The sequence below is a fragment of the Populus alba genome, chromosome 1, assembly GCF_005239225.2.
Source record: "Populus alba chromosome 1, ASM523922v2, whole genome shotgun sequence".
Classification (NCBI taxonomy): Eukaryota; Viridiplantae; Streptophyta; class Magnoliopsida; order Malpighiales; family Salicaceae; genus Populus; species Populus alba.
The window spans coordinates 34,219,540-34,288,650 of record NC_133284.1 but is presented as its reverse complement, the minus strand read 5'-3'; the positions used below and the strand labels follow the sequence as shown (position 1 = coordinate 34,288,650).

The following is a 69,111-nucleotide window of genomic DNA, read 5'->3' as shown; positions in this document are numbered from 1 at the left end:
TGCACCTTGTTTTTTTTACTTTTATCTTAATGTTGAACAAGTTCCTGCATAGAATTAAATGAACGTTTTGAATTTTAAAAAAAAGATAATAGAATTTTAGTTATGATGCTTGTGTAATCCCTAACTTCTTTAATGAATATATCAATGTATATTGAACTAGGCCTCCAATATTTTCCTTAAACGATAGATATATGGATAGATGCTTCATTGAGTTGAAGAAGGATAAAAGAATATCATCTCAAGTTTGTAAATTGTATGGACGATATTCGTTTTGAGCGTCTTCATGTGTTGTATCTGCAACTTGTTGGAACATATATCTCTAAAAAAATGACTCATCACATATCCTATTTGGTAATAAATACCAATAAGCTAGTGGAATAAGTGTTTGGATAACTATATGGTAGTCATGACTCTTTATTTCATACAATCTGCAGTCCTTTAAATCCATCAACCTTGATATTTCTGAAGCATGTCTATTAGGAAAGCACAAACACTTAAAATATTGGTAAATAAGTAATTATATATTATTATCTAAGACAAAATTGGCTTTGGGCTTTGCAAACCATGGCCCATCATAAACCAGCTCTATATGAAGACATAACAAAACAAAGATATATTCATTTTAGCCTTAACGTTGTCCTTTATCTTTTCTTTCACATCTATAACCATGTTGAAAATACTTTCTAACATGTTCTTTTCAATGTGCATGATATCAAGGTTATGGCGAAAAAGATTGGTTTTCCAACAAGGAAGCTTCCATAAAATACTTCGTTTTATCCAATTTTAGGTCAAACCAAAACTAAAAAACTTCTGATTATCAGATTAAAAACTAAACAGAATGTCATCATACTTTAACACAACATTATACAATTCTTCACTTAACAATAACGACGATTCAACATCCCTTTCAACTCCGCCAATAATGAAGTCATTTCTGCTTTTTCTATACTTGTAATCCATTGGCAAGAACCATATGTGGCAATAAAAAAAAGATGATTTACCATCATTTGTTAACGTGAAGGCCTTGTTATTTTTTTATATATTATGAATATGTTAGTTTCCATGTGTGCTCCAACCAGAAACCATTCCATACGTAGAAAAATAATTAATGGTGCATATCAAAGCTACCTATGTCTGAAAATTATGTTTCCTCGATACATCATGTGTTAAAACCCTAAATGACCACAACTACTTTAACTCATTAATCAATAGATAAAGAAAAAACATCTATATTTCGACTAAGACTATTAGGACCGGGTATAACTGTAGATAAAAACATAAGTTTCGACCTCATACACATCCTCGGTGGCAAGTTGTAAATCACTAATATCATTGGCCAATAAGAATAAGGAATAACATATGACCTTAATGGATTCAATCCATCTATACATAACTCAAGATGAACTTTACTTGATTCCACTAAAAATCATGAAAGCACCCTATTAAAATGTTTTTGGGCTTCACCATCAGAAGGGTACACCATCACTTCTTCACCGTATTATGTAAATTATATCATGTCATGTGCTCATCAGTTTTTTTGTGACATGAATAACATTCGCAATTTAGGTGTAATTGAAAAGTATCTAAGTTTTCTAAGTGCGACAAGAGTCCTTCCCTTGCCTGTTATGTGTTTATAACAAGCATACCACATGTTCTATTATCATAGATTTAGCAGCAGAAAAGTTTTCTTTTAGCCTATTCTCCTAAGGTAAGATTTTTTTCTCCCATTCAATATTTTTTTGTAATCGGCCTCACTCAATCTATGATCTGACTTGAATGTGAACACATATGCAATGACCAATAATTTTTTATTATTTATGTATCCATCCCATAATTGTTCATCAGAGTCTTTTAAAAGATCAAAAAAACCTAATCGTATCTATATAAGGTTCTTCATTTACTACTGGAAATTGATCGACATAACCGTAATTCATTATCATCACATCTATAACCATATTCCTATAAGGATTACTTTTGTCATCTATAACTTCATGCACATTACTAGAACTAAAAGTTTACCCAACCACCCTTTCTACCATGGTCTTGTGAGGAACATATGGTTCTTGGTGTGCAAACCAACACATATATATCTTCATGAACCATTTTTGCAGAAGATGCATCGTTACAACATCTGGATTAAGAAACTTTTTATTTTTACATCTCTTATATAGACATGTAATATCGCCTCCACTAATATTTCTTGAATTTGATAGTATATAGTTAATAAAACCCTAAACCATGTTACAATAATTCATCTTATACAACCCTTCTGGTGAATCTCAATACATCCATGAACAATCATCTATTACTTATGTCAAACCTATATAGAATATTGATGATAACATTGATTAATTAATTACATAAAATAAATAAATAACAAAATATTGGTTCAACTTAAATTTATTCAAACTATTTTAATAGTACAACTAATTTATTATCAATTATCTATATAAATTTAATTTTCTATACATTTACTAAAAATTTCAACTCAATAATAAAATTGACAAAATATAAAATGAACTCGTTAGATAAGTCATTATTTAGTCCATCACAAAACACTTAAATCTCAAATTCAAATTAAATTTCATCAATTTACAAAAAAATATAATTTTATAAAATCTCAAACAAACCCTAACATATACAAATCATACATTCATATCACAAATTTATATGGATAAAAGCTATAAAACAAATAAACACCTAAACAAAATACATTTAGTATAAAAATATTCAATAAAAATTAACATTTTAAAATTAATTTCAAATAAAAAAATGGGTAATTTTGCTTGCTTGAAGTGGAGAATCCTCAATAACATTTTAATCAGAACAAGGATATTGAGAAATTAAGTGTTGGGGTGATCAAATTTATAATATGAGATTGGTTTGTGATAAAATTAGGGGGTGGGGGTGTGCTGTTTGGTGCAAAGAAAAATGGAGGAAAAAGAAAAAAATGAGGGGCGGGGGAGAGGAGGATTGCTTGCCAGGTTGTAAATTAAATATTACAGACAGACTTACTAATAAATTTAAATATGTCGGTAATTTTTTCTGTAAAAATAAAACATCAATGTACTTGGTTTTTTTTTTTCATTTCTTATTTTGTTACTGTAATTCCCTTGGTATATATCGAAGAAATATTTATATTAGTGTTTACCAATAGATACTGCGATGACATATTAAGTCGAAAATATTCACCATAATATACAGACAAAAATATTTTGTCAATGTATCCGTTTGTATTTGTCAATTTTCTGGTAGTGTGTGTCCGTCTGTATTTGTCAACTAGCTTCCTTTTTATTTATTTATTTAATTTATTTCCTGATATAACCTATGATAGCTTGCTGAGCTGAAAATGTTGCATCTCAAGTGTAACGAAACAAGGAGGAAGAGAAGGTTTAGCCAAGGTGCTGGCCTAGAAAATGTTCACACTAGAAACCTTGATGGAAAATACTGATTTTATTGAATCAGATCATCTAATAAATGTAGCAAATTTCTGTAAAATCACACAAACAAGCACACAAAGAAATAACCTAAGTACCACACAAGCTCAAAGCAGATCACATGGTGTAGGAAGGAATGATAAAGTTTCCTTCTCAAGATCATGGAGCACCAACATGTTTTGCTGCTGAACGTTGCCAAAAATAGACATGCCACTTGAACTCCCCATAGCCAAGCAAGCTACTCCCATGCTTGAATCACCTATCATGTAGTTTTCGGCCGGCAATTCCAAGTCTGCTCCATCAAAGTGGAATACCAACTTGGGCACCTCCATATTAGTCGAGCCTGATGGCAATGTAAAGCAAACGTCTAGCCCTGTCGAGCCAGAACTGTCGACGGGTAGATTAATCTGAGAGGTGAACTCTTTGGCTACCAAGTCAAAAGCACTTTCTTCTAAATAGGTTATTGTAGTGCCAGAGTCAATAATTAGGCCACCGCTTCCGTCGTCTTGGAGTGAAAAAGTGGATTTCTTGATAGGTAAGCGAGTGTCACCCACCGATATTCCTTCAAGAGAAAGATAGTAAAAAGATGGCTGTGCTGGGCTATGGATTAAAGGGGTGGTTTTGATGGCACTACTTGATGCATTCACACTAGCTAGAGATCCCATCAATAGCGTGCTGGTTTTTGTGTCATCAACAGTGGTTAAGCAATAAGAGAACTTGGGCTCCTTGAGTTGAGAAACCAATGACAAGGGTCCACGGCCAAGCCCCACCAGGCCAGCACCTTGGCTGAATCCACTTCCTTCATTATCTGCTCCGCAACCAAATGCAACATTAGGAACCGAAGCCTTGCCAAATGTGAGAGTTTCGCTTGCCAGAATCCCTTGTGTTGAAGAATAATCGCCATAACTGTACTGGTATTCACAGCCCTTGTTGCAACTGGACTGGGGTAGTGCTTCACATAATTGGCTAGAACATGATAGCTTAGAGAAAGAAGAGGACTTTTTCGGATCGAAAATAGGGGTCGATTGATCAAAACACTGTGTACAAGGCTTGCACTGAGTCCATATCAAGTCACTACCAGTGTCCAAGATGGCAGAGTATGTCTCCGGCGGCGTGCCAATCGCTAGCTTCATCAAGAACTCACCATTCCCTGGAAGAACTGGAGCTTCAATCTCAGAACTTGAAGATGCTACCAAGGCCATTGCTTTGAGCCTTTGCAACCTGTTTCTTCCACGCTTAACCCCGTGTCGAATACGCTCAAGTTTCGTCAAGTTCTTACCTGAATCAACATGTTTGAGCCTAACACGAAAGCCCTTTTGCAATATCTTCGGATGTTCTAAAGCTCGCCGTGACGTAGAAAATGCGGGAGAAAAAAATATGGTAAACATCGCCAACGCCAAAACAAAACACAAAGAAGTCATCCTAGCCATGATCGAACAACGCAATCACTTAAGAAGAAAATGTTTGCTGGAGAGAAAAGATGGACGGGTTAGTGAAGGTTAATTATATAGGTTAGCCAAGGAAGAAATGGTCTTGCATGATGGACTTTGGACTCTACAAAAAAGGAGAACAAAATGGAGGAGGCATGTGTGAAGAAGACTGGGAGATATTACAGGAGATTGAAGAGGGTTTTAAAGTGGAAACCAAGACATTTGAACTTGTAGTGAAGGTTTAGATAACATCGGTCGTGATAGTGAAACCAAAGGCCGAGTCATGAGTGGTGGTTGGGAAAAATGAGACTGAACTCACATGTTTGCTACAACCATTTTGAGAAAGAAGGATGACAATATCTTAATCCCATGCAAGTAATTTACAATCCAGGTCTATCCAAACCAGATCTATCCGTAACAGGTCGAACCGAGTTTATATCTTAATCCCATGAAAATTTTTTTGCTGGAGAGAAAATATGGACGGGTTAGTTAATATCCAAACCAGATCTATCCATATTAAGATGGATAATTTTGTTTTTTTAGACTTCACTGCCATTTGTCATACATATATTGATGAGTATATCATAATACTTGTATTCATTTGCTTTTACCAATTGTAGTTAAGGCTAGGATCCTTAATTTGTCATACATTTGTCTTTGCTTCTTTCTATCTAGTGCAATATATTTACAGAGAAGTTGAAGAAAATAGTTGAAGTTTGGTGAGCTAATTGGTTTACTAATTATAATTAGGTATTGATGGAACAAAGTTTGTTTGATGGTTCTATTATGGCAGATGCCATCTGTGCTTTTACACATCCGTCTTAATATTTTCTCTCTTTTTGGTTAGAAAAATTACCCATTCACCAAAGAAAAAACAAGTTAGCATTTTTGGCTTTGACATTAAGAGTTAAATATTGATACAGATTAATGTTATGGATTAGTCTGCTCTCTTCGTACAAATAATACATAATTTTATGATATTCCAATTATAATTATTTATTATTTATAACATATGAGAAAAATAAGCGCAAAAAAAAAAAAAATCATATCATGTTCCACTAAAAAGTGATAAAAATTATCTTTTATTAAAATACTATTTTTTTTTCCCTCATGTTTCTCTTTTTTCCTTGTGTGTTACAACTTGAATACCTGGAATAATACAACTAGTAATGTTAATATATATATATATATATATATATATACATTGTCATGATCTTGATATATTTATAGGGAAATGGAACAATTCATGATTTTTTTTCTTGATTATCGGATAATATTGGCATATGACCTTAAAGAAATTGAGAAAATACGAGGTATAACTTCTCAAATATGAGAAGATCTCAAATTATGATGGGACAATGTGGATTGCTCATGAATCATTATATAAGCAATTGTCCTTTGAGGGAAAGAAAACATCACTTTCTTGAACTCATCTCCGAACCTAACTTGGAAAATGAGTTGGAGGAATGTGAGCAAAGTCTAAACAGCAGAGCCATTACATTTAACGTCTCTCTTTTTTCAAATCTTTCCTAGCTCCTTTGCAAAAAATGGTATAGACATTTGTGTTGGAAGGAAAGGGTAGGAGCACATTATACATCCAAAAAAACATACATCAGAAATTAATTTTCGCAAATAATTAAAAAAAAAAAAAAAACCTAAAAGGCCTCCCAGTGGGTCCTTCAAAAGAGCATTGTGAATTTGTTCGCTGCTTTCCTTTTTTTGGGTCCTTTAAAAAAGAAATCCAGCCATTTAACTTCTTGTTCTTTCAATTTGACCCTTTCACATTGAGTTGATTTGAATTGAACTTGTATCAACTGTTAATAGGATGGACTCAGCTGATTAGTTTGAAAAGCTCTGAAAAGAAAAGAAATGCTCTATTACAGTGTGTGTGTGTTTTGGGTGGCTTTCCTTTCAGTACAAGGTTTCGCAAGCTTTTCTCCCGACACCTACTCTTAGCAGGATGAAACATTTCAGGTGGGTCCAAAGGAAGGAATTTGAGTGAAGATACCTCATACTCAATCCTCACTCAGACACTCTCCCAAAGGAATGCAAAGAGAGTTTGCTGACCAAAAAGAAAAGACAGACATTTGAATTACAATACAAAGTTTCGTATACATGACAGTCATGTATGGGGTAAGCCTTGCAGCTTTTAGCATCTTATACTTTGATCAAGAAATATAGAAGCTTGAGTAAGCAGATATTTGATGTTCGAAGACTGTCTAAGTTGCAAAAACCTCATGGCAATTTGTATGATGATGTAACCGCAACAAAAGCAAATCTTAAGATGAGAAAGACAGCCAACAGTTCCATATATTTTTTTTATGGTAAGATCAGTTTCAGCTAAAACATAAAAATTTGTAGAGAACTAGCGGGAAAAGGAGAATTTTTAGCTGAAATGTGGAGGACAATTTATGCAGGTGAGTATAAAGAACATGATAGTTCTGAATCGCTAGTTGTGGATATATTACTAGTGGATTATGCAGAAAATCTAGCATACTTATTTATAAACTAGTTGTGAATATGTTACTAGTGGATCATGCAGAAAATCTAGCATATTCATTAAACTGATAGGACAAAGCAATGCCTAAAAAGAGGCTTTTTCACACCAAACAAATAGTGTAATAAGAATAACACAACTTTAAATTCAACCATTAAAATAGACTCAAATTTTGCTAAATAATTCTACAAAATCAATTCTATTTGAGTTTGTAGGTTAGGAAAACCCTCAAATTAAGCCCAGATGATTCTATCTGAGTCGATTTCAATATATTTCTGTTTTATTTTCAGATTTGTAGTTTAATTTTGAATTTTATATTTTCTGTTCTATATGAACTTGAGATTCTGATTTTCCTTGTAAATGTTGGTTTTCTAAGCTAATTAAAGTACAAGCACAGTACATCATATTAGAGAAAAACATTTCCACAAAACATACGAATTACAATTCTGATGATGATAACCCTTTTCGGCAACAATTCGCAACAATTCTGTTTTTCTTTGCTTGTTGTCTTCTTGAGCGTTGTTGAGGCAGAACCAAAACAATAATTCCAGTGTTTGAGATAATTCAAGACCATTTATAGTTAAATTATCGAGCGAGGTGTAAATTTTCAGCACAAGGTGAATTGTAAGCATGATTGACGACATTCAACAAAAACTGCTGCAGTTCCTGGGATTATAGATATTTGATCCAGTGAAATAGAACATCAATAAAAGTCCGTGTAATATCACTAAAGAGGAAAGAGGAATAAAATAAGCAAATAAAGCCAATTCCAAATTTCCAATACCTTCGCGACAACCTACCTTCAATTCTCTTTTCAAAACTCTAGTCATCACTTCCTACTTGTTTGGATACAACATACAGGCAACTAATTGTTGTCATAAACCAATTCCATAAGGTTGCTTCTGTCGAGATTTATTCTTACCCAACAGTTTCATCTGGTTTGCATGTTCTTCTTCGTCTTCCAGCTTTTTCCTCCAAGCAGCCTCTTCCTTTTGTCTTTGAATCAGCTCTAACTCACGAAACCGTTCCTCCTCTTTCCTTTGTTGCTCCAAGGCTTCTCTTCTCTGTGCTTCTTCCACCCTCCTCCTATTCTCTTCCAGCATCTTATCCAGCTCTTCTCTTTCTTTTCGAGCTTGTTCCTGAGTGGTCATATTCATGTCAAAATGTGCACGAGGCCAAAATGACAGAAACATCTAATGAACTGGTTTTAAGAGCAACAAATTTCTGATACTTCTAGCTTCTTTAAAAAAGAAAGAAAGAAAGAAAATAAAAGTAAAGCTTATTCATATGCTTTCAGCAATAAACTTTGATCAAAATAGATATCGAATGGTACACTGTTAGGCACAGAAGAAAAGGGAACTGATACAAATTGAAAGAATTAACGGTGGTGCAGTCCGCTTACGTATGACAGACAGACCAGGTAAATCCAAATCTGAGATGGTTAATGTAAGTGGTTAGAAGAGCAAAAGAAATAGAGGTGGGGAAAACTAACTTTAGGTGGGACCAACTCAAATACTAATCTAGGTTCACGGTTCAGCCTTATCTAGGTTCACGGTTCAGCAGATAAAAATCTTTAGATTCTGGCTTTGCACCTACTGTGATTTTAGTAAATACAGATATGTTCTTTACCCAACAGATAGATGACTGATCCGAACATTCTTTGCTCTTAGAGCTCCCCTCTTTGATTTAATGTTTGAAAACTACAATGCTTGGACAGTACTTTAAGGCTGTTTAATGTTAAGACTTAACTCAACCATGATTTAGCTGAAACAGTCTTTGGTATTTATCTCCTTTAGAAAGAAGTTAAGCCCCAAGTTTAGGAATTATTGGAGAGAACTACAAACTCTACATGCAGGAGCACCTCCACATCATAATTGGTCTTGCCCACTGTAATAACCTCCTATTACTCACTGCCTCAGTTCTATCCCAAATCTTAATGGTACTCTGCGGAGACTTGCCACAAGTGATTCTATATTGCCAATATCTACATGACAGCAAACCTAAGTATTTAGTGTTTTCATCTTATGATGATACTTGTTAGAAACAACAGTTGAATGCCGGGGGATTCGGTCAGTTCTCCATTGTTCAGGGACTTAACCCAAAGGGAACTCGAGATTATTTATGCCACGTAAAGGACAACAACATTGGCATTGGCAATGACAGCGAGTGCAAACAGAAACAATTAGAACATTCCTGATAGTGTCAATATTGACAATGACTGATGCAATGGCAGTGGAAATCCCAACTTAAGCCTCAAAACTCAGTATGATATTGAAACACAATGATAGAAAACGCAATAAATTCACAAGACTCAACAATCTATCCTCACACCTAAAAGAAGAATAGAAGTTGTAGCATTAACGAGATGGCTTCAATTACAAGATTGTCAATGCCTCGATTGCTTTTTTTCTCTTCAAAAACTCTTTGAAATATAAAATAGAAGTTAAAACATATGATTACTATATAACATAGGCCACTTCCTTTAAACATTTTACATGTTAAGGTCCTAATTTTTTATGACCGCAAATAAAATACCAATAGGCAGGTGGCAGGTGGAAGCTCATAACCAACCTGCAACAAAGGGACAAGTAACTAGCGAGAGTTCAAAATTCTTACTTCTTTCCTTCTTTCCTCAGCAAGCGCAGCTTCCTTTTCCTTACGAAGTTGAGCTTCAACATCATCAAACAATTTCTTTCGACCTTCTTCTATCCGCCTCTCTATTTCTAACTGAACTTCCTCAGAGTTTAACTTCTCTTCCACATTTTTCCGAATGGATTCTTCCAGTCTCCTTGCAGTCTCTTCCTCTAATAGTTTTAGTATAGCCTCTTTTTGACGCCTGATAGTGTGTACAAAAAAAAAAACAGTAAGAGTCATTCAATAAGCAAGCAAAAGCTATCCTAAGTAAATTGCAGATTTCCACTTCGAGGAAGCACACATAAACAAGAAAATAATTATTCATTAAACAACGCATGTTAGAATAAGCAGTGGCTTACTAATTCAAAAACCCATAGAAGCTAATCTGTCACATGTCAGAACTAAATATCAACCTGCTCACTGAAAAGTGGCAAAAACCCAATTGGATGATAAAATAGGGATAAAAATTGAAGAAATTTAAAACGCACATCACTAAGCTGTTAGCAATATTAATAAGATGTCAGCAAGAACATGCATAAGATATTTACCTTTTCTTCTCTTCCTCCTCTTTCTTTAGTTTCTCAACAGCATTTTTGGTAGAAGCAATACTTAGACTTCTTGACCTAGGCAATGAAGATAGCGATTCACTCCTACTTCTACTTCTTTGTCTTCTACGCCGCCTAGGAGGTGTTGGAGACCGGCTTTTACGCCTCCTATAACCAGGCGAACGACTGCTCCGATGGCGACGAGGAGGTGGAGAATCAGAATCACTTCTTCTCCTGCACTAAAAAACTCACAACTTTACATCATCACAACACACCCTTTTAAGAATAATCAAAAAGCCACTAATAGGAACATCAATTCGCCTCCATATTGTACCAAATTTCACTGTAAGTTCGAATTTAAGAACCAAAAAAATGCCATTGCAAGATTGAATAAAGATGACTTCAAAATCACAACTTTACAACATTGCATAACACCCTTTTAAGAGTAACAAAAGACCCACAAATTGGATTATCAAATTACTTCCATAATTTACTAGATTGAATTTTTAAGAACAAAAAAACAAGGAAATAAATAGTGTCATTAGCTTTTGATGCAAAGAGTATGTGACCTGGATTGAGAATTAGAATAAGGAGATCGGCTGCGGTCAGCCCTTCTGCTTCTTCTACTACGGTGGTTTTCCGCTGGCGACGGTGAGCGCCTACGCCGGTACGACGGCGACCGAGAGATGCTTCTAGCCATCGCTCTTCATTTAATTTTACTAGCCATAACTGAGAATTTGTACGAACTGTGCTGGATTATTTTTTTTAGACGGGCCAAGGCCCAATCTACTGTCTCGGAAATGCGCTCTAGTCCATTTATTCCTGATGCTTTTTCTTTTTTCTACAAAAGTAAAAAAAACAAATGATTTGCTGCAATTTATTACCTAAAAAATGCAATTAACATGATTAAAATTCTGAATTGACTTGTAATTACATTAATCAAAATCTAATCAGACTTGTAACTCAACTCTTATCCAAGTTAATCTCTAGTTGAACCCACCATTTTTATAGTTAAAAAAGTGCAATAAAGATAATTTATATTTATATTTTATATATCTTCCTCTTTTTCTTTTTTTTTTTTCTCATTTTCATTCCTTCCGGACAAGAGGGAAAAACCGCAATATCTTGTTTTTCTCATTCCTCTAGTTTCATTCTTTCTATTTTTTTTTTCCTTTCACTCTCTTGACTTTCAAATAAAATGTTGGAGTGTTTGTTTTATGTTATAACTTATTTTTTAAATTATTTTTATTAAAAAAATATATCAAATTGATATTTTTATCAATTATTTTTAAATAATTTTGATATATTCATGTAGAAAAAAAATTTTAAAAAATTATTTTAATATATTTTCAATTAAAAAAATTTTTTAAAAATATTACACAAACTAATTATGTTACATCACTGCATAGAATCATCCGGGGGTTATTAGATATATTTAATCAATCAACTTGAATCCTTAACTTGAAATATTTATCCTTCCTCCCAACAACTTTGATAAATCATGATTCTTGAGATTTTTGGTAATGTTTGGAGTTTTAAAACAGAAAAACCAGAGATAATAGAAATAAAAAGAATATGTCTACTTTTTATTTTGAAAATATGAGATTTATTTTACATTTCTATCTATATTTTATTAATTAAATCTATTTCTATTTTTTTCTATGTTTTTTCTATCTCATAACACTAACTAAATATAATTTTAAATTCGTCATTTAAGCTTCAAGTCCTCCTACCATAACTTCTCATGTCAGCTTCTGCATGTTTCAACTTTCAATCTAGAAGACTGTTAAGATGAAATTTAACTGGCAATGTCCAAGCATTAGAAATAATAAATAAGAACTTGACAACTTGTGACTCTTCCATCCAGCCCTTTCTTCTTCAGACAGGGGACAAGGGAAAAGGACCGAACAGTAGGGAATTAACTGAAGAGTCATCTCAGAGGCAGATCATTACCAGACAATACCAGATCCTTACTGCAATTGTAACTGATACAAGACATAGAAGATGAAACTGGCATGTTATATGCCCGCCCACATGGTTTAGTATGTTTTTTCCAGAGATTTTCTAGCTTATGTACATCAATCTACAGGTAACACATAGTACGTATATAATCATGCATTAGTTTGATAAGCTTGTCTCAAAATCTGTTTCATGTTGGAGAAGCTTTATCTTGCCTTGGACAATTGAATAGCTTCTTGGTCAATGCTCGAATCTTCGGACCAAATATATTGCTGAGACATGCGTGAGAATTCTTGGTTCCTAGCATTCTCATGCTGCTCCCGCTTCGCCCATCTCTCGGCCAGACCTATTCCTTGCAGCATCTTCACCACTCCTGCCATTGTAGGGCGGCCTTCAGGTGAGCTCTGCGTGCACAGCAATGCAACCTGGACAATCGTCTCCACTTCTTTGCGGTCATAAGTTTCCAAGTTTCCATCCACTACGTCATCAAGCCTGTTTTCCCTCAGCAACTTCTTGATCTGTACATCATATTTCCACCATTTTAAGCATTATTTAAGAAGCATTTGTGTAAGTGGAAAGAAATAGACGCATGGCATGCAGTCTCACATGGTCAAGCAGAAGAACATCCTCTTCCTCCTCGAGTCGAGAAAGGTCTATTGCACGCTGACCAGTTACCAGTTCAAGAAGTGTAATGCCATATCCGAACACATCTATCTTTTCTGATGGTTTTCCGGTGGATAAATATTCTGGGGCAATGTGACCCATGGTACCACGCACCTGAGTTGTAATATGAGTGAATTTTGTGTCAACCAGCTTTGCTAGCCCAAAATCTCCAAGAACAGGTTCAAAACTGTCGTCTAATAGGATGTTTGCAGCCTTTAAATCACGGTGTATAATCTTAGGATTACAATGCTCATGTAGATATTCCAATCCGTGCGCTGCACCGAAGGCAATGCGTTTCCTCGTTGGCCAGTCCAAGCCTTTCTCGCCAGGCTTTAAATCTATAAAATGAATCAAAAGAAAATTGATTACACAAGTCACTGTTATGAATCAATTTAGGAGTGCTATTTATAACATGAAAATCTCAAAGATGGAAAGCACGGTGCTCATTCAAAAAATACCTCTCAAGTGGTATGCAACACTAAGATTTTGCATATATGGATAGACCAGGATTCTCTCAGATGAAGTTGTACAAAATCCAATCAACCTTAGAAGATTTTTATGAGCAGCAACACTAATAAGTTGAACTTCTATCAGGAATGCAGCCTTTCCTCCAGGACTGTAATAATCTTCGAGGCGTTTCACAGCAACTTTCATGTTGTCTGAGAGGATACCTTTGTAAACTTTTCCAAACCCTCCTTGTCCTATTATGTTGCTTTCACTGAAGTTGTCTGTTGCAAGTTGAAGCTCACGCCATGAAAATCTTCTAAGCTGCCCAAATGAAATTTTGCGGTCATCTTCACCTAAAATCACAGGAAAAAAAAAAGCCAGAGTTTAGTTAACATTAATCAACAATTATGTTGAAACCAATTCAACTACACAACCGAAAACAAAATTTACCAGAAACATCAACAAAGATATCATTTTTCTCTTTGTGAAGTTGATGATATCGGTATGCCAAGACAACTAAAAGTGTCAGTAGACCGAAAGCACCACAGCTTGCAGAAACTGCAATTACTTTAAGTCTTGACTTCCTGGTTGCAACTGCAAATGTTTCATGATTAGGTTCCATCTGGAGATCATGCCATGAAGAATAATACAAACAAAATGCAGTGTCTTCAGAAATTAACCTGGAAGAGGAGACCATGACAGGCAAGGTTCTTCAAAGCTCAGGCCACAAGCAATATTAGTCCCTGTAAAACTGAAGATACATAACAATTAATGTCGAGCAAACCAAGCCTGATAACTATGTGCCTACCATTAAAAGATGATAAAAGTTTTAGAACTTAAATTACAAAGAATCACTATACACATTAATCTTGATTTCTATCATTAAATGATGGGTTCTCTTTTAAGCAATATTAGTCTCCTTCCACCATGTTTTCACAGTTAGGAGATTTCTTTTCACCAAGTTGATGAGAAAGAAAGTGACCAGCTATGGTTAGACAAATGAATCCAAACAAAAGATGATCAATCAGATGAAGATTCGAGTGGGATTTACTTGAATGTTGCAACTGAAAAGAGTTTCTCTGGTATTCTTCCTGTTAAATTGTTAGATGAGACATCCCTGTCAAAGAAAAGGAATCATGAGCAATTGAACATAGTACGACCATAGGTAGAGAAATATAACTACAAACAATATGTAAAAGGCTACCCAGCCATGTAAAGCAACCAAGAATTGTTTTAAGAATGATGATATTCGCAAGAGCAAGACCACCGAAAAGCCTTGTAGAACCTCATAATGTTGATTCCTTGATGGAAGAAACAGTAAAATGACTGAAATTTAAAACAAATCCATGTTCTAAGAAACTGTTAAAACAAAGATGAAGTGTGCTGCTTCATTCATATAAGAATAAGAAAGCAAGGAAATATGACTCTTCAAGAGGCATTAAAGAATCCTTACAAAATTTTTAAATTGGATAGCTGACCCCAAGTGTCAGGTATCGAACCACTGAATTTATTGCTGGCAAGATTCAGATTTTTTAGCTGCACCATGCTGCCCAGATAATCAGGCAAGGACCCTGATAGATTATTGTTCCTTAATTCCCTGCATGGAGAAGGGTAGGTTTTAAAAAACATGGCCATAACTCACCACCAGCACTCATACCTCCTGGAAACACAAAAGGTAATCTTCTTTTTTTCAAGTCTAATATGGTATGTAAATAAGATCATAAAAAGAAAAAAATATGACATTAAAGTGATAGTTCTCCTAGATTAGTATCGACTTTAACTTCATCTTCTACCGTTCAATTGCATCGATCTTAGTCCCGAAACTTTATATTCATGTTAAGCAGTGGAAGTGGTAGGTTTTGTTGACAGTAGGTCTTACATCCCGGAAAACTGGGTAAATTATTGCGATCAGTACTTTCACATGAAAAGATCAGATTCAATAGGGACATCAATTCGTATTAGAAATAGATTGGTTCACATTTGGGTTGGCTAAACTGTCTCAGTTGATAGTTAGATGAATGCTTCTGCAAACGTAAAACTGAAAATCCATGTGAATTACAAGCTAACCAAAAACTCACAGGGAAACCAGAAACTTCAGTTTAGTGATTGCAGGTGAAAGAGTTCCTGAAAGTCCAAGTGAATTCAAGCTCCTGCAAAGTAGTACGTTCACAGAGTAAATGCACTGCAAAATTTACCGACGAAAGCACTGTCAATCAAGGAAGACTCAAATAAAAATGCAGCAGTCCCTCTGGATAACAGAAGTGTATTGCAAAAATAGGCAAAACAGAAGTGTATTCCAAATACATACACTTACAGGAATACAACATGTCCATTTTTGCAATAGACATGAGTCCAACTAAAGCAAGGGCTCACTAAATTAGGATCCCAATCTATGTGTCCATTGGAATCATTGAGTGCCAGTAGAAGATCTCTTAAAGCACCACCTGAACATTAGAGAAAGTTGAAACTTGTCAGTAAATATCTGATGCTCGGTAGAAGGTAATGACTGGCAGCAGCTCCCCATATTTCTTTAAATAGATATAGTATTTTCAAAATGAAAACAGGAAGAGACAACTATATATTGTACCTGTCTCATTCATAAGCATAATTGGCTATACAAGTTAGATTTCTGGATATATTTATATTTATGTTGTATAAATATATCCAGATTTGAAGAAATTATAGTGAATTAATAGCAGTTTTCCAAGACATAAAGCCATTGAGTTTAAGAAGTGTAGCTTGCCTTTCTGCTCTCGAGCAACAATAGAAACATGCTAAATGATGACAGAAATTGTTTTCTTCTTTCCCTCAAGATCAAAATCATAATAATTGGGTCCTGATAATTTTCAAAATCAAAACATTCTGAGAAATGTCTGAACAGAGTTTAAATGTGATGTTTTCTTTCAAGACTACCATACTTCCACCAAGATATTAATTCATGGATTTACATTGAGCCTGAAATCAGTAAAACTATTTCCAAGGAATGATACTACAGAGGGAGAACAAAGCTAAAAGAAAAGAAATGAAAACTTTTAGAGACTCCCAAGCTTAAAGAAAAGAAATGAAAACTCTTAGAGACTCCCATGATTTTTCAAATGCCAATGATCCACTTTTTGAGGCCAGGATACATTTTCAGGCCTGAAGTTTCAAACTATCTCCAAGCCTTATATCTTGTAAAGCAAATTGTAGATAACACCATACCTTCAGTGTCAGGTTCCTTGGATGAATTAATGATTTGTAAAAAATTGAGCAGAACAAGACAGTTGATAACTAGTTTCAGAGGATTCCTGATGGAGAACACTCCAAACATGTATCCGAATTTGTTGTAGCCGAAGGATTCAGCAGCAGACCTCTTGCCACCACTTGGATGCTCTAATAAAGCAAAGTTTTATCAGTTTAAAAAACAAAATTAAGTGGATGCTCTAATTTGACCATTACTCCTCATTTAAAGTAATAGACCAAAGCATTCACTATTGATTTCACTAACAAAATATATCCTTCTTTCTTAAGATCATGCACTTTAGGTTTAACTTTTTTGTATGCAAGTTTCCTTTATGCTTGCATCTAGACTCTAGGAGACTCAATTATGCTACCCTAATACGGCCTAAGATGGTGAAAGAAGGAAAAGGAGAGCAAACCAAAAAAGAAAAACATTCTATCAGGTGGTCAGAACAAGTTCAATCTAAGCTTCTTCACATCCCATAAAGAAATTTCATACATAATTCTGACAAAAAAATATTCCCATGATCCTCATCTTCCACAAAAAAAGCATCTGATGGGAAAATGGAAGCTAGAAATCTACTTATACCCACCACACACCCAAATGAAACAAGATAGATTTTGTTTTTTCTTATCTTTTTTTCATTTTATTCTTTCTTTCTTGCCGTTTAAGGAAGTTTCCCTATAAGAATACATGATGTGTTACTTTCACAACAAAGAGACAAGTATTATTTTCCCACCACAAACTTTGCAGGACCATAGATGGTTAATGGTCAAGGTTCGTTCAACTTTTCTGTCCCAATTTCTTTGTACAAAGCTACTTGGCTTGATCATAGAACAAGCAATTCTTCTTTATGTTTTCTCTTAGTAGTGAAAAACAGCAGATTAGGACTTCAAATTCATAATCTTTCAACAAAATGATCGTCAACTACAGAACCTAGCTACCATCTCTCAGCATCAGTAATAAACTCAACCAGCCAGTGATCCCCCACGCGGACATACAAAAAATAAAATATATACTATAGCCTGAAGAACAAAAGAGAGAAGCTATGAAATTGACAACAACCAAGAAAGAATTACACAAAAAATCAATCTCTTGCTTGGAATGTAACAGTTGCAAGAAACTCACACGACAAATGTACATAACAGACAGGCAGACAGATAAATCAAGAAGGAATGAAAAGAAACATACCACTATTAACCTCAGTCATGGAAAATGCAGAAGACTGAAAAAAAGGTGGTGGCAAAAGAAGAAAACGAAGAAGCTGAACACAGCCACTATCATGATGATCATAAGGAATAAATGGTGATTAATGCAATGGACCCACAAAGCATTTTGATATGAAAAAATATGGAATTCTTGAAAGGCCAATAACAGAGAATATGAGAGGGACTAGTGGTGTGTTGGTGGCGGACGAGAATGAGAATCCCACTAATTAAACTTTGCGATGCTTTTTCTTGCAATTGGATTGGATTAAGATAATGATTAACACTGTTTTTGGTGTTGTTGCTTGTAAAATATCCAAATTAACCCGGTGAGATGCTTCTGATATATATCTATCAGAAGACTATTAGCATCTGTCTTTAGAGAAGCTTCTAATACGAAATAAACCATGTTCTGCGGAGACAAAGTCAATTATTCCCTAGTCAATTTTTCTTGGCCTCATTAATCTCTTAAAATATCCAAACGTTTGGGTTGCGGTCCGAGATTTGGGATCAGGGTATGCAATTAGGTCAAATTCATGGTATATGGAAGTAAATTTAGTATACATATTAAGTTATTCCATGATAAGCTTTATCTATTTTTCACCCTTATTTTTTCTTGTTTTATCTTTTTACATTTGATTTGTTGGGGATTCAATGTCGTATGATCTTATCATTTTGCATTAATTATTTTTTTAAAAAAATATTGATTTTGTGATTATTTTCAATTTCTTTTTTATGAGTTTATCCCGATCTCATGGTTTAGGTCATTGGTTTTGCATTTTTTTTTTAATATATGTTTTTTTTTAATTGTGTTATTTGTGTTTGATTTTTAAATTTATTATTGTAATTCATTTATTTTATTTTTAAAAAAAAAGAAATTTATTTTTCAAAATAAAAAAAATATTTATTTTTAAATAATATTAATGATGTGTTCGACCTTACATGATATTTTTTTAGAGTGTGGGTTTATTCGGTCAGTTTTATTTATATTTATCTTTTACGTCATGAGTTTTTTAGGTTATAGATTTATCTTTTATTGATTTAAATAATCAAGTTCAGTAAACATAATTGGTTGAATGTCTCATTTTGTATTATTGAATATATTGATCTGCATTCATCTTTTAATTTTTTTTTATCAATTTCTCTTTTGATTTTTGTTAACTATTTTTTTTCCCATTTATTTACATAAATAATTATCAATTTATTTAATTAGATATTCACATAAATGTTTTAATTTATACTTTGATTTTTTTATATAAAAAAACATATAAAATAATCTTCATACTTAATATTTTTTTAAAAAATTACAATGTTGGTTATATAACTAGTAATTATTAGAAAAGCCCTCATTGTTGGACTTTACTACTTTATTATGGTTAAATACAAGGGTGGAGCTAGGATTATTTGTTACGGGGGCCAAAATTAATACAACAAGATATAATATTTTTTAAATTTATTATACATGAGTTGTAAAAAAAATTGCATGATTTAGTTTTATTCAAATAATTTACTACAAACATATAATGATATTTATATAAGGTAAGAGGTTTGGAGCAATACCAAATTGAGTCAAAGCGATAAAGTTAATTTCATCTTTATAATGTATCTATTACTTTAATTTTGTTGGTCTTTATACCTATCAAATATAAACATACAAAGTATATAAGAAACATTAGCTAAAGCGAAACATTATTTATGTTTGATAAACTTTGAAATAAAGTAAAAAATAATAAAGAATGATTCTTACATATTTATTTTAGTTTTGCTCGTCGTTCTTTCATAAAATAGAAATCATTGATTATCAAATCAATTGTGAATCTTTCAATAATTTTTTTTATATATATATATAGACAATCAAATAATTTGCAAGAAAATCATCCTCCATCTGATTGCAAAGTCTTGTTTTAATATAATTTTTATCGCTGAAAAAGTTCATTCAGTAGTTGTTGTTGAAACAGGAAGAGTTAAAATAAGTCGAATCAACCTGCTAACGAGCGGATAAATTATTGATTTTTTTGCTTCAACCAATCATTGATATAAATAAACAATCGATGACATGTTCTTTAACTTTGAATGATTTGGTACATCAAACTCATAATGTTGCAACTAAAGTCGCAAATGAATTTTTTTCTTGGTCAGAAAAATCTTCAAGATAAAATTTGTCAACAAATAAGTATATATCTTCAACATTGAATAATTTATAACTATTTTTAGGATTTAAAGTTGTGCTCAACTTAAGAAGCTCGATCGTCTACTCATTGAATCTATTATTTAATTATTGCAATTGTTGATCAATGATAGCTGTAAATATATCAACTCGGTAGTGATGTTCAACTACTATTGATTTATTTTTTTGTTACAGCGAGATCATTCTACATTAGAAAAATTAGCATTCATATCAGAAACTTCAATGTCTTAATGCTTACAAAATGATGTTACTTTTTCTAAAAGAGTTTTCCAACCATTATCTCTGAACTTCTGAATTAAAGTCTTTGTGGTAGTCACTAGATGCATAACATTTAAAATGTCTTGAGATCTTTGTTGCAGAGCTTTACAAAGCACATCAGTAATTCCCATAACATTCTTCATTATATGTAAGATGGATACAAAATCAAATGACTTTAGCAACTTAAATGAAAAAACGACATCATTACATTGAGAATAAGTAGATCCATCTAAAGTATGTTCTTAAGAACCAAGCAAGTTGCCCCATATATTTTTATCAAACTGCAAATTGATTTGAAATGCAAACTCCATCTACTATTTCCAGGTCATTGTAAACCACCTACTTGATTAACTCTTTTATCCATTTCAATCTCACCAATATCAACTAAATGTTCAATTGTAGCTGCTTGAAAAACTCATAATTCATCAATATGCTTACAAAGAGCACTAACAATGTTAATAATAAAAATCAAATTCTGAAAGAAAGTGTGAACATCAGATATTTCTCTAGTTGTAGTAATAAGAGCCCATTGTAATTGATGAGCTAAGCAATGTATATAATATGTATAAAGGCAATCATTAATGAATAAAGCTTGTAAACCATTCCACTCTACACGCATATTACTAGCACCATCATACCCCTGACCCCTAATATTTTGAACATCAAGATTGTGATGAGATAAAACAAAAGAAATATCTTCCTTAAAAGTCAAAGCAGTTGTATCTTTGACATGAACTATATCCAAAAATCGTTATCGTATAAATCCACTTCTATCAACAAACCTAATAACAAGGGTCATTTACTCTCTTCCGGATTCATCTTAAGCTTTATCAATAATTAAACAAAATCTTGCATCACCAATCTCATGACGAATTGAGACTAAACATTTCTAGCAAAGACATGCAAGATTTCTTTTTGAATTTGATATAAGGTGCATTTAGCATTTTGTGGATCATTATCCAAAACAAGAACACCTATTTATTCATACATGATGCTAACATTTCCACCATTTCAAGAAAATTACCTTAGTTTTTTTATTCTAAACGTTTATCATGCCCTTTAAAAGCACATGCTTAAAATGTGAGCTAATGAACAATATCTATTGAAGCTTTAATACGCAATCGATTATTTAGATTTTCTTGAGTAGTTTGCCTTTTAACTACCTTCTCAAAATGACATGATTGATTTTTAAAATTTTCCAAGCACCTGGTAGCAAATCTATAAGCTGAATTTGAACTTTTTTCCATGTGAGTCAAAAAACCACACCGTTCCCTATCATAACTTTCTTTCAATAATTGAATCCTTTAACAATAAATGTATTTGATCCTGGCTTTCCAAATGGTTTAGTTGGAAATAAATAGCAAGGAAAACAAAATGCAGTACTTTTCTCTGAATATTCAACCCACAGATAATTTTTGAACCAATAAGACTGAAATCGACGATGATTTTTTTCACTAGTTAGTAGATATTCAAACATCAAAGGCTGATATGGTCTCAAATTAATGTATGCCGTTTGAATGTCATCTTATTGATTAACCAGGTATTTTCAAATTTGAGAACGATTGCTTGGATCTCTAATTAAAGTAATGTTGATTCTAGTAAGAGGCTGCGTATCAATGCATGTTCTTTGTAAATTGAAGCACATTAGAGTTGCTTAACCATAACTTCAACATTACATATTGGAGTTGGTTCATTAAGTTGTAAGTTATTAATATTTTTTTCTCTTTTTTTTTGAAAAAAAGAATAAATTCTTCTTATTTTTTCATGGTTCAACCTAAAATCAAAACATATATCGTGAGAAAAAAATTGATAATTTTGGTAGCTCTGCTAAAAACAAAATATAAAAAAAATCCAAGTATAATCAAAACAAACCAATAAAATATATCTAATTAATTAGAAAAAAATTACTATAACAAGAATTCAAAAAAAAAAAAAATTGGCAGAACTAGTAGATCTAAGCAAAAAAAAAAAAAAAAGAAGCAAAAATAGTAGAATTATGAAAAAACCTTATCAAATTCTTAACAAATATCTCAAAATAAAATAAAAACAAATTTTAAGTTTCGGTTACTTATGTCCCAATTATCTTGTTTTGTTTGATGAAAAATGAATTAATTGGTGGCTCTATTTTAATTTATCTACTTGGGACTTGTATTCTTATTTTTGTTTTATACCTTTTATATTAAGGCTGTAGGGAAAGAAGACAACAAAGTTTATTCAATCTAAAACATTATTTATAATTATATCTTTTTTTTTGTCTTTTGAAGTAGGTAGCATAGAATAAATAGCTTTAAAGTAAAGGATAATAAATATATTTACTATTAAAAGGGCCCATTTATTTAAATAAATAAAATATTACACCTTCTTGCACTTAATCATTAAGTAATAAAAATAATTGAAATGTCTTGCAGGCCTGGGCATGCTTGCCTCCTCTTAAATCCGTCTTTGATCGGACATGACATTCTGCTATTCACTAAATATTGTTTTTTAATGAAACAAATCATAATATTAATAATTTTAATTTATTTAATTATTATAAATCAAATAAGTATTTTTTTTTTATTATTATTATATAACCTAAAACTTATGACACTAAATTGTGGTTTATTAATTAATGTATATGAAAAAATTGCTTGATAAAAAGCTATGACTATCTTCGCCTAATCGTTTTATGGCCAGTAAATTCTTTCAATCGAACAAGTTCAAATATTAATAACTATATAAAAACAAGGGTATGTCAAGAATGCCTGTATAGTAAGTACATTTAAGTTGTTTTTTTTTTTTTTTAGTATTTCAAAATTAAAAAAAAATAAAACAGAAAGAGATATAAAATAAATCCATATTTATTATAATCTTAGAATAAATTTATATATTTTCAAAATAAAAATATAAAAAAAACATATATTCTTTATTTTCATTATTTTTATCCTTTTTATTTCGAATCACCCATGTCATGTCATAATTGCTACAAAATAAGAAAAAACTTAAAAAACAACCACCAACTACCACTTTGGTTTCAAGAACTGTGGTGGCTTTTTGCTTCTCGAATATCGTGCAAGTATTTTTGCTTTCCTTTTTTATGTTTGTTTGGAGGTGTCCTTTTGGGTTCTTCGAGAGCGAAAAGAGAGGCAGGGGTAAGTGGCTAAAGTGATCATCAACCATTGTGTGAATACTGTACAATGAAGAAGGTAACGAAGGACAAAAAGCAGGAGATAGTTAAAGAAAGAGACTGCGAAGACTGGTGTTTTGTTTGCAAGGATGGGGGAGAGTTGATTCTCTGTGACTTTGAGTATGATTTTTTTTTCTTCTATTTTCTGACTTTCAAGTTCAATCTTTACTGTTCAAAGTCACTGTCTTGTTGGGTTCTTCTTTTTTCTTCTTTTGCTATTGATGACTGAGATATTTTGCATGCCTGGAGATTGGAGTGCTAGTTTCCGTCTTTTGGGGGTCAAAGGGTAGTTTTGTCTTGGTGAGTTCCTGTCTGGTGGACTGAACTTGCCTCATGTATGCTGCTATAACATACAAGGATTGTAGTAATATTTGCTTTTGCTTTCCCAAGTTGAAACAATCCATTTTCTTGTTATATCTTGATTTTTAATGATTTTCAAGGCACTGTATTATGTACATTGTTAGATTGTCACCTTGAACATGGCAGATTCTTCAATGCCTTTTTCAAGAATTTAGAGTTTTCTGTGATTTTGTTTTTGAATTTCACATCCACTGAATGCCCGTGGAAAAGCCAAGATCGGCAGTATCTTGGCCTTTGGGAAATAAATTTTTTTACCTACGAAAGTCTATTTTTTCTTTTGAATATGGAAGTTCTTGATTTCAGTATTGATAGGCTGAGGAGCTTGTGAAATCGTGATTTTGGTATTAATTGGTAAGTTGATGGAAAGTAGGAAAAAGAGGTCCTTGTTGTTTGAATTTGATGATCTTGTTTCATTTTTGTGCTCAATAAAAGTTGGCATTTTGTATGTCATAAGTGTTTTCTTGAGCACTTCCTTTGAATTAAAGCTTAGATATGGTTAGTGGATGAAAACCTTGTACTTGTAAAACATTAAAATAATAGAAAGTACTAGGATTTAATTGCTTAAGAACCAATATCTTGTGATCTTATTCTTTTGATAGTTTATGTTTAGCATTCAATTATGATCATCATTGATCATTTTTAAATCTATCACTCGCGGAAAATGCAATCACTGGCAAGCAATGTTGTACCTGTAATTTTTATTTGTGCACAATCTCTTTTTTCTGAACTCAATGTCAGATAGATTCAGCTATGGAGAATGCCTAAAATTTGAAGGTATGGATGACTAAGAAAGTTGTGTTTTCTTCTATCTAGAAAGGGGAATACTGATTGTTTTTTTCAAAAACATCAACACAATAACATGTGATCATGTTGCATTGCCTTATGTTTATTATCATGGTGAATTTCTCTGTTTGGCTCAATCTATTTACAGTATGAATGTTGCTAGCTTTGGTAGGAGTAATAGGTTCATTACTTTATGAAAGTTGAGCCTCTCTGCAACAAGGAAAATAAAAGAAAGAAAATACTGATGTTCCTAAATGGAAAGTTAGTCACTTGGATAGTGTACTGTTATGAAGCATGGTGGTGCTTAATACATTGAGATAGTTGAGCGGTTTTCAATTAACGTTGTCGTCCTTGTTTTCTGACAGTCAAATAGATAACTCTAATGATGAGAATCGAGAAAACCTGCCATATATTATTATAATGAGTACATACTGCAGAAAGCTTTGCTGTTATATACACTTGTCCATAAATCATGATTTAATTAATGTCCGTGAATACTTTATGGGGACGGCTATAATCTGATTGTGGTAATCGTGCATTGAAACTGCACTCATTTCTTGACTTTCCTCTGAAGTATGTGCGACAGATACTTCCATGCACCTCTTAAATTAAAATTGTCAATGTCATTGTTGCCTTTCTAACTTTTGTCCTCTTTCTAGTGATTGTCTAAAGGTTTACCATTCAGAGTGTGTGAAAAAGGGTGATTCCTCTCCGGGAACTGGTCAGCAATGGACTTGTGGTAAGTCACTAAAAGTTATATGTGATGATAATCTAACTTGAAATCATGTCTTCTATTCAAATATTTCTAAGCAAGTGCAGTTACAGTATGCATGAGGTAGATTACACTGTCTAAGCCATGCTACTTTGAAATATCTTAATGTATTAGGTTTCCTTTTTCTCAACTTTCTTTGTAAAGAATATGACAGAAAAACTTATGTAGCATATATAAAAAATTTTGATGTTTCAGCTCGGCATGCTTGTACCAAATGTCATAAGGCCCCCAAATTATATTGCTACTGCTGTCCTAAAGCTGTATGCAGTCGCTGCATCAGTGCTGCTAAGTTTTTATCTGTTAGTGGGAATAAAGGATTATGTGAAGAATGTTTAGAGTATGTACATTGTGTAGAAGATAAAGATGATGTGGATGCTGATGGGGTAAGCATATCACCTTGTGTGTCATTTTTTTATAGCAACATGCAAGTGTGCATTCTGTACTAGTTCTTGTCTGCATACTGCATTTCAGAAGGACCCAATAAATACATTATAGCAAGTTTTGGGCTGGCTTGTGACAGACTGGAGAGTTTGGCTGCAAACACCTGGAAAGAAAATGCAATAAGCGTATCACATTGAATACTTAGGCAGGTCATTTTGTCTGCCAAAACTTTTAGTTAATCGTTTGGTAAACATAATATATTTTAATTAAAGAATGAAGAAGGGAAGAAAGTTGACTTATTTATCTTGCAGGGATATGTTTCTTGAATTTTCCTGGTTTTTTAGCACCATGGATCTGCATTTTAGTAGATTAGCAAGAATCTGACTCCTAGGTCATTGTTGAAGAGTAGGGATACCAATGGAAAGGACTTGGAAGTTTTTCAACAAATGAAGAGGATTTTAGCCATTTAAACAATGAGTCAGATTGAAATAGAAACTTAGATTCATCTATGAATTCTCAACGGTTGGGCATCCATGCTTTCTTTCAATTTATTGATAAACTCTGCTCTTTTTTGGATGTGAGAACAAAGTTATGGTGATGATTGTTCCACTGTGGCTGTATTTTGTATGTATATCAATTTGCAGGGTGAAATAGACTTGACAGATCGAGATACGTATGAATGCCTGTTCCTGGAATATTGGGAAATCATAAAGGAAGCAGAAGGCTTGACATGGGATGATGTCAGTTTGGCAGAGCTTGGGTTGAGAAAGCATTCCAAACGCAGCTTCAAGTCAACTAAATTTGGGAAGAGCAAAAATGATGATGACTTGGTGATATATGATAATGATCTGGAAATTACCGAAGCCTACAAAACAAGAGGAAAAAGGAAGGGGTCAAAGCCAATTGAATTTGATGGTTGGGGATCAAAACAGCTTATTGAGTTTCTTACATTTCTTGGAAAAGATACAACAAAAGAGCTATCACAATATGAAGTTAATACAATCATTTGTGCATACATTCAAGAAAAGGAACTTCTTGATCCCGTAAAGAAAAAGAAAGTTATTTGTGATGAAAAGCTCTATTCAATTTTTAGAAGGAAATCTATGTATAAAAATGCCATAATTAATCTTCTGGAATATCATTTTACTGCAAACTTAATTGATTCACAGTCAGAGGATGATGAAAATATAGATGGAGTCGAAATAAGTTTGCAAGACAAAAGTGAAAAATCCACTATAACATTCAAGAGACAGAACACAATGGGTTCTCGAACGAAGTCTGAAGAAATAGAAGCAGTTCCTAGACTCTATGACAGTGGTTTTGCAGCTATAGTTACTGAGAATATCAAACTTGTCTACTTGAGGAAAAGCTTAGTGGAGGAACTGTCGAAGGAGCCTGAAAGTTTTGAAGGTAAGATAGTGGGAAGCTTTGTGAAAGTAAAAAATGACTCCAGAGACCCCAGTGCTAGAAATTCTTACCAGCTCTCACAAGTTACAGGTAGGTCACTGTATCTGGACCAACCATAGCATTCAATTATTATTAATGCATGAAGGGGGTGGCAGCTTATTTTCAGTTCTGCAAAACCAAAATCTTTTCATTTATGTTTTTATTCCTGTTTGCATAAAGTGGAAACATGATTAGGTAATTTGTGGTAAATTTCACACAATGTAGCTCATTTTTGTGCCTAAACATATGTTCTGTATTTCAGAGGTTATTCACATTTTATTATTTTATTTCTCGTTTTTATCTCAGGTATAAAGCAATCCTCGGTAATTGGAGAGAATAAGAGTGAAATTCTTCTAAGAGTTTCCAGTATGCCAATGGATGTTTGCTTTTCAATACTTTCAGATTTGGACTTAACTGAGGTAACTGCTATCGAAGCTTTTGTATAGAAATAATGATATGTTTTATTCTGCGAATTAATATAGGTTTTGAAGGTTTCATCTAAATGAAACAGTATTGTCAATAATTACCCAAGTCTTCCGTGCTTATCATGGGAAATGGATAATTCACTATTCTACCATTTTTTTCTTATCATTTTTATTTGTACTCTATTTACCTATCCCTTTGCAACATTGTTGTTCTTTCCTCGTACTAAGCAATTCTGAGAAATGCCAGTTCTGATGACAGTATCTCTCAATTAAGTTACCATTTCCCATTACTCATAGCATAATAGGGCTTTGCATGAATTATCTTCACATAGTGGTTGAGCTGTTTATTGATGTATTCGGCACATTCTTGTCTAATGTGTCATTTGCAGGATGAAATTGAGGATTTGAGACAAAATGTGGAAGGAGGGTTACATCCGAAACCTACTATTGTAAGATTTTTCAAAGATTAGTTTATCTTTTTCTCTTGAGGTGCAGCATTTCGTATCACTCACTCATGTTGCTTTTTCCTTGGCATTCTACTATTTCGAATATATTTTGATTATCTCAAGAAATTTTAAGACTTTAATATTAAGGACTTCAGAGTAATCATCATTATCGGAGTTCAAGTTGCTAGTTTTGTAGATAAGAAAAGAATCACTCGAAACCTATAATTAAAGAAGGGGAATTCAACTTTTACCTGTTTTCGAAAATGTAGAGTTAATCCTTTGAGGAACTGTTTAGCTAGGAAATGGAAGCTGTTTTCTGTTATATTTCTGGCTGTATGATAACGGAATATTTACCATAGGTCAAACAATTTGCCAACTTAATCTGCCTTTCTTTTTCCCCCTAATATGGGTAAAGTAATAGGTTACGGCAATAATTGATGGGGATGCCTTTCTTGACAGGAGGAGCTTGAACAGAAGGCAAAACAGCTGCATGTGGATATAACAAAACATGTATGTATTCAGACTTGATGCTATACCTCTTAATAATGTTTTTCTTACCCTTTGCATCCTGAAAAAGTTCAACAAACTTTCATATTGCTTGCTATCAAAATTTCTCATTTCATTAGTTATGAATGGGACACTTTTTGCTGCAGTGGATTGAGAAAGAGCTGGCAAGGTTACAAAAACGCATTGATTTAGCGAATGAGAAGGGATGGAGAAGAGAATATCCTTTCATGGTATATGCTATTTAATAAAAGTGTTGGTTTTGGTAACATATTCCATCATCTTCAAATTTTCTTTCTTGAACCTCTTGCATAAACTTCCTTGAGATTATATTGGAAGTACACTCACCCTCTTTAAAGCCTAAAACTAAGTTCTTGGCTCTGCAATGCACCCGCAATATTCTTTTTTTGCACCATACATGGCAATCAAATCTGTCGTATTGGTATGATGGGGATACAATATGTCTAGCTTTAGCTGAATTATACCTTTCTTAATTTTACTTGGTACTGATTTTTTCTTTTATTTGTCATCATTGTCATCCGTTCACCATCGTAAGTGTACATGTAACGTTATGCATTTTTCACAAGTTATTAACTATATCAATGAATGATTGTTACCTTAACCTTTTATTGGTGTCAAACGTTGTATGAATATTTAGATGAACTAGAACTGCTTAAGAAACCGTCTGAGCAGGAACGATTGTTACAACAGTCGCCAAAGGTCATTCAACAGATGGTCGAGTGCAAAAATTCTCCACAGATGTTTCAGAAACGATACAGACCAATATGATGGATCATGCAGGGGTGCGGGCTGGTGTAGGGGTGTTGAAATCACCCAGCACTTAAACTGGAAAATACCCAAGCTTGGTCATATCTCTCTGATGGATTTTGAGACTGAAACTGCTTTAAGCAACTTGGTCATCCTTTTTGTTAGCAGACTATTTGGGAGAAAATTTTGTTTAATGTCAGGGATGGGTGTATTATGTCAAAAATTTGCACTATATATTATAATTTACAATATATGATTGCCTATCATCCTAGATTTTGGGATTGATATTGTAGCAAAATCTTGGTTGAAAAAATTTAATGATGCACAAAAACTGTTCTTTCTGGCCCCAAGCCTATGCCAACTCTAATTACAAAGATTACATACAGTAAATACATGGGAAGGCCTTCTCTGTCTACATATTACTTAAATTTCTTGTCACTTGCATATAATGTATATCGTTCTATCAGTTGTCTGAGCACGTCAACTTTACTATTAACATTCAATGGTTTCTCGTTGTGAACCCTAAAAACGATGATGAACTGCAAGGTTGCACCTGTAGTGCAACCTGCGTTTTTTATCAATGGAAACTAAGGGTACACCGAACGGCCACTTAGCAGTAACAAGTCCATGCTTTCCTTAGTATCTGAGCACATTGACTCTGTCAATGGTATCCGATTCGTTCTCCTTGTCAATACTAACATCAGTTATGGGAAGCACAGAGGGAACACGATTTACAGTAGCTAAGCCTTCATTTTCCCTCGGAGGGGAATGACTGTTGCTCTTACTCAGCCTATCATCTCTCAACTGGGTAACCACCGAGTCGAAGTCCTGGCTCTTCCTGTTTTCTGGTATCTGTTTTTTCTCACTATCTTCCAGCAAAATTGTTTGGTCATTAGTAATTAGTGATGGCGCATCTGACATTATAATTGTGTCAGGCAACTCGGGTGCATTGGCCAACTCTTGTTTTTGCTTCTGATTCGACTTCTGACCCAGTGTGCTACCACCACCAGAAACACTCTTGGTTTTGCTGACAAGATGGTGAAGCCACAATACCTGTTCAAGAATATAGGCTTCTGTTTTCTCCTTGTCGGCGTGGTGGAGTGTTTCAATCCGGATTATGTCAGCTGCTGCTGCAGCAGACTTTCTATTGGGCTCGGACCTGTATGCAAACGACCATATCTTAGTTCACTCTGCTTGCTCGTATTAACAAAATAAATTGGAAAAACTGAGAAACAATTGGTAGAAACCTAAGGACTCACCCGATACTTGCCCACTCTCCAACCCAACCAAAACCATGATGGGCTCTGTTTTAGATCAGTAAAATGCAAAATGAAACGATGATAATGATTAGGCAGCGAGACACACAGCAAAATTAAGGATATAAAGCAGGAGAAATTTTCTGTTTTTAGGGAGGGAAAATAATGGCATTGCATACTTGGCTGTATTAATGGACATTGGAACCAGCCACTGCAATGTCTTCTCCATCTCATCTTTAATTTCCGTAATGGTAAGCTGGAGAGGCAAATCACAACTGATGTAGACAACTGGAGCATCTGCATGGCTAAGAAAATAAAAACCAAGGGGAAAAGTAATACCTCATCTTTGACATGAAATGATTGCAATTTGGAACGCAGAGCTGATTTTACACCAGGCAGCAAGTTCTGGTACAATGCATCCTTACTACTTGAAGGCATGGAGCTTGATCGTGCCACCTGAGAATCTATAATTAGAAAGGCCTTGAAGCAAGATTCTAAGAACACAAGTACATGCATGAATGGAGAGATCGTAAGAAAGCAGGGAGCTCAATTTTTTTAACGCAGGTGAACTAAAAAAGTGCGATTAAGGCAGGGAAACTAAACAACAAGCAAAGATGATAAACAGTAGGAAATGCGGGTGTGAAATCTTCAAATCATGTTCCAAGTCATTCAGCTTAGCAGGGGCACTGTAAGCTGTCAACTTAGTCTGGTTCAGAGCAAAACATGAGGGTGTGCCTTGCATTTAATAGGGTTGTGGCCCTTGAAGCTGTCTGTGAATAGAAAATGAGCTAGAAATTTATGAAGCATGAGGGCTATTCGTTTTACTTGTAATGCAAAATAGAGCAGCTCAGTGTTCAAGTGTTTGAAGTTAATGCATTGTAACTGAATCGAGACTAGCCCTCTTAAGACCCCAATTTAGCAGTTCATGGTCCTATTCAAAAGGCCATAAACCAGGTAATCATCGTTTCTTCGAGTATGCACTGGCTAGGTCAGAATTCTAAAATAAACAACCACCCATGCAATGGTGCACACGCACACAGACACACACATATCTATTTTCATTTCTAAGGTTCTGTTATGAAGTTGTTAATAACTCTTTTCATTCTTACATGGTAACTGCATGATACATGAATGCAAGGTTGTGCACGTACATGCATCCAAAAGTAATATCGGTTGCAGTTAGGTGAATTGCAGGCGAAACATGTAATTTTACAAGATGAAAACTTTGAAATCTAGTGCAGCATGTAAGGGACTCCATCAGAGTCATTTTATGCATGTAGTGCAGTACATATGGAAAATAAGATAGCTCGTCCATGCTTTTAGGTGCAGAAATTATGGAAAAATAGTTCAACTCATTCAAGATTTTTCTTCCCACAACCTTTCTGATTCTCTTTCGCTTTCCTTTAAGAGTAAGACTGTTCTTGCTATATTAGAAGCCCATCAGATATGTGAAATAATGTCACATAGCAACCAATCTTGATTACAAATTGTAAGACTAATAATTACTAACTTTGAAGAATAGTGGATAGACAAAATGCGGAATGAGATTTAACATGATGAACATAGATGGCACTTACAAGGCTATCAATTTGCATAACTACATTTGCATAATGTAAAGAAAGACCAGCAGGTCCCAATCTTGCAGGATTGCTCACAGATTCTTTATCTTTTATGGAATCATCTGCAGTATACAACTAAATGCCATCAAATATTATAATAAATGAAATCAATTTATGCAAGAACTCCTTCGAGTAAAGGATAGAAAGTCAAATATGCAGAGCATAAATCCCAAGGAAAATCTGTGGGCCAGTAGTTGCAAGAAAAACTTTTCTACTTTCCATTGCCAAGTTTGAACTCCACGTATAATGTTCTTTTTTCTTATTCAGAATGGTTTCAAAGTATTGAAAAAAAGAAAAGAAAAGAAAAGAAAATGATACCAAATGGTAGTACATGTTCATTGGTTAATGGTGAAAACTTATTACACGGAATATACAAGTGCATCCATAAGAAATTTTTGAATGATAAAAGATTAATTTTAATTGAAAAAAATTATAAATTTAGCGTTCATATTCAAAACAGAAATCACAAGGAAAATTAGAATGACTTCTGTGATGAAATCACAGGGAAAGTTGACATTGACAAGGAAAACTGCAGAAGCATACACTTCAAATAATTTCTTTGCGACTTGATGTTTTGGTTTGGTAACTTTCCCTGTAATTTTGAGTTGAAACTGAAACCAAAATGTGATAACACCAGAACTAGCAATTTTCGAACGTGAAAATTACATATTTTGAAGAAAATGAAAGTAAAACATGCACTTGGAGAGCATAAATAAGACGTGCTCAAGACCATGGCCAAACACATACCGAAGCTACCATATGCGTTGCCTATCTCGAGGATTAAGAAATGGACAATATCTACAAACTTCTCCATAACCTGCATAAGATACTTAGGTCACTACAAGAAGTATTCCAATTATTGAGATTCTATTTACTTTATCAACAACCTTGGTAGATAATCAATGATATTTGTTGCCATAAATCAAAATCATAATCACAATTATGTATCAACAGAAAGAAGCAAAACAATCAGTAATGCTACCTCTTCCAAACTTCTAGACCAGAGTGATTTCTTCTTTACGTTTTGTATTCGTTTTCTTTGGTTTCTTATTTCTGTCCTTAACATTGTGGGGCTTTCTCCTGCAAAGACACAAACTTTAATTAGTACCTCACCAACAAGTGCCCCAGGGCACTGGGTGCGGGTTAGTACATTAATTAGCAATTGATACATTATCAGAATTCTCAACTACAATCATGTCAATCACCTCGACTTTCTGAATCCTAAAACTATTCAACACAGATATTTTCAATTTCTAGTAACTGCAACTTAACAAATGGCCTCTATATACCTTTAGGATTAGTCATATGTAAAATATAACAAACAAAATTAAATGTTACCATCATATAAGCACAAACTCACAACATTGCAGCACTGTGAAAATCAGTACCCAGATTAAAAAATAAAGAAAGTGGCCTCTTTTTTGTATATTATATATATCAATATTGTGATGATGAAAGCATAGATAAAGCACCATATCCTATCATTTATAAAAATCCATTCAAAGAATGTAGCTTTCTTCATCTCACCTAGATGTATTTACATTATATGTCTTTTAGTTTGTTTCACTTTGTGTTCAGGCCCAGTCAATTTCAGCAACAAAGGTGATATGTTCAGTCAATAACATCATTTCTCATTAGTTTTTGGAAAAAGGAGTGGCATACTGTTTAGTAACTAAAATGTAATTCACAGTCACATCACACTCTTTTATGAAGCTCGAATGGCTGCATTTTTTATTCAAGAGCAGCTCTCAGATAGCCATATAGAAGTTAAAAAATAACCTTTCTGATTAGAAGCTGTAGCATCCTCCCTCTGTTGATATTCTTGTTCCATTTTATCCAAAATTTGCAATTCATGGTATAGCTCCTGCAAACCCAAGAACATTTATGTTATCATTCTTTGAAACCAAAGCACATGATGTAACAGCATACGTTTACACAACTTATCACAATACTCCAGTTATGCAAAGCATAAATCATTACATCAGGAAGGCAAATAAATAAAAAAATAATGTAAAGCTGCAGAATATCGTAAATGTCAAGAATAGTTTTTTGGGCACAACCATATTAAAGTGCTAAAGATGCCATCCATCCACCAATTAAAGTTCTCCAAATCATAGCAAGAAAGAATACTGTACTCACAGCTGTATACTGAACCAGAATCGTTAAAAGTTCTATTATGGATTCTGCCTCCTCCCGCAATCCCTTACGAGGAGTTTGTACTCTGCTAATTCTAGAAATTAAATAAAGAATTTCAATCAGTAATCAATACTATAGAAGTATATTGTAAATATAATGGACAAACAAGGTACCGTGTTATATATATTACTTCTCAAAATAACGGTCCAAGTTGTGCCATTGAGAATCTTTACATCGATTTCCAAAACGAACCACTTCTCCTGAAAATACTTTCAGCTCTTCTCTGCAAAACAAGTAAATGAAGACTTCAAGATACTGTTACAGAAAAAAGACAAATATGAAGAGAGCTTGCCTATAGATGCATTATGATGCTAATCTGTAAGGCACTCACCTCTTGTCAGCTGCAACGATCCTCAAAAGTTCATCCATATCTTTTGATATCAGATTTTGCACGCCTTCTGAAGGAAGCACCTCTTCTTTCAAATAACTTACACTTCGTATAGAAAGAGATTGCATAAGGTTGGAACCCTTGACAACTGTGTTTGCTACCTCAAAAGCTAAAATTCCAAGTTCATTGCCCTTGGTTGCTACACTAGAAGCAAAAATGTTAGGGTTTAAATTTGTCATGCTACTCCCTAGTGTGTCCAGGACCTCCACTGCTTTCCCTAGTCCAAGAGTGCCAACTCTACTTATACGTGAACTAACCTCTGAAACCTGCAGATTATAGCATTTCATTTAATTATTTTCAATGCATATCAAATTAGCAGACCTCTGCAGAATTGTAGTTGGTTATAATCTAGATTATTCATCTGGGTCTTCAGCCATCCAACAATGCTGATTACACATATAAGCTTTCGTAAATATTCCAGTTACAATCACTAATGCAATCTCATCATGCTTCTGGTCTGGTTTGTTCAAAAAACAAGAACTTTCCTCCAATCCAACATCGTATATAGGAGACTATTCCTATTTACTCTAGCATGCCATATACTTGATATCCATTCGCCTCGCCAAAATTTTCACAATTAGATGAAAAAAAAATTAATCTAAGGATGGACAATTTTGGTGGTTAAGGATTCGATAACTGGGATTAAGGGCTGATGCTACCTGTTTACTCAATTTAAACTACTTTTCTCTATGTTTGACTCCAATCCAAGTTTCACCACATCAAGCTTTCCATCTACACTATCCGACACTTTTAAATCATCAACAAGCTTGCCTTAACAATAAAACATAAAAGAACTAGTCTTGAAAAATAGCCACAACTAACTGCTCTTGCTAGAAAAAAACATGAAAACTTCAGTTGACCAAACCAAAAAAATTTGCAAACTTTACCTTGGCAACAGCTGCTTGTCTGCGAATTGATCTTGATTTTATTGACGATGATGGATATCTAGGAATCCCATCATAAAACTCGTCTCCAACATCATTTTTAGCATATAAAAATGACTCCTTTGTCCGCTGCTTTAAATTTGCCTCTTGCAATTCTTTTTTCTCTATTCTTTCCTTCACTTGTTGAGTACTTGAAATATGTGGCTTGTTGCAATAAGAATCAACAGCATTCCCCTTAGACTTTGCATATGGATTGGATTTTTTGTTACTGGCATGGGATTTCTTTGAAAAAGTCCCCCCCATGGTTATTGTCTAGTGATCAATCAACACTAACACAAATTGTGAATCCAAAACCAGCAAAAACCCAATTTGGAACACAAAATCGAAGCTGAAAAAGAAAGAAAAATCAAAGATTGAAAATTTACAAGTGATTTACCAGATGAATAAAAGAAGTGGATTTTTCCAGAGAGAGAGAGAGAGGGGAGCTAGGGGGTATAAAAGTCCACCCGACATAGCCATCCCGCCTAAACCATTAATGAGAATTCTTTAATGCTGCTAAGCAATCACATGTGATCCTCCTACTTTTTACTTTTATCAAATCAAATTCTGCACTTTCATTTAAATCATTTTGATCCTTCTTTTTCAATCATAGGTGATTTAACCTCTCTTTCCAACTCTTTTTTTCAATTAAAGGCCAGATACCATTGGACATCTAGCATGGTTGACAAGCGGATTTACTCTCCATATTAGGGTTTAAATTTTATAAAAGATTACAAGAAAAATAATTTCTTGTTAACACATCATTTCATGATTTATTTAAAACTCAATAGAAAAAATAGTTAATCTTGCTGTGCAATGAAAGGGTACAAGGATTTCTTTATTGTTAAGGTAAAAAAAAAAAAAATTTAATGTCTAGATGAAGGTCACATGAAAGATGTCAAATTGACTTTTATTTAAGATAGAGGAGTTGCTTTAACTTAATATAAAGTAGAGTATTTGAATTGATAAACATGAAAACTAAAGGGACCATATGTGATTCTTAGACATTAAATTTGGTGAGCTGTTTTTAATTGTGTCCAATAGTCGGACAGATAATGAATCAAAAGTAGAAATATTGCTGTAATAGAAAGACAGCAGCAGGCGTCTGCTTCTTATTTTAATATATAGTCAAACTATGGGCTTTGACTAGTATGAACTGATCACTTATATTCGAACTTATCCAGCGGATGTCGTTCTTGGCGGCAGTTGGCTGTGTTGCGTCGGGGCGGGCCAGTTATGGGTAAAGATTGGAAACTTCGCCTGGCCAGTCAGTTTACTTGCTTGTTGTAGCCAATTTCTTTTAATTTATTTTAAAATAATATTAGTTATTTCTTCTAAAATAATATTATTTTAAATAAAAATTATTGATACTCATGCCCAAGATCTAAGCAGAGTTATAGAACTATATTTACGAGGGCTTCGAGAAGGTTAGGCAATGTTTTTTCTAGGAGAAGTTAGAAGTAGAAATCTTTTAAAAAAATAAAAATGTTAATATCAGTTGAATTACAACTCACATTAATAGGATTGGATCATGTTGACATTGTTGCTTTGGTTGCATAAATAAGAGTTAGGTACCACAAATCCACAGTATCAAATTAAAGTTGAAGTTAATATGATGTGGGTGGATAATAAGAGTTAGATAGTTTTTAACAATAAGTTGTGGATCTATATTCAAAATAATGTTTGGTTACTATTCTTAGATAAAAAAAAAAAAAGGAGGGATGAGGACAATGAAGATACATGAAACAAGAAAAGAGAGAGAGATAAAAACAATTATATAGTGTACAAGATAAAATAATTATCCTTGTATCTTGTTTAATTATGATGAATAAGACAAAATAAATATAAAAGGTATATTTTATCTTTACTATGCATTGCTACCAAACTTGGATATTTTATAAAATAATTAGATATTACTTTAGTTTATATTGAGAGATGAGATTAATAATATTATAATAATTATCGTTATAAAACTTAGGTTGGCCTGATAAATTAACCTAAGACCTGGACAATCTAGCACCTAGATTGGTCCTGGTTTAAGAAAAAAAAAAAGGCATGATTGTCCCCAGTCCAAAACTTGATTGATGATTGACCCAGTTAATCTAAGATAAAACACGGGTCAAAAACTCATTGACTTTTTTTTGAAATTATTTGGGTCAAAACAAGGTTGCTTTGATTCTTTTTTTTTAAAAAAAAAAAATTGTAGGTCAATCCAGTTTAACCCTCCTGACTCATAACCCGAGCCTTGTCCCGGGCAACTCTTGAGTCGAGTTTAAAAAATTGATAATAACTATTTTTATCTATACATTGACCCAAGTCAACCCTCCCAACCCATGACCCGGGCTTTACCCACAGTTAACCCTCGAGTTAGATTTTAAAACTATAATAATAACCCTTTTATTATTATGTTGACCTGCGTCAACGATCAACCCTACTTGTGATACAAGCCTAACTCCGGGTTGACCCTCAAGTCGGGTTTTAAAACTATGATAATAACTATTTTTATTTTTATGTTGACCCAGGTCAATAGTCAACATGACTCATTACATGAGCCTTATATGTGTTTATGACTAAGAATTGACAGGGTAATGGTTGAGAAAGAAGTGTTAGCTCAAAGTTGGGCTATCCATGACTCAAATGAATTTTTTTTCATTTTAAAAATAGAAATTTACATAATGTAAGCTTAAAACAATTTTAGAATCTCTTACAGTTCTAAAAGGGTTTTAATATTTCTTTAGGAAAAAGATGATTTGATTTGACAAAGATATATGATGAGGTGACCTTCTTTTTTTGTAGGTTTCAAAGAAAGAGGTTCGACTAAGACTCGAGGTTTTGTTGAGAAAATAAATTGTGTTGTTTTTTAAAATTTATTTTATCAGTATGAATAATCATGAGTAGTTTTGTTCGCAATGTTATGATTCTTATGAAACTTCTCTATTTTGAGAGCACTATTTATCGGTTTAGTTTACTTGCTTGCTTGATTAGAAAGGACTTTTAAAGGCACATAATGAGGTTATGGATTTTGGTTATGAAAGAAAAGGATTTGTAGTCTTAAAGAGTGTTTCAAGGTTTTAAAGACTTAGGATCACTGTCATTGTGTCTTTTTTTTTTTCTTTAATTCACCTATTTTGATTGCTTAAGTGGGGCATTTTTGTTTTGACCTTGAATTGGTCATTTTTTTCTTTTCATTTAGGCATGCTCGCCTACATTTGGATTTCTCGAGCTCTTTGGATTTTTCACAGCATCTTCTTGGTCTTTGATCTTTGAATTTTTGCTTGCCCCTAATATGAGGTGTGATCCTTATGATCGACTCTTGATCTTTAGAATTTTCATTTTCTCTCATTGTGGAGTGTGATCCTAGTCAGAGTTTTCACAAATAAAAGCATATTCAGACTCGAATAGGGACCATAAGTGATATATTTTTAAAATATAAAGGGATAACAAAGATAACCTTTTATCATTTGAAGCACAAGTGGTTAAAACCGATGAGTTTTGTCCTTATTTAGTGTAATTGTTTTAAGCTTTTGCATAAAGACTTACGTGTTTATGAATTAATGACTAGTAAATTGAACTACATGTGATTATGCATATAACTAAAATATGGCCCAAAAAACATGGTAAAGCTTTTTATGCATTTTTCATTTTTTATGTCTTAGTTCAAAATTGTTTGGTCACCTCAAAAAGTGAATTGCTTGAATGATACTTTTTTCACCTTACAAAAAGGTGTCTAAACATTATTTTAAGAAAACATCAAATTATTTCTAAAACAAAAAATCAAATTCAATTTTTCAGGATTATTTTGGTAAAATGATTTTTTACAAAACTTATTTGGTCAAAATGTTTTGAATAGAGCTATGAGATTAGTTATAAAAGTTGGTTTTATGAGTTTTATAAAGGTGAGGATTGCCTCTTAGCATCTTGCATAGCACACATTAGGGTTTGATCATTTCTATCATGAATAAAGATGTCATTACTTTTTTCATAACAAAATATTTCTTGATTTCAATGCAAATGAAAAGGTATAATCCTATTAAAAGATACGATTGAGTTTTGAAAACATTTAAAAATAAAACGTGGTCTTGAATACCTTGTTTACAAAGCTAAAATGACAAAGCATGTTGACTACAACAATTTGGCTTCTCTTCTTTTCTTCAACACTTGAAGCTTTTATAGTCTACTCTTTTATCCCTTCACATTGTTCTTAGAGATTTTCTAGCCCTTCAATGCAATCCACACGGTCTTAATAAGTTGAAAAAGTTTGTCCTTGAAAGAATGATAATTTTCAATATTATACCTTATTAGTCCGTCATAATACTCACATGTTTGGTTAGGCTCATACCATTTTAGGTATGGTGGTTGAAATGGTTTTTGCAACATTAAAGTGATTTGTCCAATATCTCAAACATTTTTTATAAGGAAAAGAAAGATAGTAAGGCCTTCTTATTCTGTTATGGATGTTAATGAGGTTGTATATTGTTTTAACCAATTATTAACTGATTTTGAGGGGATGAGGCAAACATAAATGTTGATAACTAGATATAGGGTTATGTTGCCTCGGCATCCATATATTGTTCCACTATTTCCTTGGGTTGGTTTTGGTTAGATCACAGCTAATGGACCTCATTGTCTTCTTTCTTCTTTCTAGTAGCAATTTTACTAGCTCTTATAACTTGCTCAATTCTCTCAGCCACTTTCACTATATCAATGAAGTGTTGGGCTGAGGCACCTATCAGATGATCAAAATAAGGGTTTTTAAAATTATTAGAAAATAATTAATTATTTCTTTTTCAAGTAGGGGTGGATTAACTTAAGTAGCTTTTTCATCGTTGAGCATACTTTCGGACTGATTTGTGGCTTTTTTTCTCCAACAATAATAGACTAAATCTGTCTAAAGCAATGTCCATATTAAACTTGTATTGCTTAATGAAAGCATATGCAAGATACTTTTAGCTCTGAATTCACATGTTATTCGACCTAATGTACCAATTTAATGCAACCTCACTCAAGTTATCTAAAAAAATGTGCATTAACAACTTTTCATCATGCATAATTTCTGTCATCTTATTATACTAAGATTTGAGATGAGTGGCAGAGCATTAAGTTTCGGTGTATTTTATGAACTCAGATACACGGAATTTTTTTTGTTACAACGACATTCAAAACTAGACATATCTTGGTGGCTTGGACGGGATCATACAAGTCAACACCTTCAATAGCTTTTACTCTTAGTTCTAACGCTGCTATCTTATCATAGTCAACATCCTTGGAGTATTTTATCTTGTGGGATTCATTGAAGAATGCATTCATAATTATTGGGGCTGGTATAGGTATAGTTTGCAACATGATTGAGAAACCTTAGCCAACTAGTTGGCTAAGGTTAGGAGCCTGAGTTTAGGCAAAGGTCACATGCTAATTAAATGGACCTTCACTAGATATGTTCCTGAGCATTTGCTCGAGTAGGCTAGAGATAAGGGTCATGTTAATTTTTAAGGAGTTTGACTCCTTTTAAAAGTGAGCATCACGATGGGCATATTCCTTATCTTCCATATTTATTTGTTAAAGTTTGGTGTTATAGATTTTATAGATTTGGACTTTATAGTGACCTATATTTCAACTTGGCCATGGACACATGACATAACCCCAAAACATGAATGCATATATGCTCATGTATGGATGTAAATGTATGTACATCTACATCAAATATGGATTAACTTGTTCAAAAAGCTAATCCATAACTTATTATATTGAATGCAGGCATAACCCGTAATCTAATGAATTTGAAGAGATCTTTTCCAAGTCCTCATTTCAGTTAAATTCCATACACATTGGAAAGTACAATAAAAAGATAGGTCTGAGCCTCTTAAAAAAAAAAACAAATGGTTCTTTTGTGTGATAATTTTCCGACCTTGGTCTTTAGGCAATTCCCCCTAGCTAGTTACATCATCTCATACTTTTGCTCATATTAAGAAAAAGTCATGATCTTAGCTCAAAACAATCTTGTAGTGTTTAGGATTTTTTATCAAGTTTTCCTTAATGCAAAATAAACTATTAAAGAGTTAAAAATCCTAGGAGTGGATTCTCGTCATTACATGAAAGGTAGGCTTATTACCGTAAAAAAGGTCTATGATCTTCCCAGTGACCACCTCTCGTGAACACAATAAATGGGTTTACAAGGAATGGTTGGGGCACAGTTTGATCATCATTATCAAGTAAATGCTCAGCTTATAATTGAGTGCTTCATGAATCTAAACCCTAACTAAAAGTCATGAGGCAGACTAATACTCCCCCACCTAACCTAGAATTGGGTTTATACTTTCAGAATTTTAAATGCATGAAAGTATGAATCCATATTCGATGTACTTACATATGAGCAATATATATTAAAAAAAAATTATGGTAAAATTAAATTACATAAACCAATAAAATAAACAAGACAACAAACAATTAAATAAACAATCAACAAAGCTTAGTCCAACCAAACAAGTTCTCAGTGGAGTCGTCATCTTGTCATGGCATGGACGACATCGAATGGATGAACTGCCTCTTGGATTGAAAGGTTTGAGGTTTAATCATAAAATTATGATTTTTAAAGGAGTTGCCGTCTAATATCATCATCACTAGGAAAACCTAATGGTTTACGAGAGCCTGGGTAAGAGGACTAATTGTGCAAGGGAAAGACACATCACGTCTAGTGCACCTTACCTATGGTAAGCAGTAATGTTAATTGATTGTTATTCTAAAGTACATGGTAAAATGAAACATAAAGAACATTCTAGATAACAAGGTGGACAAAGAAGTAGAAAAGGTTCTAGAATTTAAACTATGCTATTATTACTTTTAGATCGCTTAATAGATGTTATAAAGAGCAAGAGTCATTGTAGATATAAGAAAGCGTGTGACATTAAAGAAGTAATGAGAGACCTTCATTTTATATATGAAATTACCATATGTGATAACTTTCATTCATTTTCTTCAGATCTTTTTTGTTTAAGGAGTAAGAGAGTGAAGATCATGATTCCAAGCTCAAGTGGCTAAAAAAGATGTATGAGTGAAGCTTAAGGCATTAGAATCGAGATGATGGATTTTCGACTCTTTAGTTAGAATTAAGTTATTTAGGATGTTTGTAATGGATGTTAATGTTTCATGTCTAAATTAAGACTTTAGTTATAGTATTGTAATTTAGTATGATTGATGAATATTTATATTATTATGATAATGTAATTGGATTAGTTAAACAATAAATGTTAGTATTATTTATCATGTTGTTTATATTCTAACTTTAGAGGATATATAGGGATTTGAGAATCTCCTCATTTACTATTGTTAATTTTTGTGGTCCTTGGCTGAGTATATGGCTTAGGAGATTTTACATACACATGAATACTAGCATATAGATTCACACAAGACAAATCAGATAGGTTAGATTAGTTTTAAAAGTTGTTAACCTATTGGAATTAATTAATACTACTAAAATATATATTGAATTCATCAGTTCATAAATATAAAATACTCTATCTAGACTAATATATTAGTAAACAATGAGTCCTTCATAGTGAAATTATAAACTAATATAAATGTTAAGCCTTTGTTTTCAAAATGACAATATCTTTATAAATGTTTTTTCATTTCTCATTGTATGGAAACTAAATGGTTTAATGCTTTATTCAAAGATAATTTTAAGAAAGATTATGATGATGTAATGAATCATGTAGTTCATTATATTAATTACAGTGATGGTAATTATGGCATTGGTGGTGTTGGTGATAATGAGGATATAGATGATGATGACAACGATGATAGTGATAATGATAATGATGGGAATTATGAATCATTTTGAAAGTGAGATCTTGATTATTATAAACTAGCATTATGCTAACTTGAGCTATCTCTATGTATTTATCTTAATTATATGCATAAAGAATCTTGTATAACTTCATATGAAATAGGTATGAGATGGCTAAATAAAATCTTAAAAGAACATTAAAAACAATATCTCAACATATTTAAGATTGATGCAATAACATTTCAAAGTTTGTGCTTTGATTTAGAATCAAAGTATGGGTAAAAAACTTTAAAAAAAGTTATTAAAAAGGTGATCATATATCTTTATACACTAGCATTAAATTCTTTAAATATAAAAAGTTCAAGAAAGATTTCAACATTTGAGCAAAATTGTTAGTAGATATTTTAAAAAAGTGTTTAAAATAATGTGTTTGCTCTTAATTGATATTGTAAAACTAAAAGACCCTGAATTTAGAAACACTTCATAGGAAATTGAGATGACTTCAAGATATATGCCTATTTTCTAGGTTACAATAATATACTTTTGTATTATTAATGCTAAATATAAATTATTTGGATATTTTTGTTCAATAATTTATAAATTTATCTTTCTTGTATTTGATGTAAAACTATGTAAGAGAAATTGATGACTCACGTGTGCATGCTTGTTTTATTTAAAGAATTAAATTTCATTTATCGATAAAAAAGATGCATCAACTCAAAACATAATGATTGCATTTAGTATTGACATGCAATTCACCTTTATTTAGGAAGGATGAGAAGGTAGTGTACATGACATATATTTTTCTAGAGGCATTGACAATTCTTAGAAAAAATTTCTAAAACCACCTGAAGGTAATTCGATAAGAAAATGTCATGTTATTATTACTATTTTTCTAAATAACCTTTCTTTGTGTAATAACTTATAAATTTATTATTTATTCTCATAGGAAAATATTATTTGATAGATGTTTAATATCCAAATGATTATGGATTTTTAAATCTGTAAAAAGGTGAAATATATCACATGTCATATTTTCGATGTGGAGCAAACAAAAGAAGTTAAGAAAAAGTATTCAATGGTGATACATAATGTGATTGAATGTACTTTTAGAATGTGCGAAAACAGATGGAAACTTTTGCAAAACACGTCCATTTATCTTTATAAAACACAAGTTCAAGTTATAGTTGTATCAATGGCTCTACATAACTACATTAGAATAAAGACTCAAGATAATAATATATTTGTAGAATTTGATCAATATCCATATTTTATTCCAGATTAGATTTTAACCAATGTCATGGCACATTCACAAAGTCATGCAAATCATTGATAATCTCGAATGGATGATGTACCTGATGAGATTGCAACTAGTTTAATAGGATAATAAAATTAGTTTATATTTCAGGTTTCTTATGTATTAATAACTACATATTTTCTTATATAATTTGAAGTTATGGAATTACTACATATTCATTTTAGTCATTTTATTATCATCAATAATTTTAACCAAACATATATTTTAATCCAACTACAACAACTAAAAGTGTTTTTTTTCAAACCTATTTTTTTCAAAATACAACCACAAATGCTACATTAGTAGATATATTTATGGATCACAAGGTCACAAAGAAGTTCAGATGTGTTAATCAAATTTTTTTACAAAAAATAACCATAACTTTTGATCTGATCTTTGGATCAAATTAAAATTTTATAGAAACATTTTACATGCTCTTTTCCTTTTAAAAGGTAGCTTAGAGTAACTAGATTAGATCATTTCCATACTTAAATTAAGTTCATAAGATGCTTATTTTTTATTTTCTTAGCTATTTTCATTTTTTTTAATTAGTTTAGGTTTAGTTTTTCTGAAACAACTGAGAGCAAGAGATAACAGAGTTTGTTACAAGTTAAAACCTTCAAATACAAAGAGCACCATAACTATAGAGACACACCCAAAATACTTAATTTTTATTAATCGTAGTCTCACTTGTCAAAAATTTATTACAACCCTTTATATAAAGAAAAAAAACTAGAAAACCCTAGTAATACTAAATAGAAAACTATTCTCTTCAAATAGAAAAACTATAAAATCCTAATATTAAATAGGAAAAAAATAAAATTCATAAACTAAAGAATAAGAAATAAAAATAATTAAAGAAAATATTTATTTTTCCAAAAAAGTTCCTACATCATGAATTTAATGGCTACCAACTTCACCTTCACCCTCTCTAAGACCTCTTCATACTTAAAAAAACATTTCTCTCTACTTTTGTAACTAATGAATAAACTTTTTTGTTTATAAGGTTCTACAAACTTAGAAAGTCTTATCAAAAACCCTAAATTTTCATGATACTCATCTCGATCAAGAGTTTGTTTCCATTACTCCCACCTTCAAAACTAGTTTTCAAAGGTGGCCAAAGATTCATAATCACTTTTCTCATGATCCTCCAAGGCTCTCACTGATGCTAATTTTTAAGTCAATTATACAATTTGTCTCTTCATAACTTCTATCACTAATTCTTGAAAGTTTCTTTTTTCAAGGAAAAACCTCTTAATCATCTACTGCATGGTCACATTATATTTTGTGTCTTATTCTAGACATTGTTATTCCACTGAAAAACACTAATCACTAGAAATTGTTGGGTTTTGATGTCGACTTACATAGCTTTGATACTAACTAACATAGTTCGAAGCAAAGGATAATAGAGTTTTTTAGAAGTTAAATTCCTTAAAAATCAAGAATACTAAAATTAGAGTAGATTTCTAAAATATTCAATTTTTATTCATCAAAGTTTCATTTACCAAAAGAATTTTATAATCCTTTGTATATAATAAACTAGAAAACTATATTGATACTTAATAGAAAAAAATTCTAAAAAATAAAAATAAAAATATTTATGAAAAATATTTATTTTTCCAAAAAAAACTTCTCCATCAGCATAAATTTAATAAATTCTTTGTAATGTTGGACTCTAAGATTTTTTACCTTGAAAAGTCTAGGGAGATAGCACAACTTCTTAACAAACATGCCATTGTTTAGTTAAAATTAGTTATTTAATCTTTGAATTTGTGGTGGGTTGGATAATATTTTTTTAAAAAAAAAAATATGCAAGTTTTTCAAATATATTTTTTAATTTTAATTATAAATGAAAAGGCATATACATTCATTTAATTAAATATATAAAGAATCATTTGTGCCAATACATACAAAAAACAAAGTGTTAACTTGTTTATTCAACTTGTCTCACTGAAGTAAAATAAATTTTTTTCTAACACAAAAGAATTAATGTGTATGTTTTATTAATGAATTTTTTAACATCGATTAAAAAATATAATCATGAATGAAAAAAAGTATATACTTATATATAATAAAATATAGTAAAGATCATATTTAATAATAAAAATACATGTAAGATCTCAAGTTAATTTTTAATATAGCAAAATAATGAAACAACGTTGCAATTGCTATAATGAAACACCATTTTCTTAGTATTTGTATAATAAATTTTCAAAAAAAAGTGTAAAGAAAAAAAATTTTAAAAAATAAAAAAGAATAAAGATAAGAACAAAAAGAATGGTATAAATAGGTTAAGTGTAGAGTGATAAATATTCAAAGTATGAAAAATAAAAAATAATTTTTTTTTCAAAAAAAAAGTGTAAAAAAGAGAGGAAAAACTAAAAAAATTATTACAAAAATAAAGATATGAAAAAATAGTGATACATAAGTAAAGTGTAAAATGATAAAAATATGAAGTATAAAGAGAAATAAAATATAAAAAAACATGTTTTTTAAATTATAATTTTAAAAAACCCAAAAATTATAATTTTAGCTCGCCACAATAAAAGAAAATACTAAAATTTATAATTATATAATTTCTCCATGAAAATAACATAACTCCTTAACGATAATGCCATTGTTTAGTTAAAATAATTATGTATTCTTAACATGGGTTTTATCAAATAAATAACAATCTCCCAATTTAGCTCCTATATTTATGTAAATTCAATAAACAAACTCTTATATATATAAAAAAAAGGCACTACCTCTATATCCATCACATTTCATCAATTCCTCAACTTTACGAACTACAAAATCGTCACAATTTGTCTACATTTGAGTAACTGGACAATTGTTTTTATAGATATTGTATCCAATTGCAAATATAATTGTTTAGATACCAAGTTGGAAATTATGTTATAATTAGAGAACAAATATGTTCTTTTTCCAAAGAATTGTATCGTTGAACAACAAGTGACTGGCAGGTGGAGAACTAAGTTCCCTTAACGATCCTTTCTCTACGGTCATTTTTCACACTTGCTGACATCTTTCCCTTCTAACAAAACAAAAACAAAAGACTATCTTATGATAATTTAACCTCAAAAAAGAAAACTACACATCAGCAGAAGTAGAAAAACATTCAACGAACACCTGTAACTTTTACATTCGTCTGTCCTTGCAGATGCTGGATTGGTCAACTACAAACATCATCATCATCAAAACAAGAACATCATCAAGACCGTTACTTTATTGTATTTAGAGAAAACCCAGATTAGATTTCTCATTGCTTTGATAGAATTATCATCCCTTTTTCATTTTGTTTTCTCATCTATGTATATATGTATGTATGTGTATGTATATGTGTAGATGTACTCAAGCAATTTATTGGGGTTTATACTGGCAATGGTTTCCAGTGCCTTTATAGGCTCTAGTTTTATAATCAAGAAGAAGGGCCTTAGAAAAGCCGGTGTTAGTGGTCCTAGAGCAAGTAAATCAAGTTTTTTTTTTTTTTTTTGTGAAATGGATTGTGGTTTTTTGCTGAGTTTGTAATGTGATTGAATTTGATTTTGGTTGTTTAAGGTTCTGGAGGCTATGGTTATTTGTTGGAGCCACTATGGTGGATAGGCATGATTACTAGTAAGTTACATTTTTTTATACTGCTTTTTGCTGTTGTTGTTATTGTTGTGGTTGTGGCTATTCAATTCACAGTCTTTGTTTAGAAAGGATTGATTTTTAGGGCATTTTTTGTGGGAGTTGACCCAATTAGGCTATCTGAATTTAGGTGGAATTTGTTTGAGGGATGAATGTTCTTGTATGCTTAGGTTTGATGTATCTTGATCTGATTGATGTTTTGTTGGGGGAAATTGACAGTGATTGTTGGAGAGATTTCCAATTTTGTAGCATACATTTATGCTCCTGCTGTTCTTGTGACACCACTTGGTGCATTGAGTATCATTGTTAGGTAAGGTTTATTTGTAGTTCAATTAGGATCTGTTGTTGTTTTTACTATAAAGCAACAGTTGCATGATTAGTGTGTCTGATTGTGTTTGTGTAAACATGGGCAGTGCTGTATTAGCCCATTTCTTGTTGAAGGAGAAGCTGCAAAAAATGGGGGTGTTGGGTTGTCTTCTATGTATTGTTGGTTCTACTGTGATTGTTTTACATGCACCTGAAGAACGGTCCATCAATTCAGTAGAAGAAATCTGGGAATTAGCTATTCAGCCAGGTAGTCTGTCATCCTTATAAGTGCTAATTTCTTGTTTCTACCTTTCCTCCCAATCAATTTGATGTGATTTTTTTTTTCTTTTCCAGCATTTCTCTTGTATACAGCCTCTGTGGTAGCTATATCATTGGTGCTGATTTTGTATTTTTCTCCACGCTATGGCCAAACCAACATTTTGGTGTATATAGGAATTTGCTCTGTAATTGGATCATTGACTGTAAGTTTCTTGTAGGCCTCTTGCTAAATGTTTACCAAGATTAAACAAATTTAACACCTTTGGTTTATGCATATGTGGTCTAGGAGCTTTGAAACTTTAATCCTAATGGAACATTTGCATGTATTCCTATAATAATAACTACATGTTGTCTTTTTTGCAGGTTATGAGTATAAAAGCCATTGGCATTGCTATAAAGTTAACCATAGAGGGCATAAACCAGGCCAAATACTTTCAAACATGGATTTTCGCAATGGTCGTAATTACTTGCATCATCACTCAATTAAATTATCTAAACATGGTTAGTATCTTAATATGCAGTTCTAGCACAATATAGTATTATCTGAATGGTTATATATTTTTGACATGTAGTGCTACATGCTGGTAAGGTGGTGATATTTAACCATTTTCCCTGTGACAAAAATACTTATGCTAATGAAGACTGAATTACTTTACTACTCTAAAAGGAGTTGCTGTCCTATCTTCTTACTGATAATTGAATGCATCTATGGCCTTCCTGAGACTAGGACTTTCACCATTGCCTCTAAGCCATTAGCTGTGCATGTTTTTAGGATCTAGGTGGGGGTGTTCACAGACATGCTGATCTTGAGGGATCTGATATCCATAAAGATTTAAAATGATTTAGTACCTGCGACTTTGTAGTCTTACCTAGGACCTACATAGCTATAACCAGAACTATTAGTGTATATTATTTAAGGGACCTAAAAACATCATTTAATTGAGGATGAATATGCTTAAAAATCTGTCAAAAATTAGGAATGCTTAGCAGATTCTGTCTTCTTACAATCTTATACATAAAAGAAGTGTTTTTATTTCTTAATTTGCACTAACGTAGCAGTGCTTTTTTGCATGGAATGAAGCTGACTGGACCCTTAGGCGTGGACAATGTTTTTTTAATATACACATAACATAATTCAACCACTTTGTGCAACATTTCAACCAATATTTATTATGCAGTACAACTAATACACTTCTAGGCAGATATTTTCTTTACATGAGGGTTTTCGAACCTCAATTGATCTCCACCATAGATCTCCCATGATACACCTGCAAGAATTCAATCTAGACAAATGTGTGGTCTTGTTGAGAATGTGTAGGTGATAGGATCAATAGAACAGCAGATGCACATTAGCCCTGTGAATGGAGGTGCTTTTTTCTTTTTTACTTTTAATTCCCTCATCTTAAAAGTTCATGGCTATTTGATGACAAGTGCTGAATAAACTTGGAAAATCTGTGACAATGGGTCCATTAGAAGACGATTCTCTCTCCCTATTCTTCTTGTGCATTTTGGAAGATTCCAAGTCTCCTCCAAATTTAGAGAAGATGTTGCATTGCCTTGATTATGATTCAGGTTCAATACAAGCTGTTTCCTAATGATGTGGTGTGGTTGCAGGCATTAGATACATTCAACACAGCAGTTGTTTCTCCCATTTACTATGCTGGGTTTACTTCCTTTACAATTCTTGCCAGTGCAATAATGTTTAAGGTATTGTTATGTGCACATGCACATGGGAAGAGAGAGAGTGCGTGCACACTCCGTGGCTCTGTGTGTGTGTGTGTGTGGGGGGGGGGGGGGGGGCGTAGTAAAGAACACTTCTAACTCTTCCCATATCTTCTCTGAAGGATTATTCTGGTCAAAGTGCAAGCAGCATTGCATCTGAACTTTGTGGGTTTCTTACCGTGTTATCTGGTACTGCTGTATTACATAGCACGAGAGAGCCAGATCCACCAACCCTACCAGGTAGATTTCTTTTGTGCTTAGGTTGGTGACTCTTGCTATATGTTAAAATTGTGACTTACATGCGTGATTGCTGAGTGTCTCATGTTTGCATATTGTTCAAGCCTTAGTGCACATGCATCTCATTACTTTTCTAATTAAAAAAAATCATATTTAAGTAGTAAGAATCATAATTCTGAAAATCTAAATCATTAATGTTCATTTTATAGAGACAAACATATAGAAAGGAATAGGTTATTAGGAGTAACTGGTAAGGTTTCTCAGTATGATGAATTAGGTAAAGAGAACCAGTGAGGTGATAGAAAATTAGTTGAGTGCGGGGTGAAAGTCACTCACTCTGTTTGTAAGATGCCAGAGTTTGTAATGAGGACATTGAAGAAAGGAGAAAGGAACATGCAAAAACATTTGTAGGTAGGTGCAGTATATTAGAGGGTAACTAGAAAAGGTTTGAATATTGGTTTGAGGTTCTTGAACAATTTTGAAATGATTTTGTAGAAACTCTTTAGATTATTGCAACTGGCCTGAGATGTTAGCTTCATTGCGGAAGAGACAATCAAGTGTTTTAGGGAGAACAAGCCTCTTTTATGGATGGGACTGCTTCGAAAATCATGAATCAATCACAGGATTTGACTGGCAATGAATCTGAAAATAAAGGGAAATTGAAATAAATAAAAACAAAGTGCTATGTAAAGATTGTAGAAAATAGAAGGTACCGTTCAGGTAGATTACTTTGTTTTTGAAAAATATGAGTTGATCGCTAGCACTACTGGTCATGTTTATCATCACAATTGCTATTGCATTTTGCTGAAATGCCCTTATGAGGCAGGGTTTGGCTAGTTTATTGTTAGAAATAGCGATTTGGGTAGATTATTAACTATGAGGGTGTAATGTTTTACACATTAACAGAATCATGTTTCCACACCTCTAACAGTGCTGATGTGATCTAATTTTATTTTGCTGGAACAAGTGAACTCTAGCTGATTATGAACTGTAGGCTCTACGTTTATGTGTTTTTAAATTTTCATACCAAGGATGAGATTCAAGTTCCTTCAGGATGGTAGGTTTTTTTCACTTCATTGTAATATCAGCTACTGCGTGGATACCTTTTGATCAAGCTAATATGTTAAAAACAAGTACTACATAGATTTTAGTTTCTAGGGTAGCAGAGCCTTATTTTAAAGAAAAAGTAGTGCATTTGTCTGATAAAACTGACTATGCAGATCTTTATACACCATTGTCTCCAAAAGTTTCATGGTACATCCAAGGCAATGGAGAACATTGGAAACAGAAGGATGAAGATGGGTCACCTCCTGATTTCATCACAATTCTCCGACAAGACCATTTCAAGTGAGGTGCACCAGTTTTCAACTTGTTCATGGTGCCTAAGGCCCTATGCAGAACAGCTCGAGTGCCTAGTTCTTTTGCAGGTGAAAACCATGTGGTAAAGTGTTTTTTTGTTAGGGAATACTTTGTTCTTTTCCCCCTTTAAAGATGGAATAACAATTTTATCTTGCAGTCTTGTGCCAAAGTTGTTAGTAGTGGTGGTCTCTCACCTTATTTTGATTTTCACTTTTTTGTTCTCTTTTTCAACATGTAGCAATATTTGATTTCATTCTTCAAACCATGTCCAGTCTCATTGTGTAGGCTTCAGACTGAGCTGGTAGTCTAATTTATTTGATTTTATATGATAAGTATTGGTAAATTCATCTCTTCGGTTGTGCTGAAATTGATTATTTTTCCGTGCTCTCATGATTAGTGTCATAGCTTCTTGCCTCTTGCATAGATAAAGGTTGATATTTGATTAATTTTTTTATGTTGAGGAGATCCAAGTCACCTCTACCATGGATATGTTTGCCATCTGCAATACTTCCATGCTCTACCTGTAAAATGAAGGGTCGTTTCGTGAAGAACCACTAAACAATAAACATTGCTGTAAGGGTCTCTAATTCTTGCTCTTCTGTGATCCAAGTCAACCAACAGGTCCAGCTCTGCATGTTCTTTAACTTACTGATCTGACAAAAGAGAACTTGAATGGAGTTTGGTCTTGCAGTGATATGATCACCTGCTTTGACTCAAGTCTCCTCTACTTCTAAGTGAGAGCTACCCCAGCTATGAAGTCATAAATGCTGACAGTTAGGGCTTGGTACCTTACTGGGTGGTGGATCAGTTCTTAACTTGGCAGGAATCTACAAGAACGGGAGAGGAGCTGGAAATGGCAAGATGGACATGAACAGGAATAATAATCAGAGACTTGACTGGAACCTTTACAACGACAGAACACAAGAAATATTAGTTCTTGTTGATATTCATTGCTATAGAACACTACTTTCCAAAAAAACAAGAAACTAGAAAATGATGTTAAACCGTGAGTTCAATTTTGTATATAGATAAACTAGGAAATGATGAAGTGGATGTGAATTGGAAAGTAACACTAACAGTCACTTGTCTCACATGCATGCCAGTGTAGCTCACACATTTCTTGCTAATGAACTTGATGCTCAACCAGTACTCATTCCTCCCCTTTCCTAGTGGTCATGGGTTCAAACTCCTCACTTTGGAAAATTCTTTTCGGTTCAAAAAATGCCAAGAATCTTCAAACATTAGGAATTCGTATATTCACAAATAACATGAGAACTCGGAAGAAATTACACAATGAAATAGGATATCAGTGAACTGCTACCCCCATTGAATTTCTCATACAAATTCTTACCCCTATGAATACAAGCCCGGTCTGAAATCCTGTAAACCAATCAAAATCTTGTTTTTCCTGTATCAAACATTCCTTTCTTTCGCCCTCCCGTTTCAAAATAATAAGCTACATCTCTATCGATACATCATCATCCGGTGAAACCAAAGGCAGTAGAGAATACTTGACTCGAAGAGAGATTTTTCCGTTGTCTACATTAAGCTTTGCCCCAGATACAACCCAGTATCCAGGTGAGTCTTGTGGTCCTCTAGTCATCTCTGTTGTGTCAACGAGCTTCAAAAGTTTGGGGGTCTGCGCAGCAACTGGTGGGCCTCCAGGGTACACAGCTGAGTTTATGTTCACGACAGGTTGTGGTGGAGGCTGTTTTTGAGCACCTGAGAAACGAGTGCTGATCAATGTGGATATTATTCCGGATTTCTGGTTCAAGGCAGGGGAACCATCCCACTCAGACGTCCTAAGAGATGTGGCACCCATAACTTTAGAAAATTGGAGCCGCAAAAATAGAACTTTTTTCAAACCAGATTCTCCAACTTCAAACTCAGCTCCAGTGACAATCGAGAGATCATCATCTGACTCAACAGGGGCTGTGCAGATATGCGAGAAACTCTTCCATTTCAACTTCTCATAATATCTTTGGTCAGAGGAGGGATCTGAGATGTTGCCATTTCGTTCATCTGCAAGTTGGAAGGTCTTTGGCAGTGAAGAAAGGTGCTGCAAGTGGATTGCTAAGCAGTTGCTTCTTTTCCCTTCCAAGTACAGTCGAAGACCAGTAACTGGCTTCTTCCCCACATTGACCTGTCATGTATTTTACCAAAAAGATTAGTACGATAGAATTGTGCTGAGTATCATCCACTTTCACTTTTTATAGATCTTTACTGCAACTAGGAGGACAGACGAGATGCAGCTGTCAATGGAACCACCACTTTCAGACCAAATCAATCACTTACGATGGATAATATGACTACATAGGAAATGTAGCTTGGTTTGACTTGTATCTAATCTAGAACAATGCTGATAAAAAAAAATTAGGATACCTACTTTTCCTTTGTAAAGTGTGTTTTTTCTGTTCTTGATCTTCAATGGAAAACTGAGACAAGATTTATGATAGCTTTGAGAGGCAATTACTTTCCAAGGGGCATTATGATCTCATATATGATGACTGACAATGGAATGAGCTTCGTTACTTGAATGGAAAAGAAGGACAATATTGAAAATAAAGTTCAAGACCCTAACGAATGAAAGGAAACAAAAATCCCACAAAGCAAAACATGAAAATCTCACACCATGGTAAGAACATTACTGGCGATGTATTAACGTAAAGCTTAGGACCCATTAGGCTGAACTGCAAAGATGCATTACTTTGTTGCTTCCTGTCAGGACCAATGGCAAGCTCACCAAATACTGGTGCCCATTGCCTTGGAAGCTGGAACTCCAAAAACTGGTGTAATTCTTCAATTGGTGGCTTATCTTCACTCGGAAACAGGTCAAACCAAACAACAGTCAAGAGCTGAGCAAACCGAAAAAATAAAAAGCGATAAATCATTCAGTGAATGAGCAGAAATCCATTTTTTTTTTAAAAAAAAATATCTATCATATTTTGATAAAAAAAACCACATGAAACTCAATGTTATTTGTTGATCACTTAAATAAACAGTAGTTCCCGTTCAGCTTTGGAAAGCATTTTCTTCGGCAAGCATCCCATAGAAACGCAATGAATGTGCACTATCACAATCTCAAGTCCACAACATGCACTACATCAACATGCAAACTGAGAAGAAATTCCATGCTTACATCGGATATAGAGATTAATGGCATGGGTCAAAAATCCACTCCCGTTGATTCCACTCAGTAATGATGTGATTGGCACAAATGACATTGAGATAACATCAGGTTCAGACTGAACAGTTTGACACCACTCATTGTGTGGTAGGTTTTTAACCATTCCACCTTTACGCTTACTTATGAATTTAATATCCTGCAAAATAAATACAAATTTAAACAGAAGTCAGAACTGGAAAGAGGAAAAAGAAAAACGCAGAGTCGATCAAACTTAAATACGAACCACTGCATAATCTATGGGGGTTAAAATCAAATTTAATTGTGTCATTTGTGGAATGGTAGGCAGCTAGGAAGCTATTACACATTTCCAAAAGGTGTACCTCAGTGTGGGAAGAAGAGCTGGATGGAACTTGGTCCATGAATGCCACCCCCTGATGCTTGACAAGCTGGGAAAAAAAAAGACCAAATTAAGCTACCTGTAAAATTTATTGCCGAAAACTCGTCTTTTGAGTTCACTTGGATTTCATTCATGTCAATTTAAGAGGGAAAGCGTAGATGGACTTTTCTTCAAACCTTTTCTCTATCATAAAATTTATCAGAGTTCATGGTACTCCTTCCACCATCTATAAACATCTTGTCAGCCATGTCCTTTAATTTTTTCTGCACATCAACAGGTTGGAGAGGTGATGAATGCTGCTGCTTCATATATATCATGTCCTTTCCCCCCATTTTGATGCCGACAATAGCGTGTGTACCATACTTCTCAATAAACCTGTAAAGAAACAGAGAAGTATGATCAAAGTTGTCAAGGATCCACCAATTATCTGTAATATACAGTGTTAAACGGTCAGAGAAAGAGCATGTCTTCTGAGTTCAGTTGTACAAGGCATATAACCAATTATCAATATAATACGTGTCATAAACAAGTTAAACTTCCACTAATGCAATATACTCAGTTAGTCTATAAAGTAAATGCACATGACAAAGTACAGACTACTCCAACAAGGCAAAAAAATATAATAGTTGAATAGCAGAATCAAACTTTTTGGATATTTACCCCATTGCAGATCCATTATTGAAAAGGCCAGATGATTGATTCAGACAAGCGAGAGATAAGAACACTAACTTTTGTTCAATGAGTGCCTATACCAGCTACATATATGTTAAGCACTTCAGCAATATGTGGTCACAACCATGCAACATTTTATCTTTCTCGAGTTTACAAAAACTACGTAGCCCAGGTTTTTCTTCAGAAGTACGAAGTCATCTTATTTAAAACAAATTCCCAGTGCCTTGTACATAGGAAACTATTGGGTCTTCTAAACACCTTTGAGTCCATTCCCTCCCTTTATATCAGCGAAGCCATGTAAATAACTCCACACAACAAATCAGGAACTGTACTACTACTACTAAGAGGTCACGAGCATAACAGACAATGAATAATTTGCCCACATTCACTTCGGCTAACAAACTAGTCTACAAAACAAGTTAAATAAAATCTAGAAATCTTTCAAACACTTCTCCTGTTTGCAAAGTGAAATTGATGATAAAATCCTGTGGTGCTAAAGAAATACATAAACAATAGGATTTCTAAAATCCACCATTATTTTCCATCCCATATTTTCAATACTTTTATATAAAGTTGTATTCATTGTTTTCAGGTCGAAATGTAGTTCAGGCATTACCCCACTAAGTAAGTTAATATCAGGCTATCGCCTCCAAGGCTCCAAGGATGGTTGTTTGGTCATGAACTTTACATCTGAACTTACAAAAACTTCACACGGTGTTGTAGCTAAAAAAATTAATCAGACCAGGATCACACAATATGTTCTTGTTATGCTAACTTCAACCAGTAACTGTAAATTTCCTGGGCTTACCATGCCACGATTGCTATAATCAATATTGGTGTAATTATATTTTCAGAATCTTTACTAGCTTAGAAATGGTGTGCAAATGCAAAAAAAAAAAAAAGAAAAAAGCATGCTCTTCTGATCACGTAGCACAACCTGCGATTTGAAGTTATAAATGGACAACCTCATCCTCTTTATACACATGTTCTAGAAGCTGCAGAATCTCACCTTGCCAATGCAGCAGGTTCCCAAGATGACGGTACAGCTTCTTTAACATGATCACATAGCACAACCTGCGATTTCTCTAGTGCAATGCTGTAAAGTGTGATGTTTACACCATCAAAAGCAAGGGCTTTAGTATTGGCAGCATCTTTCTGCCAAACTCTTGAAAATTCAAACGCAACATTGAAATGGCCCGAAGGAATTTTTCCAGAAAGAGATAGTTCCTGGTTAAACTGCTCTGACATCTACAAGCAAAGGGAAAACACTGTGAACCGATGAATCAAGTCACTTGTATCTTTAACCAAACACCATTTTAAATTAAAACAAATTTAACTTTCTCTTGAATGCAGAGCAATTTTAATATCTACTTCCCAGTTGATCCCATACAATTTTCAACCAACTGCACCCTCAGGCCAGTTTAGACACCTCATTGCAGAAATTTCCCTTTTTGTTTTGCCACTGATATTCAAATCCCTCAATTTTGACCATCAAGTCAATCAGAAGCTATCACTAAATTATAAGAAGAAACAAAGAAAGAAAAAGTTCTTAAGATGCCTTAATGAAGCAAAGAACAATCAATCCTAACTTTTTTTTTCTTAAAGAAAATTAGCTGATGTTACAAAATCAACAAAAAAAAAAAAAATCAATTGGGCTCATCACTCAAGAGAGACAGCTAAAATTTTAGCCAAATTGTTGAACTTCGTTTTTCATTAAAGCACACACAAAGACAGGTGCTTCGACTACAAGCTCAATATACATAAACATAAAAAGACAGAAACTTGGACATAAGAATTCAAAATAGAGCACAAGTGGGCAGCAACATAAGCAAAAAGAACGAAGGAAAGGTGAGTTCTTTTTACCTGTTGAAAAGAAAGAACATCAGAGCTAAACCTCAAACGCTCGCCTTTATCACATTTGATAGATTTAGGAACATTAGGAAGAGAAAACCCACCAGGAATCACCATATTACGCACTTGCTTATCATCATCATTAATCACTATCAATCTTGGAGAGTTTTTCTTGCAATACTTGAGCCTTAAATCAAAACCCAGATCATATCCCAACCCAATTGCTTCTATAGCTGCTTCTGCAGCTTTCTTTGCACTACTCATTCTTACAAGTTACAATCTTTCCCTCAAGGCTTTAGATTTCTTTCTTTGTTTTTTGGTTCAAGTCCCATAAAAGATTAAGTCTTTTTGGGTCTTTCTTGTCGTTAACATTACATTTGTTGTTATTCACCAAAAGTTGTCGTGGTTGAATGAATGCTAAAGAGAATATAATGGTCAAGGTTTGATTTTTTGTGTGTTTGATAATTTTGTTTATAATTCTTTTATTTGGAGCTTCAAGTTTAGGTGTGAAAGTGGCTGGAGATCAAGTCAAAGGTTTTGTGCAGCCTCAGCTACTGCTTTGGTTCTTTCTTTCTTCAGGAAAAACAGAAACCCACATCATATGCTGCTGCTATTTTAGTTTTTGATGGATAAGTTGTATCCGACATGATGAGTAAAATTTCAAGTTACATATTAAAAAAAAAAAAAAAATTGAGAAATAAAAAATATATATATCTTTAAAATGGATTAAAAAATCGTTAAAGGATTATGAATATTAATTAAATAATAAAATAAGAAATTGATCTTTTTTAAAAAATAAAAATAAATATACATGAAAATATTTTATCATGATTATCTTTAAATTTCATATGCTTTTTTTTAATGTATATTGAAGATTAATATTAAATCCTAAGTACATATGATTTTCTTTTTTTATATAAATGCATCATGAAAATAAAACTTAGTTTTCTAAAAATTTAATAGAAGATAAATTTAAAAATAAATTATAATAATTTATTTAAAATATCATGAAGTTATACTATCCAAAAGATTAATTGTTAACCTAAAAAAGTTAAAATGAGAGGGGTATTAATTAAAAATAAAATTAATTAAGATTAAATAAATATTCAAGCTTAGAAAAAGTCCCAGCACACTTGAGCTAAAAATTTAGAATTGTGCACCTAGTTTTGTTATTATTTAATTTTTTTTCAAAAAAACAAAGAGTCAACAAATCATTATCCACCTAGCACAAATAACATATCTTTAAACCGAAGATGATTGAAAATTTAGAGCCCAAGGTTGAGATTTTTTATTTTAAAACATTTTAAAAACTTAATAAACTCATTTTCAATCCAAAAAACTCTCTATTAATTTTAAAAGTTCAAAATCAAATCAAACAAAACAATTCAAGGATCCAATCTTTTTTTTTTTAACATGTTTGAATGATAAAATCATCTCCTAAATTTTGAAAAAAAAAAAATTATGTATTTTTTTTTTATGTTTTTAAATCATTTTAATATGTTGATATAAAATATATATATATATATATATATATTTTAAATATTATTATAATATATTTCTAAATAAAAAAATACTTTAAAAAATAATTATTATCATATTTTCAAACACACAAGTTGTGAGGAATATTTTTCAATTAGGTTTTAGACACGTTATTTATTTCTAGATTGTTTATATGAAAATAATTTTTTCTTCAAAGTCATAGTTAAAATGATGATTTTGAGAATAAGTTTATTTGTTTATTTTTGTTTCCATCGAAAGTCCATTTAACCGTGTGGCTAGGACTAAATAATATGTCATTTTCAAGATGAAAATAAACTTTAAAAATTATTAATTATTAACAAAAAAAAAAAAAAAACAACCAAATCATATCGGCATTTTACTATTCAACAAACGTTATGTACATACTCATAATCTAATGCTCGTTCAGTTTATGTTCTTGTCGATTTCTTATGCTTTGATCCTTGAAGGTGCATAGTCTACAACTCGGTCAACGTTTTTCTTTTGTTTATTAAACAAGCCAGGACTTTCAAGACTATTCTACTACTTAGTTGATAGTATTCTGGGTCAATTTATTTTTATAATGCCTTCAAATTTGTGAAAAGGTGATTAGTGGTAGTTGTTTAATAAAATAGGAGGAGTTAAGGAAGAAAAGAGATAATTGTTGTTATTGTTCATCGGAGACACTTAGGACACTTGCTTCGGCTCTTCCAAGAGATAAACGAGCACAAGTGCAGGATTTTTTTTCCTTGAACCTTGGCCATATGTTTATTTTAAATTTAGTTCTCAATCTAACAATATTTTTCATTTAGATCCCTTACCTCTAGAGTTCCTCAATTGGATCCCCTTATCTAAAATCATCACAAAACTTTTTAACATAAAACAAAAAATTATATTATTTTCAAATAACATCATCTCAATCTTTATACCTATTTTTTTTATTCTATATTCATGAATAGTGTTAACTTGATCATTGACCCGTGCTATGCTGCGGGTCAGGTTAAATATTTCTTGAAAAAAATATTTAGATATTGCTAAATTTTTTTAGTGGAAATTTTTTTTTTAATTGTGTGGGGGTTGACTCGATGCAATTTAGTTGAATTTGAGAGTCTAAGAGCAATCCAAACAACATGTAAGAACATAGTTTGATCCAAAAAATTCAAGAAGATATTTTTTTAATAAGATAAAAACATATTAAATTTACTTGGATCAACCCGAGTTAACAAGTTAAATCCATTATTCGAGTTATGAGACTATGATAAACCCCATAGAAAACAAATCAAAACAAATTGTAAAGCATAATTTTCAATCCACCAAAGTTGAAAGATAAAATTAAAAAAATTCAATTAAAAAATGATCTAAAAAAATAATTCAAGTTAACTTGTCAAACTTGTGACTTAGACCATAAGACTCATATGAACCCATAAAAATAAAATCTAAATAAATTACAAAGTTCAATTATCAATCAATCTAATGTTGAAAGTAGAAAAATAAAAATAAAATCAATTAAAAAAAACTTAAAAAAATAATCCAAGTCAATCCACCAAACTCATGATCCCGGATCATAAGACCGAGAAACCCTTATAAAAAAAAAAAAACAACCTGATTTAACCATGATTAACTTTCCAAATTCACGACTCTAGTTTTGAGACTGAAATAACCCCTTAAAGAGCAAATGAAAACAAATTATGAAGCTCAATTTTCAATTGATTTTGTAGGATCCAATATTGAACGATGAAATTTATAAAAATATTAATTAAAAAATAACACAAAAAATGAGCCAAGCCAATATAAATTAACTCATTAAGCATTATTTTTTGGTCATAAGGCTAGAATAACCTCATAAAATTCAAACCAATAAATCATGAAATTTAATTCTTAATCAAACACAATATTAAATAATGAAACTAAGAAGGGAAAAAAAGTCAACTAAGAATAATTGAGTCAACTGGATTAACCTACCAAACCTGCAACTCAAGTCATGAGATGAGGACAACCCAATAAAAAGAAAATCTTATATTGAAGGGCATAAGACCAAGATAACCTCTTAAAAAATAAAATAAAATAAAAACAACCTGATTTAACGGAGGTTAAAATACCAAAACCCGCGACCTTGATCATAAGACCAAAATATCCTCATAGAAAACAAATTAAATAGGTTATGAAGCTTAATTCTCAACCGACTTAATATTGAATGATAAATTTTTTTTTTTTAAAAAAAAATAACAACCTGAGTCAACTCTGGTTAACTCGTTAAGCATTATTTCCTAGTCATGAATCCTGAATAACCTGATAAAAAGTAAATAAAATAAAAATCTAATTCTCAATTAACTCAATATTAAATGATAAAAATGAAGGAAAAGTTAAATAAGGGAGAAAAAAAAAGCCCTAATCAACCAGGTTAACCTGTCAAACTTGCTATCTGTGTCATGAAGGTGAGAGAAGCCAATAATAAAATCTAATATTAAAGGATAAAAGTAAAAGGAAAAAAAAAAAGCATTGATTGAAAAGCAAAATCAAAGAAGAAGAAAAAAGGCAAATGTTTTTTTAGCAACCGCACTAAAATATGCGAGCAAAGTACTATTCATTGCTATAGTTCTTTCCCTATATGTTTTAGTGTATTGTTAATAACTAGTTATGTAACCTGTGCTCCCCTATGAGTCAAATATTTTATTTTGTTAAAAAAAAATTATATATATATGTTTTTTCAATGTATTTCTATAGTTCAAAAAACATTAGTGCAAATAAAAATTTTATGCATACATGTAATCAAATAAACCAAGAACTATTTATGCTAATAAATAAATAAAAAATTATTAACGATACTTAAAAATAAAACTTAAAAATTGAAAAACAAATGTAAATCAAGATATTTAATCTCGTAAAACAGGACATATACCCGATTATGTTTGCTAAATATTTTTATTATAATATTTATTTTATTCAATCAAACGATAATAGAAATAGACAAACACATTAAATTGATTAAATAAAATAAAAAGAAAAAAAAATATTATGTAAGACTACACATATTAGAAATATTATTAGAAAATAAATATTTTTTATTTTAAAAAATATAGTTTATCTATAAAAAAGATTAAAAAAAAAAATTATAGATAAATCAGAAAAATCTCTTAAAAAACTAAACGCATAACAAAAAAAAAGTTCTCTAAACAAAATAAAAGAAAGAATGAGTATTAATGTAAATATAAATAGTTTTTTATAAAAAAAAAAACATATAAAAAGAAGCATTCATTGAAAAACAAATAGGAAAAAAAAAAATCAGGCGCTACCGGACTTGGCATGCCAGGCTAGCCTGCATGGCCCATTTCATTAGGGGCCACATGACAAGGCTCTTATATCCATTTAAAAAAAAAAATCACATGTCGTTTGATTTTGCTTAGATTTTGATTACTGTGGTGGCCAAAAAATCAAGGTTTAAGTGTTTTTTTATCCAAACTCGTTTTTCAACCCATTTTGACCCACAACACCTATATAACACCTTAAGAACCATGATAAACCTATCAATGACTTAGAAAAATTTCAAAAACCAAAATAAACCAGAAATCAAAATTCAATCCGAGCTCAGATCTGTTTTTTTTTTTTAATGAAATTTAAAGGTTAAAAGGCATATAATATGAACTGCCCTCATCAAAAGGAATAATTTGACACATATATCATCCGTTTTGGTGGCTTAAATCGATGTTAACAACATGTTTATCTCTCTATCGCTGGAATTTAGCAACCTCTCTCTCCTCTCTCAATTAGTGACTAAAAAATAACAAAAATAAACTTTTGTATCAAAATTGAGTTTGAAAAATATTAAGGTATTAAAATTGTCTAATCTGTATTATTTTTTAAGTTCGAGGACCAAAGTGCATTTTTTGTTAAACTTATGGCAAATCACCTATGTTTGACGCCCTTTTCATTTAGATCTCTCTTCTTTCAATCTTACCATTTCATAAGAAATCAAAATCAATTCGTCTTCATTTAAAATTAAATTAAAAAGAAAAAAAGATTTGAGAACCAAATTGAAAAAAAAACAAAAACTTTTATACAACCCACCCACAATAATGTCTTTTAGTTTTATACTTAATGTTAATGTTAATTAATTTCCATTTATTTCAAGTTATCAAACTGGCTCTTTGTAATGATCTCTAACTCACATAAAACTTTAACGTATGGACTTGTATTTGGATTGGCTTTGACATTCTCTTACAGTGAATAAAAAGGAGTTGACCTCATGAACAATCAACATCATCCCTTATGAATCTTATTTTGTTAGTTTTCTTATCCAAATTTAAGCCTAATACCAACATAACAAATTATTGAAGAGAGAGATTATTTTGAAAATATACAGTATTAATGGTATGGCAAATTTGATGTTTCTAAGCAATTCCTCTACCATGTCCAATCATCCAAACTCCAAAGTCAGCATCAAAGTAAAGGGCGGTTTTAATCTATTATTATAATAGTGATTTAAAATATTTTTTTTATTTTTTAAAAATTATTTTTAATATTAACACATAAAATAATATGAAAACATAAAAATAAATTTATTTTAAATAAAAAATTTAAAATTTTAAAAAAGAGGATCTAAATTGCATTTTCAAACCCAATCTAAATGTTCTTCGGCCAGAGACGAGCTCAATGGTGCCACTTGCCTCCTAAACTGTTACACGTGGATCTGGTATATACATCCATTGGCCAGCTTGCGACCTGTGTTTATGATTGCTTGGGCCCTGTGTTTGTGATGATTGGATTAACTGCTTTGTCAGATACAAAAGATGAATTAGCCAAAAAAATACAGTTTGGTAAGCGGAATGTATTGGTTCTGTGACTGTAGGCAGCGATATGAAGATCGAAAATCATTGCATGTACACTGATAAATCAATGATGCCGCAAGATACCGTACACTGACATAAAATAATCCTGATGTCCATGAGTTCTCAGTTCTAAACTAATGTCAAAGAATTTCAAGACCGTTGTTGGGATTCTAGAACACAGTTTAGCTACTTGTGAGCAATATGATGACAAGTAAGCAGATTTGATGGAGCAAAGATGTCTGAATAATAAATGATGCTAGAGTTTTCCTTATGGATAAGTAAGCTTGCAGATACAAATAATAGATTTATGTCAATTATAATTAATGATACTCAGTCAGAAACACCATCCCCGTACATTCCATTACCAATATCCAGATCAGTATCAGGTTTACTTTTTAATTTTGACAATCTACCAGAAGATTTCAATGGTTTCCCGACCTTCCCCGCCTGCAATTCCAACCCCTTCTCAGAAGGTTTCCGTTTTCTTTTCATGCGTGTCCCTCCCGTGTCCTCTGTAAGAGAGTCCATTGCAACATAAGAGGTAGTCATCAATTAAACAAATAAACTAACATAGAACACTCAGAGTCAACTTGCTTAAAGACTCTAACACCAAAAGCCTAAAGAGTTTTAAGCGTAATATAACCAGATTTGCATCTGCTAAAATTATATAATTTCATTTTTCATATAGAAAATCATTCTCCTTGCCTCCTTCCCCCGCCCACACCAAACAAAAAAACTGATTACCAAAGTCAACTATCATACACAGACAGCATTTTCCCAGAAGATAAGTTTAATGTGTTTTGCAATTATTAACAAATCAGGTATATGGAAAATGTTAAAAGTTTTAAGATAAATCTTGATCCCAGTTCATGGTATGAATCGAGAATGTTGACAAACCTCACAGCATAATCATTAGTTATACAAAAATCACCACTTAAAACTCTTTAATGATAGGCATGGTGTTACCTTCAAGAGGACTTGATGCATGGTTCGTTGCTTGTCCGTTCTGTTCAGCTTCTTCAGAAAGAGGGGAACCAGAATTATTTGAATCCATCACCTTTGAAGAACTTCCCACACACTTATCTTGTTGCTCAAGAACGTCAGGACAAGGGGTAGCTGGCAAGAAACACAGTTCTTCTTGAGACACATCTGAATCACTGAAAGCATCTTTCTCCACTGTTACAATATCAACTTCATCATCTTGATTAATATCTGATTCTTTTACCTGCAACCATACATATATTTTGAGAAACATAGAAATGGACAGAAGACTTGCTCAACTTTTTGTGTTTACCTTTTCAGTTCCAGGTATCAGATCAAATTCATCTTCGCATTCCACGTACTCTTCATTTTCCTCTAGCTCTTTGAAGTCTGGGGCAAATGCACTCCAGTTCTCAGTATGGTCCTTAGCCCAAATATAAACCAAGCCAGTCAACGAAACAGAGACAATAATAGGGTGAACAGGATGCCACGCTAAATCAATCAGTGCTTCTTTTGGACCTTCAAGGATTTTTACAAGATGTCCAGCTCTATCCCATATGTAGATCTTGTGCTCTCCCTTGCTCGCAGAACCACCAATAACCCATTCCCCATCACCACTGAAACAAGGCGCTTTCCAGTGCACTTTGGTGATGATATCCTGGAATTCCCGGAAAAGTGCTAAGCACCTTGATCCAACAACCTTCATTCTCTCGACACCAGCTACCTCATCAAGAGTCTTGTTCAGGTCCTCTAAAGCCATGAGACCATCTTTAAGAGGAAGAAGATTTTCATATATCCTAATTGTCCGGTCATTTGAATTTGTAAGAAGAAACTGTCCATTTCTGCTGAAAACTATGTTCTTAATCACAGCACCACCGGGAGTGGGAACCATGGCATGCACTTGAATGCTTTTGGGATCTATTATAAGTATTTCTCCTTTGGAGTTTCCCACATAAACCAGATCCCCACACTTGTTAAAGCATGCGGCAGTGGGAGTGAAAGGGAGACCATCTGTGGGCTTGTTACGTGATGGTGGGGCAAGTCCATTGTCCACATCAGCTACTGTAACTGGTAGCAAAGTGGTGTTTCCTGTGTTTAAATCTACAATCATGGGAGCAGATGAAAGTGGGCATGCCAGGCAGAGAGATGGAGTAGAGGATCCAGAATGTAGCCGAGCTAGTAGTGGGGTTTGCTGAAGAGTAATGCAAGTAATCTTCTCTCCACTGACAACATCCCAAAGTGTTAGTGATTTGTCAGCAGCAGACACCAGAATTCGATGACCATACTTCGACCAACAGACACTAGTTATGGCAGCAACACAATCTTTATCCCGGAGCTCTTTTGCAATTCCCCTGGTCTCAAAGTCCCAAATAACACAACTTCCATCAGTGCATCCAGCTGAAAGAAGATAGAAGCAATTAGGAAATCAGAATATCTTCGAACAATACACACACATTTCTACAAGTAGCTAAAATTAAAATCGATAAAAATAAATACGGCATAAAAGAACAGGCAGCAAGAAATGGCTTCCTTATCAAAGAACAATCAAACTAGCAAAAATATGCAACACCCACAATAACTTATCTAGCTACTAGTACCTACATTATTTAAAAGCATAAAGTTCTAATCACATACCAGCAAGAAGCGTGCCGCGACGATTAAAAGCAATACATTTCATAAGCCCATGTTGCAAATACTCCTCTATCACTTCTGGAAAATCTCCTTGCAGTGGATCTTTTCGATAAAACCCAACAAAATAAATTTGGTAAAACATAATATTTGTGTACGAAAAAGAAAACCCAGAAATAAAATGAAAAAAATGAAAAGGGGAGAGAGAGAGAGAGAGCTGACCAATTATTGGAGCATTCATGGATGAGTTGATGAACTTTCCCTAATTGCTATGTTGCTGATAATAAGCTTAAAAAGAAAGGAACTTTGCTTTTATGTTTGTTTAATTTTTTCTAGTGCAGTAAGTCAGGTCGAAGGGAGAGAGTGAGAAGGAGAATGACGGCGGAGAGTGACGGCGGAGGAAGCGGAGGCGGAGGCGGAGGCGGAGGCGGAGGAGGAGGTTTTGTCGAGGAGGAGACATAAAAGAGAAGTTTAGTTCTGTTCAATTCAGAGAGAGAGAGAGAGAGAGAGGGAGGGAGGGAGAAAAGAGAGATCGGATGCATGTCAGTATGTCACTATAGCTCATTTTATAGTTATTTTTATTTATTTACTACATCGTTATCCCGGGCTATTACGCAGTTCGGATTAAAATTATTTTGAACCCCAAAAAAAAAAAAATTGACATTGTTAATATCTTTTTAATAATTTTTTTTAATTATATGAGGTTAATTTGATGTGATTTGATTAATTTGATAAATTTAAAAGTAATTTAAATGATCAGTAAAAATATAATTTGATTTAAATTTTTTTTAAAAATATATATATATTTTAAAAAATAATATTGAAATGACAATGTATTAAAACAATCCGAACCAACCTGAGTTAATCGATCAAATCTTCAATCTATATCATGAGACTATGATAATCTATCTTATATAAAATAAATCAAAATAAATTATAAAGTTTATTTCTTAATCAACTCAATGTTAAAAAATAAAATTTTAAAAATAACTAATTAACAAATTAAAAAATTAAAAAATTCTGACATGAGTTAACTTGACAAACCTATGATCCAGGTTATAAGATTAGAATAACATCATAAAAAATAAACAAAAAATATGACCTGAATCAACCTGAGTGAACTTGCCAAACCTGCGACTAAAGTCATGAAACTATGATAACCTAATAGAAAAAAAATTAAAATAAATTATGAAACTTAATTTTCAATAAACTCATCGTTAAAGGTTGAAATCTACAAAAATTCAATATAAAAACAGGACATAATAAAACGAGTCTACTCAGATTAACTAGCAAAACACATGACCCAAGTCATACGACCGAGATAACATCATAGAAAACAAGCCAAATAACTTCATGTTAAAGGATGAGATTGAAAAAAATATCATATAAAAAAGATAAAAATAAAAAATAAAAACTCGAGTCAGTTGAGTTAACCTGTTAAATTTATGATCCGAGTCATGAAACTGAAACAAACTCATAGAAAGTAAAAAAAATAAAAATTATTAAGCTTAATTTTCAATCAACCAAACGTTAAAGATAAAATTGAAAAAAAAGAGTCAATTAAAAAAAAAAAAAACTTGAGTCTACCAAGTTAACTCG

At 32.7% G+C, this 69,111-nt stretch overlaps 8 protein-coding genes across 13 annotated transcripts; 2 read left to right on the top strand and 6 right to left on the bottom strand.

The window, feature by feature from the left end:
• Positions 1 to 3,434: 3,434 nt before the first annotated feature.
• Positions 3,435 to 5,278, bottom strand: LOC118055355 (aspartic proteinase nepenthesin-1). Its single transcript, XM_035067235.2, has one exon. The coding sequence runs from the start codon at positions 4,865 to 4,867 to the stop codon at positions 3,545 to 3,547; it is 1,323 nt and encodes a 440-aa protein (XP_034923126.1). The 5' UTR covers positions 4,868 to 5,278; the 3' UTR covers positions 3,435 to 3,544.
• Positions 5,279 to 8,060: 2,782 nt separating this feature from the next.
• Positions 8,061 to 11,271, bottom strand: LOC118055356 (uncharacterized). The gene is made up of 4 exons (XM_035067236.2): positions 11,113 to 11,271; positions 10,547 to 10,777; positions 9,981 to 10,200; positions 8,061 to 8,503 (listed from the first exon to the last, which is right to left on the bottom strand). The coding sequence occupies exons 1-4, from the start codon at positions 11,241 to 11,243 to the stop codon at positions 8,240 to 8,242; spliced, it is 846 nt and encodes a 281-aa protein (XP_034923127.1). The 5' UTR covers positions 11,244 to 11,271; the 3' UTR covers positions 8,061 to 8,239.
• Positions 11,272 to 12,492: 1,221 nt separating this feature from the next.
• Positions 12,493 to 18,257, bottom strand: LOC118055357 (probable LRR receptor-like serine/threonine-protein kinase At5g63710). Its single transcript, XM_035067237.1, has 11 exons — positions 18,024 to 18,257; positions 16,814 to 16,984; positions 15,927 to 16,056; positions 15,691 to 15,762; positions 15,066 to 15,209; positions 14,664 to 14,729; positions 14,293 to 14,363; positions 14,063 to 14,206; positions 13,624 to 13,965; positions 13,109 to 13,503; positions 12,493 to 13,020 (listed from the first exon to the last, which is right to left on the bottom strand). Exons 1-11 carry the CDS (start codon positions 18,040 to 18,042, stop codon positions 12,709 to 12,711), a joined length of 1,866 nt encoding a protein of 621 aa, XP_034923128.1. The 5' UTR covers positions 18,043 to 18,257; the 3' UTR covers positions 12,493 to 12,708.
• A 5,207-nt stretch (positions 18,258 to 23,464) lies between these two features.
• Positions 23,465 to 29,805, top strand: LOC118055359 (uncharacterized protein At5g08430). Its single transcript, XM_035067240.2, has 9 exons — positions 23,465 to 23,769; positions 25,452 to 25,531; positions 25,760 to 25,947; positions 26,590 to 27,442; positions 27,698 to 27,810; positions 28,206 to 28,265; positions 28,722 to 28,772; positions 28,916 to 28,986; positions 29,408 to 29,805. The coding sequence occupies exons 1-9, from the start codon at positions 23,660 to 23,662 to the stop codon at positions 29,553 to 29,555; spliced, it is 1,674 nt and encodes a 557-aa protein (XP_034923131.1). The 5' UTR covers positions 23,465 to 23,659; the 3' UTR covers positions 29,556 to 29,805.
• A 16-nt stretch (positions 29,806 to 29,821) lies between these two features.
• On the bottom strand, positions 29,822 to 36,425 carry LOC118055358 (protein PSK SIMULATOR 1). 2 transcript variants are annotated; one of them, XM_035067238.1, is made up of 13 exons: positions 36,314 to 36,425; positions 35,881 to 36,206; positions 34,937 to 35,259; positions 34,736 to 34,828; positions 34,549 to 34,639; positions 34,189 to 34,273; positions 33,392 to 33,489; positions 33,157 to 33,226; positions 32,368 to 32,471; positions 31,130 to 31,246; positions 30,970 to 31,046; positions 30,794 to 30,838; positions 29,822 to 30,693 (listed from the first exon to the last, which is right to left on the bottom strand). In XM_035067238.1, the coding sequence occupies exons 2-13, from the start codon at positions 36,178 to 36,180 to the stop codon at positions 30,171 to 30,173; spliced, it is 1,926 nt and encodes a 641-aa protein (XP_034923129.1). In that variant the 5' UTR covers positions 36,181 to 36,206; positions 36,314 to 36,425; the 3' UTR covers positions 29,822 to 30,170. The 2 variants fall into 2 exon arrangements, with proteins under 2 accessions (XP_034923129.1, XP_073259789.1); XM_073403688.1 differs by having other exon boundaries at positions 35,881 to 36,409.
• An 11,577-nt stretch (positions 36,426 to 48,002) lies between these two features.
• Positions 48,003 to 53,625, top strand: LOC118055361 (probable magnesium transporter NIPA6). 5 transcript variants are annotated; one of them, XR_012171350.1, is made up of 11 exons: positions 48,003 to 48,465; positions 48,558 to 48,614; positions 48,849 to 48,939; positions 49,043 to 49,203; positions 49,290 to 49,417; positions 49,578 to 49,715; positions 50,829 to 50,921; positions 51,059 to 51,176; positions 52,394 to 52,600; positions 52,997 to 53,105; positions 53,224 to 53,625. XR_012171350.1 is itself a non-coding variant. In XM_035067242.2 (9 exons), exons 1-9 carry the CDS (start codon positions 48,345 to 48,347, stop codon positions 52,522 to 52,524), a joined length of 1,038 nt encoding a protein of 345 aa, XP_034923133.1. In that variant the 5' UTR covers positions 48,004 to 48,344; the 3' UTR covers positions 52,525 to 52,883. The 5 variants fall into 5 exon arrangements, 1 of the variants encoding a protein (XP_034923133.1); XR_012171351.1 differs by lacking the exon at positions 52,997 to 53,105; XR_012171349.1 differs by lacking the exon at positions 52,997 to 53,105 and having other exon boundaries at positions 53,154 to 53,625.
• Positions 53,626 to 53,765: 140 nt separating this feature from the next.
• On the bottom strand, positions 53,766 to 59,197 carry LOC118055360 (MACPF domain-containing protein At4g24290). Its single transcript, XM_035067241.2, has 7 exons — positions 58,592 to 59,197; positions 57,738 to 57,976; positions 56,233 to 56,431; positions 56,040 to 56,105; positions 55,672 to 55,855; positions 55,181 to 55,347; positions 53,766 to 54,675 (listed from the first exon to the last, which is right to left on the bottom strand). Exons 1-7 carry the CDS (start codon positions 58,841 to 58,843, stop codon positions 53,989 to 53,991), a joined length of 1,794 nt encoding a protein of 597 aa, XP_034923132.1. The 5' UTR covers positions 58,844 to 59,197; the 3' UTR covers positions 53,766 to 53,988.
• Positions 59,198 to 65,146: 5,949 nt separating this feature from the next.
• On the bottom strand, positions 65,147 to 68,033 carry LOC118055362 (protein RBL). Its single transcript, XM_035067243.2, has 5 exons — positions 67,735 to 68,033; positions 67,519 to 67,617; positions 66,197 to 67,281; positions 65,869 to 66,127; positions 65,147 to 65,414 (listed from the first exon to the last, which is right to left on the bottom strand). Exons 1-5 carry the CDS (start codon positions 67,751 to 67,753, stop codon positions 65,233 to 65,235), a joined length of 1,644 nt encoding a protein of 547 aa, XP_034923134.1. The 5' UTR covers positions 67,754 to 68,033; the 3' UTR covers positions 65,147 to 65,232.
• Between the last annotated feature and the right edge of the window lie 1,078 nt (positions 68,034 to 69,111).

What these genes read in the sequence shown, in the direction of transcription:
- LOC118055355 (XM_035067235.2), bottom strand. Translation starts at nt 4,867, where the DNA reads ATGGCTAGGATGACTTCTTTGTGTTTTGTTTTGGCGTTGGCGATGTTT.
- LOC118055356 (XM_035067236.2), bottom strand. Translation starts at nt 11,243, where the DNA reads ATGGCTAGAAGCATCTCTCGGTCGCCGTCGTACCGGCGTAGGCGCTCA. An exon ending in GAGGAGGAAGAGAAGAAAAG is followed by an intron (nt 10,201 to 10,546) that starts GTAAATATCTTA and finishes ACACACTATCAG; the next exon opens with GCGTCAAAAAGAGGCTATAC. An exon ending in CTGAGGAAAGAAGGAAAGAA is followed by an intron (nt 8,504 to 9,980) that starts GTAAGAATTTTG and finishes ATGACCACTCAG; the next exon opens with GAACAAGCTCGAAAAGAAAG.
- LOC118055357 (XM_035067237.1), bottom strand. An exon ending in AATGGACATGTTGTATTCCT is followed by an intron (nt 15,763 to 15,926) that starts GTAAGTGTATGT and finishes ACTACTTTGCAG; the next exon opens with GAGCTTGAATTCACTTGGAC. An exon ending in GTCATGGTCTCCTCTTCCAG is followed by an intron (nt 14,207 to 14,292) that starts GTTAATTTCTGA and finishes AAACATTTGCAG; the next exon opens with TTGCAACCAGGAAGTCAAGA.
- LOC118055359 (XM_035067240.2), top strand. Translation starts at nt 23,660, where the DNA reads ATGAAGAAGGTAACGAAGGACAAAAAGCAGGAGATAGTTAAAGAAAGA. An exon ending in TGGTCAGCAATGGACTTGTG is followed by an intron (nt 25,532 to 25,759) that starts GTAAGTCACTAA and finishes TTGATGTTTCAG; the next exon opens with CTCGGCATGCTTGTACCAAA. An exon ending in GAGAAGGGATGGAGAAGAGA is followed by an intron (nt 28,987 to 29,407) that starts ATATCCTTTCAT and finishes TTGGTGTCAAAC; the next exon opens with GTTGTATGAATATTTAGATG.
- LOC118055358 (XM_035067238.1), bottom strand. Translation starts at nt 36,180, where the DNA reads ATGGGGGGGACTTTTTCAAAGAAATCCCATGCCAGTAACAAAAAATCC. An exon ending in GACAAGCAGCTGTTGCCAAG is followed by an intron (nt 35,260 to 35,880) that starts GTAAAGTTTGCA and finishes TATAATCTGCAG; the next exon opens with GTTTCAGAGGTTAGTTCACG. An exon ending in ATGTCCATTAATACAGCCAA is followed by an intron (nt 30,839 to 30,969) that starts GTATGCAATGCC and finishes GATCTAAAACAG; the next exon opens with AGCCCATCATGGTTTTGGTT.
- LOC118055361 (XM_035067242.2), top strand. Translation starts at nt 48,345, where the DNA reads ATGTACTCAAGCAATTTATTGGGGTTTATACTGGCAATGGTTTCCAGT. An exon ending in TGTTAGTGGTCCTAGAGCAA is followed by an intron (nt 48,466 to 48,557) that starts GTAAATCAAGTT and finishes TGGTTGTTTAAG; the next exon opens with GTTCTGGAGGCTATGGTTAT. An exon ending in GGAATTAGCTATTCAGCCAG is followed by an intron (nt 49,204 to 49,289) that starts GTAGTCTGTCAT and finishes TTTCTTTTCCAG; the next exon opens with CATTTCTCTTGTATACAGCC.
- LOC118055360 (XM_035067241.2), bottom strand. Translation starts at nt 58,843, where the DNA reads ATGAGTAGTGCAAAGAAAGCTGCAGAAGCAGCTATAGAAGCAATTGGG. An exon ending in GAACCTGCTGCATTGGCAAG is followed by an intron (nt 56,432 to 57,737) that starts GTGAGATTCTGC and finishes GTTTCTTTACAG; the next exon opens with GTTTATTGAGAAGTATGGTA. An exon ending in CATTAATCTCTATATCCGAT is followed by an intron (nt 55,348 to 55,671) that starts GTAAGCATGGAA and finishes TTCCGAGTGAAG; the next exon opens with ATAAGCCACCAATTGAAGAA.
- LOC118055362 (XM_035067243.2), bottom strand. An exon ending in TGATACCTGGAACTGAAAAG is followed by an intron (nt 66,128 to 66,196) that starts GTAAACACAAAA and finishes GTATGGTTGCAG; the next exon opens with GTAAAAGAATCAGATATTAA. An exon ending in TGCATCAAGTCCTCTTGAAG is followed by an intron (nt 65,415 to 65,868) that starts GTAACACCATGC and finishes ACTCTCTTACAG; the next exon opens with AGGACACGGGAGGGACACGC.